The following is a 72,089-nucleotide window of genomic DNA, read 5'->3' on the forward strand; positions in this document are numbered from 1 at the left end:
AGTCCGGGGAGCGACTACAACACTGGAGTGACAGTCCAGGGAGTGACTACAACACTGGAGTGACAGTCCAGGGAGCGACTACAACGCTGGAGTGACAGTCCAGGGAGCGACTACAACGCTGGAGTGACAGTCCGGGGAGTGACTACAACGCTGGAGTGACAGTCCAGGGAGCGACTACAACACTGGAGTGACAGTCCAGGGAGCGACTACAACGCTGGAGTGACAGTCCAGGGAGCGACTACAACGCTGGAGTGACAGTCCAGGGAGCGACTACAACGCTGGAGTGACAGTCCGGGGAGCGACTACAACGCTGGAGTGACAGTCCGGGGAGCGACTACAACCCTGGAGTGACAGTCCGGGGAGCGACTACAACCCTGGAGTGACAGTCCGGGGAGCGACTACAACACTGGAGTGACAGTCCGGGGAGCGACTACAACACTGGAGTGACAGTCCGGGGAGCGACTACAACACTGGAGTGACAGTCCAGGGAGCGACTACAACACTGGAGTGACAGTCCAGGGAGCGACTACAACACTGGAGTGACAGTCCGGGGAGCGACTACAACACTGGAGTGACAGTCCGGGGAGCGACTACAACACTGGAGTGACAGTCCGGGGAGCGACTACAACACTGGAGTGACAGTCCGGGGAGCGACTACAACACTGGAGTGACAGTCCGGGGAGCGACTACAACACTGGAGTGACAGTCCGGGGAGCGACTACAACACTGGAGTGACAGTCCGGGGAGCGACTACAACACTGGAGTGACAGTCCGGGGAGCGACTACAACACTGGAGTGACAGTCCGGGGAGCGACTACAACACTGGAGTGACAGTCCGGGGAGCGACTACAACACTGGAGTGACAGTCCGGGGAGCGACTACAACACTGGAGTGACAGTCCGGGGAGCGACTACAACACTGGAGTGACAGTCCGGGGAGCGACTACAACACTGGAGTGACAGTCCGGGGAGCGACTACAACACTGGAGTGACAGTCCGGGGAGCGACTACAACACTGGAGTGACAGTCCGGGGAGCGACTACAACACTGGAGTGACAGTCCGGGGAGCGACTACAACACTGGAGTGACAGTCCAGGGAGCGACTACAACACTGGAGTGACAGTCCGGGGAGCGACTACAACACTGGAGTGACAGTCCGGGGAGCGACTACAACACTGGAGTGACAGTCCGGGGAGCGACTACAACACTGGAGTGACAGTCCGGGGAGCGACTACAACACTGGAGTGACAGTCCAGGGAGTGACTACAACACTGGAGTGACAGTCCAGGGAGCGACTACAACGCTGGAGTGACAGTCCAGGGAGCGACTACAACGCTGGAGTGACAGTCCGGGGAGTGACTACAACACTGGAGTGACAGTCCAGGGAGCGACTACAACACTGGAGTGACAGTCCAGGGAGCGACTACAACGCTGGAGTGACAGTCCAGGGAGCGACTACAACGCTGGAGTGACAGTCCAGGGAGCGACTACAACGCTGGAGTGACAGTCCGGGGAGCGACTACAACGCTGGAGTGACAGTCCGGGGAGCGACTACAACCCTGGAGTGACAGTCCGGGGAGCGACTACAACCCTGGAGTGACAGTCCGGGGAGCGACTACAACACTGGAGTGACAGTCCGGGGAGCGACTACAACACTGGAGTGACAGTCCGGGGAGCGACTACAACACTGGAGTGACAGTCCAGGGAGCGACTACAACACTGGAGTGACAGTCCAGGGAGCGACTACAACACTGGAGTGACAGTCCGGGGAGCGACTACAACACTGGAGTGACAGTCCGGGGAGCGACTACAACACTGGAGTGACAGTCCGGGGAGCGACTACAACACTGGAGTGACAGTCCGGGGAGCGACTACAACACTGGAGTGACAGTCCGGGGAGCGACTACAACACTGGAGTGACAGTCCGGGGAGCGACTACAACACTGGAGTGACAGTCCGGGGAGCGACTACAACACTGGAGTGACAGTCCAGGGAGCGACTACAACACTGGAGTGACAGTCCGGGGAGCGACTACAACACTGGAGTGACAGTCCGGGGAGCGACTACAACACTGGAGTGACAGTCCGGGGAGCGACTACAACACTGGAGTGACAGTCCGGGGAGCGACTACAACACTGGAGTGACAGTCCGGGTAGCGACTACAACACTGGAGTGACAGTCCAGGGAGCGACTACAACACTGGAGTGAGAGTCCGGGAAGCGACTACAACACTGGAGTGACAGTCCAGGGAGCGACTACAACACTGGAGTGACAGTCCGGGGAGCGACTACAACACTGGAGTGACAGTCCAGGGAGAGACTACAACACTGGAGTGAGAGTCCGGGGAGCGACTACAACACTGGAGTGACAGTCCAGGGAGCGACTACAACACTGGAGTGAGAGTCCGGGGAGCGACTACAACACTGGAGTGACAGTCCAGGGAGCGACTACAACACTGGAGTGAGAGTCCGGGGAGCGACTACAACGCTGGAGTGACAGTCCGGGGAGCGACTACAACACTGGAGTGACAGTCCGGGGAGCGACTACAACACTGGAGTGACAGTCCGGGGAGCGACTACAACACTAGAGTGACAGTCCGGGGAGCGACTACAACACTGGAGTGACAGTCCGGGGAGCGACTACAACACTAGAGTGAAAGTCCGGGGAGCGACTACAACACTGGAGTGACAGTCCGGGGAGCGACTACAACACTGGAGTGACAGTCCGGGGAGCGACTACAACACTGGAGTGACAGTCCGGGGAGCGACTACAACACTGGAGTGACATGCCGGGGAGCGACTACAACACTGGAGTGACAGTCCAGGGAGCGACTACAACACTGCAGTGACAGTCCGGGGAGCGACTACAACACTGGAGTGACAGTCCAGGGAGCGACTACAACACTGGAGTGACAGTCCGGGGAGCGACTACAACACTGGAGTGAGAGTCCAGGGAGCGACTACAACACTGGAGTGACAGTCCAGGGAGCGACTACAACACTGGAGTGACAGTCCGGGGAGCGACTACAACACTGGAGTGACAGTCCAGGGTGTACTCTTTAAAGGCTTGCTATTACTCTAATGAGGGTAATTGTATGCATTTCAGTTATTTATAAGTGTTCACAATTTATATCATTTTATTTATTTATTTCCTTTATTTTATTTATTTATTTTAACTTTATTTATTTTTTTGTTTTATGAGTGTACACTGATTGTTCACATTTATATATATTTATAGTGTACACGGAGTGATTTCACGATTCACGTGTTGCTCACGATTTGAATCTTGTTTTTATTTTGTGCATATTTTGTTAAGTATATATTATTGTTGGTAAAGTTATACCAGATGATATTGAAGGTAATACACTATTTTTAGTTTTTCCATTTTTTTTGAGGTACACATCTTATCTGGATTTATGGGGAGGTTGAAGTTGGACACGGAGGATTCATTTATTTGGACTATAATTTTGGATTTTAAACATTGACTGGCACAAATAAGATTTTTGTATAATGTCTGATAGTTACTAGATTTGGACCCACATGTTTAACCTTATGTACAGGGTGATGGGGGTTAATGTTGATAGGGCCCCGGAAACGGCCCTCTTCCATAAATTTCCACTTACAGTACCAAAAGAAGACCCTTAACCACTTGCCAACTGCATATAGCCAAATGATGGCTTCATTGTGGCCGACTAGTTCTGGGAGTGTCATATGACGTCCTCCCAGAACACGCCCTCCCGCATGCCCTTGGAGGCACGCACTCGGTGATCTCCATGATCGCTGTGTCCTACGGACACAGCTGATCATGTGATGTGGTAAAAGGCCAATCACAGCGGCCTATTACCACATGATCAGCTGTGTCCAATGACACAGCAGATCACCAGGAAATGTAGTTGCCAGTTATCGGAGAGTACTGCTGATAACCAGCAATTGTCAGAGGAGGGATCAGCACCGATCATCAGGGCACTGATGATCAGTGCCAAGCAGTGCCAGTCACCTGTGCCCTGCAGTTCCGCCCACAAGTGCCCAGAGGTGCCCACCATTGCCGCCCAGCAGTGCCACCCAGCAGTGCTCAGCAGTGCCGTCAGTCAGTGCCATCCATCAGTGCCACCTCTCAGTGCCTATGAGTGCTTCCTATCAGTGCCCAACATTGTTGCATATCAGTGCATCATCATCAGTGCCGCCTATAAGTTCTGCCTATCTGTGCCACCTCATCAGTGCCCATCAGTGCTGTCCATCAGTGCTGCCTATCATTGCTGCACATCAGTGCTGCCTATCAGTGCAGTCTCATCAGCGCACATCAGTGAAGGAGAAAAATTAACTGTTTGCAAAATTTTATAATAGAAACAAAAAAAACCCTTTTTTTTCAAAATTTTTGCTTTTTTTTGTTTATAGCTCAAAAAATAAAACACCCAGCGGTGAGTAAATACCATCAAAAGAAAACTCTATTTGTGTGAAAAACAAATGGTATGTTTCACATGGGTACAGTGTTGCATGACCGTGCAATTGTCATTCAAAGTGCGACAGTGCTGAAAGCTGAAAATTGTCCTGGTCAGGAAGGGGATAGAACTGCCCGGTAGGCGAGGGGTTAAGCATCTTACTTCTATCCTGTTAGCAGCGAGAATCACTATTGCTGAATATTAAAAGAGATCAATTATTCCGCTTCAATATGTTCACAACAAATGAGATTGGATCCTGACTAACGACAGACTCACCTGTGTTTTACATCATAATACCAACATGTGTGATAAAACGTGGGATCCGTGGAGTCCATACATATCCGTGCTCTAGTACTTCCTGATTTGGCTCTCTTCTCCTTCCCTCCTCTTCTCTCCTTCCCTCTTCTCTCCTCTTCCCTCCCCTGCACTCCCCTCCCCTCTCCTCTCCTTTCCTCTGACATCTCCTCTTCCCTCCCCTCTCCCCTCCCCTCTCCTCTACCCTCTCCACTCCCCTGCACTCTCCTCTCTCCTCCTCTACCCTCTCCCCTGCCCTCCCCTCCCCTCTCCTCTCCTCTGCACTCCCCTCTCCTTTCCTCTTCCCTCCCCTCTCCTCTACCCTCTCCACTCCCCTGCACTCTCCTCTCTCCTCCTCTACCCTCTCCCCTGCCCTCCCCTCTCCTCTCTTCTCCCCTCCCCTCTACTCCCCTCTCCTTTCTTCTCCTCTCCTCCTCCTCCCCTCTACTCTCCTCCCCTTTCCCCTCCCCTCCCCCTTCTCTTCTCTCCCTTCTCCTCCTCCTCTCTTCTCCTCTCCCTCTCTCTCTCCTCTCACCTGCCCTGCCCTTCCCTCTCCCCTCCCCTCTCCCTTCTCCTCTCCCTTCTACTCTTTTCTCTTCTCCCCTCCCCTCTCCTCTCCTCCTCTCCTCCCCTCTCCTCCTCTCCTCCTCCTCCCTTCCCTTTCTCCTCCTCCTCTCCTCTCCTCCTCCTCCCCTCTCCTCCTCTCCTCCTCCTCCCTTCCCTTTCTCCTCCTCCTCTCCTCTCCTCCTCCTCCCCTCTCCTCCTCCTCACTTCCCTTTCTCCTCCTCCTCTCCTCCTCCTCCCCTCTCCCCTCCCCTCTTCTCTTCTCTTTTTTTCTTCTCTTCTCTTCTCTCTTCTCTCCTCTCATTACTGTTACCCTCTTTTCTTCCTTTCTGCTGTCTCTTTTATTTTCCCATGTTCTGGTGCTAGTTGAGTTCCATGTTGTATGTGTTGTGCACTATGTGTGGTGTGTATGATGAATGCTCTGTGTGATCCATATGTCTCCTATTATTGCTTCCCCTGTACAAGGTGGACTTAATGCTGGGAATGTTCTATGTGACGTCTCCAGTCATTATTGCACACATTTCCTGCTTCCCTGCGGGATGTCTGTTGTTTATTCATCCGCCTGTTTGTTGGGGAGATTTCATACCTTATTTTATAACATGACACTTGTCTGTTACATTTTCTGTAACTTGAAACATTTCAATAAAAATATTGGAAAATAAATAGTTGGTTGCATAAGAGCTAGATTTATTTTTTCTCAGTTTTGTTTAGTTATTTTTGATCTTTCATGGAAACCACAGGAACGGATATTTTAATGTTTCTCAGGGCTGCAGTTCCTCTGAACTCCACAAGGTGGTGATCTCACTTCTATCCAGAAAGGAAGTTATTATAGAACACAGACAGGAAGTGATGTCAGGTACAGACAGGAAGTGATGTCAGGTACAGACAGGAAGTCATCTGCAATAAAGACAGGAATTTCCATACCATAGGAAGCAGCGCGGAGACAGTGGTTGAAGTAGCAGCAGAGGAGGTAATAAGATGTTATTTTCTATTTACACCCAGTAACCCTCGTTATGTCCGTCCTCTTCCTCCATAGTCACATCCGTCCTCTTCCTCCATAGTCATGTCCGTCCTCTTCCTCCATAGTCATGTCCGTCCTCTTCCTCCATAGTCATGTCTGTCCTCTTCCTCCATAGTCATGTCCGTCCTCTTCCTCCATAGTCATGTCCGTCCTCTTCCTCCATAGTCATGTCTGTCCTCTTTCTCCATAGTCATGTCCGTCCTCTTCCTCCATAGTCATGTCCATCCTCTTCCTCCATAGTCACTGTGACGTCTTTTATCTCCAGCAGATGATGATACACACATATATAGTGTGGGAACCCAGATGAACCCCTTCAGGGGCAGAACATTCCCCCACTTCCGGGGCCGGAACATTCTCCTCATTGTGGAGATAAATTCTAGTAATATGGTCCTCTAAACAAACAGCACTGACAATAAATAGACAAGACAAGGACCATCCTGACCATACATGGCCTACAAAGGGCAATGATGACACTACACAGGCAGCCAATGGGCAATCATTACACTATGCAGCCAACACAATGATGGAGTGCCGGGGTCAGGAGTATGGAGCATAGAGCCCCTTACATTGCTGCTCAGGAGGAAGGAAACATTCCCCAGCCGGCCATGAAGAATATGTTCCATCATTGGTGTCAGAGGGAGGGAAATACTGAGGGAAATAGAGGAGCTGAGGGGTCTCTCAGGGGTTACTGAGGATGAGGGACTTTAGGTCCCCTAAGGGGTAGTGGAGCTCAAGGGCTTTGAGGGGGTAGAGTAGCTGAAGGAATCTGGTAGGATAGGGTTGGCAGGGAGCAGGGCTCTGAGGAAAGAGAAGGTTGTAGAGCTCAGGGGGACACTGAGGTAGGGAGGGGATGCTCTTGGTCTCTGGTTGTCCTCTTACCTGCACTTACTTTTCAGACCTTCTTACAGAACTCCTACCAGGAAAGGAAGACAACCTTCACCTTCTTACCATCTCACTGGTCAAATAATATATTCCACGATACCAAGTGGAATGAAGAAGGACAATCCTTCACCCCTTGGTGGGAACTTATTCATAGAGGAGGATTGTTGGTGCATTATTGACTAAAAGGTAGTCAGGGGTCAGTGCTGAACATCTTCTGGAGACACTCCAATTCCTTCCCATGACACAGGCTCTGGCAGTGCCCGGTGCTGGAATTCAGAGCCTCAGGAACCCACCACCACTCTGTACAATGTCCTGGATATTACAGTATACTTGGTAACCAAACCTGTCCCCCTCCTGTCCTCCTTCTACCCATACTAGGCTGTCATTGGAGGGAAGAGAACAGGCTCCTCCCCCACAGCTCTCTACTCCACCAGCACCATCCTCCTGCTATCCCATCCAAGCTCTTCTTTTACTGCAGAGAGTGACAGTGACATCACTCCTGTCAGTCAGCAGGCTGCCACAGATTGGAGCCTTGCAGCCGGAGTTCTGCCAATTATCCTGATTTTCCAGAAACTTAGGCCAAAAGTCAGTAAGTTCCCCTTCCTGGACCTCATGATGAGCCGACATTGACCTCACAGCACTGCCTCAGAGCAAACAAGTCATAGGAAGGATCGTATTTATCATTCCTTGTCTGCAGATCTAAAACTCATCAAAACCAGTTCAGAGACCAAACAAACCCAACAGAGAAAAGGGGATTTCTAATCCAGCAGGTCAAGAGGGTCCCGGGACCTCAAATATGCATCAAACACTAAACAGTCCAAACTAAATATCTTCCCATGGGGGGAGTAGTTCTTCACTGTCCAGCAACCCTCCTATTCCCCCCTCACATCCACATCCTATTATTGTGTGACCAATACCATCCAAATCATTCTTACTTTCATTTCCCAAAGTTATCCGTCTACAAGGAGACCTGTATAGATCACATGATGGCACCAATGAGGATGGAGGAGGACCGGAGTCACATGACTGAGAAGATACTAAACCTCACCCTGGAGATCATCTACCTGCTGACCGGAGAGGTGAGGAGGATTCTGGGAGGTCACATGACATCAATCTTATCTCTATTAATAAAACACAGACCTGACCGGAGAGGTGAGGAGGATTCTGGGAGTCTAACATGATATTCCTATTGGTTCCTCAATACAGAGATTTCCTCTTCTGAAGTCAGGTGATCATATGACCATCACAGTGCCTCCATGTGACTCCCTAAACCCTGAGAGACACAACATGGAGAAGATTCTAGAAGTCACCAAGAAGATGATGGAGCTGCTGACAGGAGAGGTGAGCGGTGCCGGGAATTCTGGGACATTCTCCAGTAACAGACAAGGGATGTGTCTGGATGGTGACTGTATCATTGTGTGTGTCAGGTTCCTATAAGGTGTCAGGGTGTCACTGTCTATTTCTCCATGGAGGAGTGGGAGTATTTAGAAGGACACAAGGATCTCTACAAGGACGTCATGATGGACAATCAGCCGCCCCTCACATCACCGGGTAAGAGGAGACTTTATTGTAAAGGAGAGAGCAGTACGGAGGATCCACCTAGATCCCCCATCATCTGATAAACACATAGAAACAATGGATTCAGTCAGTGTGTGTGTTTCCTACAGATGGATCCAGTCATGGGAACCCACCAGAGAGATGTCCCCGTCCTCTGTATTCCCGGGATTCCACACAGGAAGGTCACACCATTCCTCACTATTACAAGGTTGGTGGGATGGAGCATCTAGAACATGGACTTGTGGAGACAATGTGTGGAGTTTTTTTATGTGACCTTACATTTTACAGATGATATTTTCTCTCATTTCCTTGATTTAGAGTGGAGATCCAATCGATATAGAATTTGAGGTGAAAGCAGAAGAAGAAGAGGCGTATGTGAGGGATGATCAGCAGTCTATGGAGGAGGATGGAATAACGGGGACATTTATAGAGGAGGACACTCCTACAGAGATCAGCACAGGTGGGTCATGAACACTAAATCCATTCCTCCACCCATACTGCTCACTGATTGGTCCAGAGTAGGGCGGGGACTGGGTGATATCAGCCTGTAATCCCCTGGTCACTTTCCTGAGCTGTGTTTCCCATCCTGCCTGTTGTGGGCGGAGTCCTGGTTTGGGGAAACCAATCGGCTCCTGTCTAGTAATCCTCTTTGTCTTTGTATTTTAGTCCATGGCCGGGAGATGAGGAAAACCTCCGAGGATTGTCTCACTTTGTCTCCATACTGGAAAGTAGAAGATGAGGACATCACACAGTATAGTCCAGGAGAAAACCCGGCTCCCTCCAATGTCCATCCGGCACCACCCAGTGTAGATGGACCATCGGATTCTTCGTATCCTGAGGAACCTCAGACTGTGCGGGACCGGGCCGGCCTTCCAACAGAGAAGAGCTTCTCCTGTAATGAGTGCGGGAAAGGTTTCCATTATAAATACCATCTTAATGTGCATAAAAGAACTCACAAAGGGGAGAAGCTGTTTTCCTGTCCTGAGTGCGGGAAATGTTTTTCATGCAAGTCCCATCTTTCCATACATCAGAGGTCTCACACAGGGGAAAAGCCGTATTCCTGTCCTGAGTGCGGGAAATGTTTTTCAAAGGAGTCCAATCTTTACACACATCAGAGATGTCACACAGGGGAGAAGCCATATTCCTGTGTTGAGTGCGGGAAATCTTTTTCTAATAAGTCATATCTTTACACACATCAAAGATGTCACATGGGGGAGAAGACATTTTCCTGTCCTGACTGTGGGAAATGTTTTCCTCAAAAGTCCAATCTTTACAGACATCAGAGATGTCACACTGGGGAGAAGCCGTATTCCTGTCCTGAGTGCGGGAAATATTTTTCACAGAAGTCTAATCTTTACACACATCAGACATCTCACACGGGGGAGAAGCTCTATTCTTGTCCTGAGTGTGGGAAATGTTTTTCACAGAAGTCCGATCTTTACATACATCAGAGATCTCACACGGGGGAAAAGCCGTATTCCTGTCCTGAGTGCGGGAAATGTTTTTCACGGAAGTGCAATCTTTACACACATCAGAGATCTCACACGGGGGAGAAGCCGTATTCCTGTCCTGAGTGCGGGAAATGTTTTTCACAGAAGTCCGATCTTTACATACATCAGAGATCTCACACGGGGGAAAAGCCGTATTCCTGTCCCGAGTGCCGGAAATGTTTTTCACGGAAGTCCAATCTTTACACACACCAGAGATCTCACACACGGGAGAAGCCACTTTCCTGTCCTGAGTGAGGGAAATGTTCCTCACTGAAGTCCTGTCTTCCCATACACAGGGGTCCCACACAACCCTGGAGGTGTATTAGTGCCTTGAGTGCGGGAAATGTCTTCTAGATGAATGTTGCTGGACATCCCAGCTCTCATGTGGGGAAGAAGCACACCCTGATATACACCTCAGATATACTCCATGGCTGATCTTCATCATGGAAGAAACAGTTGATAAGATGAGAGGCCCCCAAAGACATGGATGAAGTGCAGTAAATGTCGGGGTGCAGAGTGGTCAGTAGATCCTGGAAATGAAGGACACAACTTCAGCCCTTCTTGGGTGTCGGAGTTGCGTTTCCTGATAATGATATAGCGGGTTACAGAGCTAGAAGCCGGGAGAGCCCAGATCTCGTTATCGGGGAACTTTACACAGACAACAAGAACTTCTGAAGTTGATGTCCTTCATTTCAAGGCTCTACAGAACAGTGGTGACCCCGAAGCGTCTCTCTGTCTTCAGTCCATCCTTCTCCCATCCCCCAACAGGAGGGAAGGAGAACTCCGCCCCAAACTAGGGGGGAACTTTCCTCTCATTATTTCCCTTGGCTTCTGTGTGGGTTTGGGTGGTTGGAGGAGTGCGGCACGAGAGGGAACACAGCTTGTTGTTCTATGTCTACCTATGGGGTCTGGGTAGAGGGGATCCACCGGAAAATATTTCTACTCTTTGATTTTGTGCAAATCGTTTCTGTTTTCACTTTGAAGGGCGATATTATGTGTGGTTTGTAAAAGGGATTGGCCCAATAGATACCACCCCATTTAGAGAATAAATGAAGTAATATGACCAGCATTATTTCAGCCATGTCACATGTTGGTCTTTTTATACAGTGTTTTCCTATGATCATTGGCTCCATCTAGTGGCCATAATGCGGTATTGAACTGTTTTTCCTGACTGAGGTATTTTGGAAGTAATACATCATTATGGCCACTAGAGGGAGCTGACGATTATAGGAAATAGCTGAGTTTATTGAAATATGGCCAGAATTTGTCAAGGCTGGACACATGCTTGTCACACTCCCCAACATATTTTTTGCATAGACCCCTTAGTTTACTGTGTCAGGGGTGGTTTCATACAAATACCTGAGATCACACTCATACATTTTCAAGTACAGTAGACATTGAAGACATAAATTACATAAAACCACAGAATTAAACTATCCATTGATTTTAAACCAAAAATACCTCAATTGGCCTTTAGATGACGCTAAGTATCCTAGCAATTAGCACCATCTAGTGTCCAAATTGTCAAGGAACACCCGAACAATTGATTTAGTCAGCCAAATCAATCAAATCACAGTATCTCCAATACAAAAAAATTATTTATAAAAATAATTTAACTGACTTAATTATTCTGAAAAATTCTTTAAGAACTCAAAGATCTGTGTAGGTATAGACTGCAGAGTATGAAAATCAATATTTATTTACATAAGTCACTTACAAACACCATAAACAATAGTCAGATTGTGATTTACACTGACACTAAGATGTTTCTGTAAAAGCTCTAAAATAGAGTGAATTAAATTCAATAATCAGTTTCTCCCTGTAAACAACATAACCAATGAAAACGGACAATAATCTGTCTCCTGCAGAAGGAATAAACTATGCAGATTAATCCACCAGTATGGCCTAAGAACAGGAACATTTTTATAAATGACTTAACCTGAAGTGATGTTATCATGGGGAGAGTTATTAGGTTACAAAGGAATGTGGCAATTGGCTTACTAGTCTAAGCAAGCAAAATCAACAGAAAATATGTAATTACCCTCCAAGTATCAGGTAATCTTTTACAGAACTGATGATCAGACTCAAAGATAGCTGCTGATTAATGGTTGGGGTTGGGCTTCCACAAAATGGCGTCTCTTCTTCAGTTGATGAGTGTCTTTAGATGATCTGAGTCTGAGATGATGTCTACCTTCCAGATGGCTGTGTAGATTTTCCTCCCTTTGTCAGTGTTCCTGCCGGTTTTATCTAGTTATGACTTATAGATTCATCAAATCTGAATAAACCTGACCAGAAGGTAGAACCTTCTCTGTGATTGGGGAATCTGATTCTCTAACCCATGTTTACTCAAGCATTACCTCCCATGGCCACTGGGTGTCATCTTTGGATAAGAATTGTCTGGTCTGAGATTATTTGGTGATGGAAGTAACTAATCTGTGATCAGAAAAAATGAATATTTCACTATAACAAATTGGCCCTTGTGAAATCTATAGAATGCCTTGGAGAGTAGATATTATTCCTCATTTACAATCATTACGTTTTGGTGTAACAGTGATTAAATGGAGAATTGTAACTATCAGGAGGTTGGATTACATAAAGCAATTAGAATAATAGTTGTACACACAGAGGAGAGATAATAAAAAGAATAATTTGTATACTGATCTACTGATTGATTACGGCTTTGGTAGCATGCATACAATATTCCTAACAATACCGATAAACTCCAACACACTAAATATATATCATGGGATTACATATCAGCAAACATACCATAATATACGTCCTACATTCTTATGAGACAATCTGGTATTTTATCCCCATCACGTCTTTTTGTATAATCTGAAATATATGGAAACAGGGAGGTTTCTTTTTGTACCTTTTCACCAAAACAAAATGAGTCTCAGCAGTGTTACTGGAGTCACCTTGTTACATAGTTACAGAGTTCATCTGGATGGAAAAAAGACACCAATCCATCCAGTCCAACCAACATAAAAAACAAAACACACAAATAGAACATTACATGAGGAAATGCACATCTTACTGTAAAGGTCTCAGTAATCTATAAACAGAAGAATCCAGAAAAGAACTCTCACAGATCTGCAGCTTTGTAGAGTTAGCATTCACAATACACGGCTCAAAAATGAAAGAAAGACTTATTAATCAGAGTCTAGCATCAAGTCAATGAGAATCCTGAGATATTGATCTGGTCAGTGAAGTCACAGAGGGGGTTGTTAATCAGTTTCAGCTGCTTTGATGTTAATGAAATTATCAACAGGTGCACTAGATGGGTAACAGTTAGACAACCCTCAAAACAGGAATTTACAGGTGGAGGCCACTGACTTTTTTTCCCTGCTCATCTTTTCTGACTGTTCTTCACTAATTTTTCTTTTGGCTAGGGTCAGTGTCACTACTGGTAGCATGAGGTCGTACCTGGACCCTACAGAGGTTGCACAGGCAGTCCAGCTCCTCCAGGATGACACATCAATACCTGCCATTGACAGAAGGTTTGCTGTGTCTCCCAGCACAGTCTCAAGAGCATGGAGGAGATTCCAGGAGACAAGAGCATGGAGGTGATTCCAGGAGACAGGCAGTTACTCTAGGAGAGCTGGAAAGGGTCGTAGAAGTTCCTTAACCCACCAGCAGAACTGTATCTGCTCCTTTGTGCAAGGAGGGACTTCTTGAGGGTGGCCTGAGGGCCCGACATCCTCTAGTGGGCCCTGTGCTCACTACCCGGCACCATAGTGCTGGATTGGCATTTGCCGTTGAACACCAGAATTGGCAGGTCCAACACTGCTGCCCTGTGCTTTTCACAGATGAGGGCAGGTTCACCCTGAGCACATGTGACAGACATGAAAGGACATAGCATCTGAAAGGACAGAGCAGCTTCTAGGCTAGAGGTGTCACCTGGATGCCAATACAATGTTGTCACCTATGTAGCTAAAGTTTGCCACCTTCTTGAACCTAGAAGAAGAATCCTAGTCATTTTGGCTACAAGAGTCAGCAGGAGACCGTGAGAAGGCTCCGAAGTGTCTGTCAGCTTTGATTTATATCCACAAATCAAAGGAATGTATTTCATCTCTCATAAAAGCTAAAATATTTGTTGCAGAGAGATGAAAATACTTCCTTCTGATTGGACACACTGTAGGCTACATCTGCATGTAAAACTGTATTTGTAGCCCCTGTGGCATCCCAGAGAAACACAGGAAACGGTTCTATGGTGCCTGATTGCAACAGCTGAACAGCGATTGGTACTGTTGTGTTCGGACTAACACACTGGTGTCGGAAATTCTATCCCTGACCAAGTGATCCAAACCATTCCTGGCCCATTCAGCTCTGGGCACTTCAGAACCCAGAACATCATATGGGCTGCTACAGGAACAACCCCCAGGGTTGATTGGCCAAGGGCTAATGTGCAGCCCACATCCACATTTCAATAAATTGAGGTCCCTGAGATATGGAGGGGGTGATTTGTACGGAGCCGGTTCCATGTGACTGGTGAATCGTGGACTTTCTCTGACTTGCTCCAGTCTCAGGATAAATCTTGGTAAAAGTTTTATTTCTGTTTTTATTCCCTTTTATTTTATAATGAATAGCCAATTGTGTGTCTTTTTGTATTTTCTGCAACTTTTTTTTCTTTGTACATATTTAATACACTGCCCACTTTTGGGATATTAAATCATAAAATGAATAAGTGACTTCTGTGTACTAAGCTTGGGCTCATATCTCCGGAGAGATTGTTGTATTGTAGAGTCTATGTGCTCGGTCTACGTTCATCGCCAATCTGTATGCAATTGTACTGTGTGTTGGCAGATTGCCTGCAGATTGAAACATAGCAGATCTGTCAGACGGAGATCTGTGTGTGTGTGGTGGCCCAGTAGACCAGTCTGTGGAAAAACTGTTGGGTGGTGGCAAGCTACCGTGTGTTGTGTGTCTGGTGTGGGGGTGTGTGGACAGTGGAAGAGTGATTAACACCGAGGTTCTAGCTTGTAGGATAGCTGGAGGAATCCTAGAAGGGTGTGCCAATTGCTAGACTGCTCCTCAATCCTTAGTGTGCACCAGATTGTATATAAGATTCATATCTGCCTGTGTGTGGTCAGCCAGCTGGAGTGGAGTCTCCCTCTAGTGGTGGCCAGAGGTAGTGCGGGCTGTGAAAGGGTATCCTGACCAGTCTTATATGCTCAAAGTCTCCCTCATTCCCTCTTTACCCCAAGTCATGGGCGGACCACGCCTTGGTTAGCTAGTCGTCATGGGCGTGCATTTTATCCGTGACACAGTGTATAATCCATGATGTGGGACTTCTCTTGTCCTCATTACATTGGAGTACAGAAACTCTTCCATTGTGACATTTATTCCCGAGCTCTCCTAGAATCCCTCAGCTTGGAATAATGGCCGCTGTGTCTGCAGAAACGTAGAGAATACTTCCATATACCGCGTCTCTTCATCTTGTTCATCCTTCTCGTTGGCAGAACAATGACATCTCAGCTAGACTGGAGGATGTGGGGACCACCACGGGATTATTTGGTGTTTGTAATCACCTCCCCCTTGTTCCTGCACTGAGGGGTCCCGGCTTCCATTCCTTCTCTATACACAGAGCAAAATACTTCAGTTGGGAAGAAGTTTGTCCTTTGCGGGACTTGAGACCTGAAAATGACCCTTGTCTATTATTTGGTATAATAACTAGAGATGAGCGAATTTTTCAAAAATTCGATTCGCCTGATTCGCCGAATTTTCCGAAAAAATTCGATTCGAATTTATTCGCCGCAAATTTTACTTATAAAAAGGGTTTCTAGGCTTCAGAGAGCCTTTATATTAGTGCAGAACACTGTACCTTTAATTTAAATGCCCTTGGAGTCTGCTGGGGAAGAGAAATAATACTGTCAGTCAGTATGACATGCAGATGAGTGCCGTCGATCTTAGAATCACCGCACACTTCACTCATTTGGGCAGTCACGGGGCCAAAGAAGAAGAAGGAGAAGAAGAAGAATGAAAAGAAGAAGAAGAATGAAAAGAAGAAGAAGAAGAATGAAAAGAAGAAGAAGAAGAATGAAAAGAAGAAGAAGAAGAATGAAAAGAATGAAAAGAAGAAGAAGAAGAAGAATGAAAAGAAGAAGAAGAAGAATGAAAAGAAGAATGAAAAGAATGAAAAGAAGAATGAAAAGAATGAAAAGAAGAATGAAAAGAAGAATGAAAAGAATGAAAATAAGAAAAAGAATGAAAAGAATGAAAAGAAGAATGAAAATAAGAAGAAGAATGAAAAGAAGAATGAAAAGAATGAAAAGAAGAATGAAAATAAGAAGAAGAATGAAAAGAAGAATGAAAAGAATGAAAAGAAAAATGAAAATAAGAAGAAGAATGAAAAGAATGAAAAGAAGAATGAAAAGAATGAAAAGAAGAAGAAGAATGAAAAGAAGAATGAAAAGAAGAATGAAAAGAATGAAAAGAAGAATGAAAAGAAGAAGAATGAAAAGAATGACAAGAAGAATGAAAAGAAGAAGAAGAATGAAAAGAAGAATGAAAAGAAGAATGAAAATAAGAAGAAGAATGAAAATAAGAATAATTCCAGTAAAGCAAAAAGTGTATGTGCAGAGTTCCTCTATTTCTGACAATGAAAAGAAGAATGAAAATAAGAAGAAGAATGAAAAGAAGAATGAAAAGAAGGAAAAGAAGAATGAAAAGAAGAAGAAGAAGAATGAAAATAAGAATAATTCCAGTAAAGCAAAAAGTGTATGTGCAGAGTTCCTCTATTTCTGACAGTTCTCTGACAGTTCTTTCACATTTACAGCGATTGAAATATTGTATCTATTTGTTTCCTAATAAAAACATCTGTATCCTAAATGGAAACAAATAGATACAATGTTTCAACCGCTGGAAATGTGAAAGAACTGTCAGACAGCTGTCAGAAATAGCGGAGCTCTCTGCAGGGACATTTTTGCCGGCTTTTGAAGGGATGAAAACGGCCGATCAGGAAAAATTCGATTCGACCATCCGAAGTCGGCAAAAATTCGGATTCGCCGCGAATCGAATTTTTCCTGAAATTCAAAACGAATTCCACTTCGCCTGATTCGATTCGCTCATCTCTAATAATAACTCCCATGGTTCAACCCGGGGAAACGATGAGAATATGATCTTCCTCATAGAAATTCTAACAAAAGGCAACATTTTCCACTTTATGTCAAAATTCATTTTAAATTGCTCCCCATTCACACAGAAGGAATGTACATGCTTTGTCACTGAGCGCACTGCCATACAAATGTTTTTTATGAATAGACCCCTAAATGTCAGGAGATATAATATATTCTATTATATTGTATTATATTATGTTATGTTAAATTATACAGTCATGGCCGAAATTGTTGGCACCCTTGATATTTTTCCTGAAAATCAAGTATTTCACACAAAAAAGGTATTGCATTAACACATGTTTTGCTATACACATGTTTATTCCCTTTGTATGTATTGGAACAAATATAAAACAGAGGCAGAAAAGCAAATATGACATAATGTCACACAAAACCCCAAAAATGGGCTGGACAAAAGTATTGGCACCCTTAACTTAATATTTGGTTGCACACCCTTTGGAAAACATAACTGAAATCAGTCGCTTCCTATAACCATCAATAAGCTTCTGACACCTCTCACCCGGAATTTTGGACCACTCTTCCTTTGCAAACAGCTCCAGGTCTCTCTTATTGGAAGGACACCTTTTCCCAACAGCAATTTTAAGATCTCTCCACAGGTGTTCAATGGGATTTAGATCTGGGCTCATTGCTGGCCACTTCAGAACTCTCCAGCGCTTCTTTGCCATCCATTTCTGAGTGCTTTTTGACGTATGTTTGGGGTCATTGTCCTGCTGGAAGACCCAGGATCTTGGACGCAAACCCAGCTTTCTGACACTGGGCCCTACAGTGCGACCCAAAATCCTTTGGTAATCCTCAGATTTCATGATGCCTTGCACACAGTCAAGGCACCCAGTGCCAGAGGCAGCAAAACAACCCCAAAACATCATTGAACCTCCACCATATTTTACCGTAGGTACTGTGTTTTGTTCTTTGTAGGCCTCATTCCGTTTTCGGTAAACAGTAGAATGATGTGCTTTACCGAAAAGCTCTATCTTGGTCTCATCTGTCCACAAGACGTTTTCCCAGAAGGCTTTTGGCTTACTCAAGTACATTTTGGCAAACTGTAGTCTTGCTTTTTTATGTCTCTGTGTCAGCAGTGGGGTCCTCCTGGGTCTCCTGCCATAGCGTTTCATTTCATTTAAATGTCGACGGATAGTTCGCGCTGACACTGATGCTCCCTGAGCCTGCAGGACAGCTTGAATGTCTTTGGAACATGTTTGGGGCTGCTTATCCACCATCCGGACTATTCTGCGTTGCAATCTTTCATCAATTTTCCTCATCCGTCCACGACCAGGGAGATTAGCTACAGTGCCATGGGTTGCAAACTTCTTGATAATGTTGCGCACTGTGGACAAAGGCAAATCTAGTTCTCTGGAGATGGACTTGTAACCTTGAGATTGTTGATATTTTGCCACAATTTTGGTTCTCAGGTCCTCAGACAGTTCTCGTCTCCTCTTTCTGTTGTCCATGCTTAGTGTGGCACAGACAGACACACAATGCAAAGGTTAAGTGAACGTCTCTCCTTTTTATCTGCTTTCAGGTGTGATTTCTATATTGCCCACACCTGTTACTTGCCCCAGGTGAGTTTACAGGAGCATCACATGCTTGTAACATTCTTATTTATCCGCAGTTGTGAAAGGGTGCCAATACTTTTGTCCAGCCCATTTTTGGAGGTTTGTGTGACATTATGTCGAATTTGCTTTCTTTCCTCCCTTTTTTTGTTTTGTCCCAATACACACAAAGGGAATAAACATGTGTATAGCAAAACATGTGTTAATGCAATACGTTTCGTGAGAAATACATGATTTCCTGGAGAAATATCAAGGGTGCCAACAATTTCGGCCATGACTGTATAAAGACGGGAAGTATGGAGCAGATAAATGAACAGACCTCCTAGTAATGTCATTACCAGGCTGCAGCTAGGGGTCGCTCTAATGTTTGAAGTGTTCCCACAGGAGAGTGATTCCTTCTAGCTCACATATACTTTTTGTATGTCTAGTAAAATTGGACTTTTGAGGTAGAAGATTATACATTGTAGCGCCCTCCTAGTTCAGCCAGGGGGATCTACACCCTATTGGTTGGTCAGAAGCTGCTTAGCAGCTCAGGTGTGATAGCCAGAGGGGTCACAATGTGGTCAGGGCTGAGAGACTCTGCAAGCCAGCCCCTCTGGAATTTCCCCCTGCTCTAAGGCTTTTGGAAGAAGGTCTTGGAGGCAGTGGGTGGATCTGAGGAGTGGCTGACTGCAGTCTTGAGGGACCTAAAACATAAATAGTGTTGTGCTAACTCATATAGATACAATAGTCCATAAACAGGTTCAAACGTGATAGTTCAATCAAAATATGAAATATAAATATACATATAAAGTGCTGGAATGGTGAACATCTAATAAGGTGCTTGAAAGGTGAAGAATCACTACGATGTGCTCAGAATAAATAATGTCTATTTGATAAACACGGTGCTCCACCTTAACTCAATGTTCCTCCACCTAAAAAATGTATGGATGGCCGTTCTCCTCCTACCATGGACCTATGAATGAATACAGGTCAACCAAGCCTGGTAATTCCGATGCTCTAGATGTCAGCAGATGACAGGCACCACCTTCCATAACAGGGTAAAACGGAATTCTTCTCACATGATAGAAGCAGTAACATAGCGATTTGCATTTCAAAACTCCCGCAATGACGTCACTAGGATCCGCCCCCATGCGTTATGCCACCAACCACGTGGCTTCGTCAGGGAAACCGTCTAGGTAACCATGACTACTGTTCCTGCTCCCTGACTACTGTTCCTGATCTGTAGAGCCTGCAACATCGCTGGATGTCACATTTCACATGGAACAAAACCTTTTATCATGATACACCAATAATCCGACCTACATTTATTATACATCAATATTATTCAAATAAAAACTTTGAAAAGATCGGAAAAAAGTTTTAAAAAATCCTGTGATTTTTTTACAGCCCCATCTTCTGGTCAAAAAGAATAACATCACCCAAGTAAAAATTCATTATAAATCATACTTAACACTAATCATATTAATAAAAATGAAAAATAAAAATATTAAAATAATTATTATATGGCCGATAAAAACAGATAAAACCCACATTAATAATTATTGATAAAACTATTTAGGCAAATTCTACATTATGTCCTGATGGATAAAACGTCTGCATTTTGTATATCCAAAAATATTATTATTATTATACAAGATTTATATGGTGCCAACAGTTTGCACAGCGCTGTACAATATAAGGGGGGCGGTACAATTACAATACATTTCAGTACAGAAGGAATAGGAGGGCCCGGCTTGTGGAGCTTACAATCTAAAGGAAGGGGAGGGGATACAAAAGGTGATAGCTGCGGGGAATGATCTGGTGGAGGTGATTAAAGTACAATTCTTAGGTGGAGGTGGGGTAGGCTTCCCTTAAGAAGTGAGTTTTCAAAGATCGCTTAAAGGCAAACAGGGTGGGGGCTGACCGGACATGCTGTGGTAGGGAGTTCCAGAGGATGGGAGAGGCTCTGGAGAAGTCCTGGATGTGAGCGTGGGAGGAGGTGATGAGGGAGGTAGAGAGGGGGATATCATGGGAGGAGCAGAGTGGGCGATTTGGGTGATATCTGTGGATGAGGTTGGTGATGCATCTAGGGACGATGTTCTGGATGGCTTTGTAAGTTGTGGTTAGTATTTTGAATTTTAAACGTTGGGTTAGTGAAAGCCAGTGGAGGGATTGGCAGAGAGGGGCAGCAGTCGCTGAACGGTTGGTAAGGCGTATGAGTCTAGCAGCAGTCACTGATCGGTTGGTAAGGTGTATGAGTCTAGCAGCAGTCGCTGATCGGTTGGTAAGGTGTATGAGTCTAGCAGCAGTCCTGATCGGTTGGTAAGGTGTATGAGTCTAGCGGCAGTCACTGATCGGTTGGTAAGGCAGATGAGTCTAGCGGCAGTCGCTGATCGGTTGGTAAGGTGTATGAGTCTAGCGGCAGTCGCGGACCAGTTGGTAAGGTGTATGAGTCCGGCAGCAGTCGCTGATCGGTTGGTAAGGTGTATGAGTCTAGTGACAGTCACTGATCGGTTGGTAAGGTGTATGAGTCTAGCAGCAGTCCTGATCGGTTGGTAAAGCGTATGAGTCTGGCAGCAGTCGCTGATCGGTCGGTAAGGTGTTTGAGTCTAGCGGCAGTCGCTGATCGGTTTGTAAGGCGTAAGAGTCTAGAAGCAGTCGCTGATCAGTTGGTAAGGTGTATGAGTCTAGCAGCAGTCGCTGATCGGTTGGTAAGGCGTATGAGTCTAGAAGCAGTCGTTGATCGTTCGTAAGGCGTATGAGTCTAGCGGCAGTCGCCGATTGGTTGGTAAGGTGTATGAGTCTAGCAGCAGTCGCTGATCGGTTAGTAAGGTGTATGAGTCTAGCGGCAGTCGCTGATCGGTTGGTAAGGCGTATGAGTCTAGCAGCAGTCGCTGACCGGTTGGTAAGGTGTATGACTCTAGCAGCAGTCGCTGATCAGTTGGTAAGGCGTATGAGTCTAGCAGCAGTCGCTGATCGGTTGGTAAGGTGTATGAGTCTAGAAGCAGTCGCTGATCAGTTGGTAAGGTGTATGAGTCTAGCAGCAGTCCTGATCGGTTGGTAAGGTGTATGAGTCTAGTGACAGTCACTGATCGGTTGGTAAGGTGTATGAGTCTAGCAGCAGTCCTGATCGGTTGGTAAGGCGTATGAGTCTGGCAGCAGTCGCTGATCGGTCGGTAAGGTGTTTGAGTCTAGCGGCAGTAGCTGATCGGTTTGTAAGGCGTATGAGTCTAGCAGCAGTCGCTGATCAGTTGGTAAGGTGTATGAGTCTAGCAGCAGTCACTGATCGGTTGGTAAGGCGTAAGAGTCTAGAAGCAGTCGCTGATCGGTTGGTAAGGCGTAAGAGTCTAGCGGCAGTCGCTGATCGGTTGGTAAGGTGTATGAGTCTAGCAGCAGTCACTGATCGGTCGGTAAGGTGTATGAGTCTAGCAGCAGTCCTGATTGGTTGGTAAGGAATATGAGTCTAGCGGCAGTCGCTGATCGATTGGTAAGGTGTATAAGTCTAGCAGCAGTCGCTGATCGGTTGGTAAGGCGTATGAGTCTAGCAGCAGTCGTTGATCGTTGGTAAGGCGTATGAGTCTAGCTGCAGTCGCTGATCGGTTGGTAAGGCATATGAGTCTAGCTGCAGTCGCTGATCGGTTGGTAAGGTGTATGAGTCTAGCGGCAGTCGCTGATTGGTTGGTAAGGTGTATGAGTCTAGCAGCAGTCGCTGATCGGTTGGTAAGGTGTATGAGTCTAGCGGCAGTCGCTGATCGGTTGGTAAGGCGTATGAGTCTAGCAGCAGTCGCTGACCGGTTGGTAAGGTGTATGACTCTAGCAGCAGTCGCTGATCAGTTGGTAAGGCGTATGAGTCTAGCAGCAGTCGCTGATCGGTCGGTAAGGTGTATGAGTCTAGAAGCAGTCCTGATCGGTTGGTAAGGTGTATGAGTCTAGCAGCAGTCACTGATTGGTCGGTAAGGTGTATGAGTCTAGCAGCAGTCCTGATTGGTTGGTAAGGTGTATGAGTCTAGCAGCAGTCCTGATCGGTTGGTAAGGTTTTGAGTCTAGCGGCAGTCGCTGATTGGTTGGTAAGGTGTATGAGTCTAGCAGCAGTCGCTGATCGGTTAGTAAGGTGTATGAGTCTAGCGGCAGTCGCTGATCGGTTGGTAAGGCGTATGAGTCTAGCAGCAGTCGCTGACCGGTTGGTAAGGTGTATGACTCTAGCAGCAGTCGCTGATCGGTGGTAAGGCGTAAGAGTCTAGAAGCAGTCGCTGATCGGTTGGTAAGGTGTATGAGTCTAGCAGCAGTCCTGATCGGTTGGTAAGGCGTATGAGTCTGGCAGCAGTCGCTGATCGGTTGGTAAGGTGTATGAGTCTAGTGACAGTCACTGATCGGTTGGTAAGGTGTATGAGTCTAGCAGCAGTCCTGATCGGTTGGTAAGGCGTATGAGTTTGGCAGCAGTCGCTGATCGGTCGGTAAGGTGTTTGAGTCTAGCGGCAGTAGCTGATCGGTTTGTAAGGCGTATGAGTCTAGCAGCAGTCGCTGATCAGTTGGTAAGGTGTATGAGTCTAGCGGCAGTCACTGATCGGTTGGTAAGGCGTAAGAGTCTAGCAGCAGCATTCCTAATAGACTGAAGGGGGATAGCCTGTGTAACGGTAGACCAGTGAGGAGGGAGTTGCAGTAATGGAGGCGGGATATAACCAAGGCAGGGATGAGTTGTTTTGTGGTGTCATTGGTCAGGAAGTGGCGGATTTTGGAAATGTTCCAGAGGTTGAGATGGCAGGATTTAGCCAGTGAGTGGATGTGGGGCCCAAAGGAGAGGTCAGAGTCTAGGATTACACCTAGCACCCTGGCATGAGGGGAAGGACCAATGGTTGTGCTGTTGATCTTAATGATAAAGTCATGAGTGGGGGATCGGGGAGGAGGAAATATTACAGCTTGATTTTTGATAGATTGAGTTTAAGGTAGTGATGTGACATCCATGCTTATATGTCGCTCAGTAGATTTGTGATATGTGAGGTGATTGAGGGGGTGAGCTGGGGAGTGGAGAGATAGATCTGGGTGTCATCAGCATAGAGGTGGTATTGAAAGCCATGGGAGGTTATCAGATGGCCCAGGGAGGAGGTATAGAGAGAGAAAAGGAGGGGCCCAAGAACAGAACCTTGGGGTACCCCAACAGAAAGAGGAAGCGGAGCGGAGGAGGAGGAGTTGTATGTGACGCTGAAAGTGCGCTGAGAAAGGTAAGAGGAGAACCAGGAGAGAGCCAAGTCACGGAGTCCGATAGAGTGGACTTTACTGAGGAGGAGCGGGTGGTGGACTGTGTCAAAGGCAGTGGAAAGGTCAAGGAGTATGAGTATGGAGTAGTGGCCATTGGTTGAGATGAGTATGGAGTAGTGGCCATTGGTTAGGATGTTTATGGAGTAGTGGCCATTGGTTGGGGTGAGTATGGAGTAATGGCCATTGGTTAGGATTAGTACGGAGTAGTGGCCATTGGTTGGGATGAGTATGGAGTAATGGCCATTAGCTGGGATGAGTACGGAGTAGTGGCCGTTGGTTTTAGCAGTTAGTAGGTCATTAGTGAGTTTTAGTAGGGCAGTTTCTCTGGAATGTTGTGGGCGGAAGCCAGACAGTCAGGGATCAAGAAGGTTGTTGTCGGTGAGGTAGCAGTTCATACGGTAGTGAACAAGGCATGGTAGTGTATTTATATTTGTGTATACGTTGACCAGTTCTCACCTCCAGCTGCACTCATTTTATAACTGTAGTCTGTTTCCTGAGAAACATCCCCCACTATTCACGTGATCCTTATCAGCCTCTAATTGGGGTGGAGTTGAATGTTCATTTGAGCATCTCCCTATAAATTTAGATCAGCTCATGGGGGGAGATCACTGATGGGGGGCACAGTCACTGATGGGGTGCTGCTTTTGTGTGAGTGCTGCGTTGATGGAGTGCTAAGAAGCAGTTGAACTAAAGCAGGAGAACTCAAGCAGCAGGAAGATACAACAGTAAGAATCTCTACTGCATGCTGGACAGACTGCAAGCAAATACCCCGGGAAACATCTCTTACATGCCTGAATCCCACTTCGTCTCCCATGTTACTTTCCTCACCCTTCTTCTCTTAACCTCTGGGGATATTTCAGCTCCAGAGGGGACACAACCCCCGCTCCTGAGGGAACGCTGCCACCACCCCCGCCCCCGTCGGTACCCTCACCAGCCGCTCCAGAGGTCCTGCCATCGCCCAGGAGGAGTACTGGGGGTCCTGTTCCCTTCAGCCTACCGCTGCCTCTACGTCCGCACCAGTGAGAGGGGAGCTTCCACCACCGCCTCCCCTACCTTTAGCCGCCACAGTGAGAGGAGAAGCAGCAACCACCCCCCCCGGCACCAAGAGGGCAAGCCACCACTACCAGATCTGCTTCCCTGCTCCCTACTGTGTACCACACAGCTGTGCCCCTGCCAATGCACAACTCCGAGCCCCGTCCAATCCGGCAGAGGTGAGCCTGCCGAGCGGCCTCCTGCACCAACTGACGCCCGGCCCTACAACACCTACGATCGCCGCACCCTACCGCTCCCACAGACGCTGGGCCCCTTAGCACCCTCAGTCGCTGGCCCGCAGCATCCACATGCACTGGCCCACAACACCCACTGACACCGGGCCCTACTGCGCCTATCAACACCTAGCCCACTCCACCTCCAGACTCCGGGCCTTCAGCACCTCCACTCATACCAACCCCCAGCTCAACTTGACCTAAAGACTTGAACCCTTGTTGACTGCCACCACAAGAAACCCCTCTGCACCCCAGACTGTCTCCACTCAAGCGCCCCTGGAAACCGTCCATCCACACCCGATCCCCTCTACCTTCTCCCCTAAACTCCAGCCACCAGAAGACACAGCGACGAGATACGCCTCTGCCCGCTGGACTATCGACAACCAAGCCTCCCACCACTCCTATCCGCCACCCCAGGCACCTCCCTAAAATTCCTCTTCCACTCCTCCTTCTCATTTTCCTCTCCTCCGTTCCCAAAATCCATTCACTATATCCCTCTGCTCCTCCCAAACAATTGTATGTTGTGTCCTCACTGCTTCCTACACCCCTCCACGGCACCCACCACCACCTCCTCCTATTACTCCACTCTCCCACTTACCCGAACACCTCCACTGGTAGACTTACACGCTCCTGCACATCCCGCTCCCATGCCACCTTTCTCACCCTTCTCCTCCTCCTAACCGCAAGGGACATCTCCCCAAATCCTGGCCCTCCACCACCTCCCTCACCCACACAACACCCTCCCGCCTCCAGACCCCAGACCTTCTCACCAAACTCGTGACCGAAGGACCGGCTGATCTAAAACCGCGGTGTGATGCGCGTAACAAGGCCACACTCAGCTGCACCCAGCACAGCGATTACCCAGCTAATGGACTTCAAACGGTGCCTGCAGCCTGAATGCGCTTGTTACTGAGTCGGGTTAATTACGCAACTAACCCTCTACTGCCACCACCACTTTTGTCGGAGACTGGGAAACTCCCATTATCAAATATACACTATAATGATTGAAATATTGATCTATATAGCATGGCCCGCGGACCTGTTATACAGAGATATACCAAACAGTAGTGTCTCTTCAAAGGCAGGGATTTGTGAATTGCATGTAAGCGCTTAAAAACAGTTTAACACTTTCAGAAAGAAAGATTTATTACTAAAAGGGTCAAACAGGTGCAATACAATATTGCTACCTATGCTACCTCCCTCGGGAGCAGCTTCTGGCTCAGGTAGAGGATGGGATGTTCCTCTCCTGAACCATCAACCTGGCTCAGGACTGCACCCAATCCATATGCAGAGGCATCCGTCTGCACTAGGAAACAACGGGTGAAGTCTGGAGCCTGTAGCACAGGGGCGCTGGCCAGCACCTCCTTCACGTCCTGGAAGGCCTTCTCACAATTGGGTGTCCACGACACCGCCTTGGGCAGTTTCTTCTTGGTCAGGTCAGTCAAGGGTTTCGCCAGGCTACTATAGTTACATACGAACTTCCGATAGTAGCCAGCTGTCCCCAGGAAGGACATGACCTGCTTCTTGGTTTGTGGGGTAGGCCAGGCCAGGATGGCCTCCACCTTTCCTGTTTTAGGCCTCAGGGTTCCTCCTCCTACCTGGTGCCCCAAATACTGGACATCTGTCATGCCTATCTGACACTTGCTGGGTTTGACTGTCAGATTGGCGGCGGTCAGCCTGTCCAGAACTTGTGACAGATGCACCAGATGTTCTTCCCAGGTGGGACTGAACACGGCGATGTCGTCCAGGTAGGCTACTGCGTACTGTTCCAGTCCCTCCAACAGGTCGTTCATGACCCTCTGGAAGGTGGCTGGGGCATTCTTCATCCCAAAGGGCATGACCGTGAACTCGAACAAGCCGAATGGGGTGATGAAGGCCGACTTTTCCCGGGTCTCGGGCGCTAGAGGAATTTGCCAGTACCCCCTGCTCAGATCCATGATCGTGAGATAGCGGGCCGCCACCAGCCTATCCAACAATTCATCGATCCGGGGCATGGGGTAGGCGTCTGCAGCGGTGATGGCGTTCAGCTTCCGATAGTCCACACAGAACCTGGTGGTCCGGTCTTTTTTGGGGACCAGGACTACAGGGGACGCCCAGGCGCTGTGAGACTTCTGAATCACCCCCAACTGCAGCATTTCCTCCACCTCCCTTTTCATATCTGCCAGCACCTCTAATGAGACGCGATAGGTGGATTGTCTAATAGGAGGATGGGCCCCTGTGTCTACTTTGTGGGTAGCGAGATGGGTTCTCCCAGGCTTCCCAGTAAACCTACCCCCATGTACTGCCAGCACTCTCTCCAGCCCAGGTACCTGGGTGGGGGTAAGGAGGGGGTTGATCGGGAGGGATGACTCCCCTTCCCTAGTGTCTGCGAGTAGGTCCAGGAGGTGGTCAGCCTCCTCGGTCTCCTGTTGGCTGCAGACTGGCATGACGTAGGCCGTACATTCGTGGTGGGCCTTGATCATATTAACATGGCAGGCCTTCTGCCGTCTGCTTCCTTCGCCTAACCTAACCAGATAGGTCACATTGTTCAGGCGCTGGGTGATGGGGTACGGGCCTTCCCAGGCAGCCTGCAGTTTGCTCTGCCGCAAGGGGAGCAGAACATACACGTGCTGCCCCACGTTGTACGTCCGCTCCCTGGCATTATGGTCATACCAACGTTTCTGCCTGGTCTAGGCCTGGGCCATGTTTTCTCGTACCAACCCCACCAGCATCTCCATTTTATCTCGGAACCTGAGCACGTAATCCACCACGGAGACCTCAGGGTCCACAATCTTGCCCTCCCAGGTCTCCCAGATTAGGTCCAGAGGCCCTCTCACCCTCCACCCGTACAGAAGTTCAAAGGGCGAAAACCCGGTGGACTCCTGAGGCACCTCTCTGTAAGCGAATAACAGATGAGGCAAATATCGTTCCCAGTCCTTCCCCTGGGATTCCACAAAGGTTCGCAACATTTGTTTTAAGGTGCCATTGAAACGTTCGCACAAGCCATTCGTTTGTGGATGGTAAGGACTGGCCATGATATGCGTCATCTGTATCCTCTGACAGAGAGCTTGCATTAGGTCGGACACAAACTGGGGCCCTTGATCACTAATAAGCTCGGCCGTAAACCCCACTCTGGTGAAGATTCCCAGCAGAGCATCCTCAACCTTGTCCACCCGGAGGGAGGAGAGAGCCACAGCTTTCGGATACCGGGGTGGCATAGTCGACCACTGTCAAGATATAACGTTTGCCTGAGCTGCTAGGGATGGCTAGAGGCCCCACAATGTCTACAGCCACCCTCTTAAAAGGCTCGTCAATCACAGGCAAAGGTTGTAATGGGGCCCTGTGCACATCTCCTGCCTTGCCAACTCGCTGACAGGTACCACAGGACCGACAGTAATCCGCTATGTCCGCTAACATAGTGAGCCAAAAGAAATTATGGATCAATCGGGCTCGTGTCTTAGTTGTCCGGCCAGAGGAATCTCATGAGCCACCTTCAGCAGCTGCCCCCGACAGGGATGAGGCACGACAAGCTGTCGTCTACCAATGTCAGCCCCCCTTCCCTCAGTGGGCAGCCCCTCCCTATATAGTCGGCCTTGCTCCTAGTAGACCTTTTGTTTGGCATTCTCAGCAGGGGGGCCATTAGCCAGATTCCTGAGCTGCTCCGGGGTCTGGTCTGTCAGTAGGGCAGCCTCAAATGTGGAACTACAGGTCCCAGCCAGCGGTCCTGTAGCAAACAATGACAGCTGCTGAGACTCACTGGAGGCAGAGTCCACTGGGTCAGAACAAGGGGAGGGGTCAGGGACGTCCTCCGGCTGTTCTGAGACCCGAGTCTGTGCCTCAGCTACCCTTGCCGCACTGCGAGTGACCACTAAGGTGAGGGATGTCTCATTAGTATCATCATAACCATCAACATTACTGACCTTATTAATGACATTACTGACATTACTAATGATATTACCGACATTAACATCAACATTACAGGCATTTGCAACATCATTGTCCTCATAATTACCACCAGTTACTTGTCTACTGTCCATGTCACCTGAGTTCGTTACCTCCCCCAACAAGGGGATTTCTTCTCCCTCTCCAGCTAATGGAGAATCTTGCCATCCCGCTCCCTTTCCAGCCCCCTCCCTCAGTCCATCCACAGGCTGCCCAGACATTATCCCAATATCTGCACACAGTACCTTGGTAGGTCCCGAGAGTTCCAGGGGGGCATCCGGAGAGTCCTTATCAGGGGCATAATAGGAAATAAGGGTGCCTAGATCGGCCCCCAATAAGACAGCTGTGGGAATTTCATCTGAGACTCCTACCTCCCTCATCCCCCTCCCGGCACCCCAGTCGATGAACACATATGCCTGGGGTATGCGGGAACGGGTTCCCCCCACTCCGGTGAGGGTCAGGAACTTCTCTGGGATGATGTCTGTCTCCTCTATCACCTCGGGTCGGACTAAGGTGACTTCAGCTCCAGTGTCACGGAAACCTGTTACGGTCCGGTTGCCGACGATGACCGGCTGTAGGTTGGTGCTGGGTCCCCGAGGTTTCCCACTGACCAGCAGCATGGAAGAAGAGTTGCGGTCTGGCTGGCCCGATGATGTCATCTTCTTCTGCTCAGGACACTGGGTCCTGAGATGTCCGGCTTTCCCACAGGTGAAACATTTGCGGGTGTCAGGCAGGAATGGCTTGGCTCCAAGCGCTGCAGGGTTGGGCGGAGGTGAAGCTTGACTCACCGAAGTAGGAGAGGTTGCTAGGGACGATTTCCCCCCCTTTCCAGCTGTTTGGAGGAGCCTTGCGAGGGTCAGACACCCGCGTGTGGACGAAGGTATCTGCCAGATCTGCTGCAGCTGTAGTAGATGCTGGCTCCCTCTCCAAGACGAACTGTCTGACGTCTGCTGGACAAATGTGCAGGAGTTGATCTCGTATCATGAGATCTTCCAAAGATTCATAGGAATTAGCTTTCAGTCCCTTAGTCCACTGTTGGAATGTGGTACGTAAGCGACTTGCCACATCCGTGTAAGAGTCCCCAGGTCCCTTCTGCATGGACCTGAAACGCTTGCGGTACACTTCCGGGGTCATCTGGTACTTCCGGATAATGGCTTCTTTTAAAAGTTCATAGTCATCATCTTGCTCCTCTGGCAATTCAACAAACGCATCCAGGGCCTTGCCTCGTAGCCCTGGTTTCAGGTACCGAACCCATTGAGCTTGGGGCACATGGTACTGACGGCACATTTTTTCAAAGGACAGTAAGTAGGTGTCAATGTCGCTGTCCTTTTCCATCATTGGAAACTTAGCTGCGCCCACGGAAAGAGTGGCGTCCCTGTGATCTAGGGACCCGAGGTTCTGACCCGGTCACTGCTGGAGCCTTGCCATCTCCATCTCATGCCGATGATCAGCTTCCCTCTGCACCGCCTCTCTCTCAGCCGCTCTTTCAGCTTGGCGTTCCGCAGTTTCTCTGTCAGCCGCTGCTTGGCGTTCCCCAGTTTCTCTGTCAGCCGCTGCTTGGCGTTCCACAGTTTCTCTGTCAGCAGCTGCTTGGCGTTCCGCAGTTTCTCTGTCAGCCTGGCGTTCCATGAACCGCAGGTATGCCTCCAGATCTGTCTCCATGAGGTGTTTCAAGGCCTCCTGCATCTGAGAAGAGTCTCTGCTGGTTCCAGGCACCACGGTGCTAGCGCTCAGGCGGTGGTGTGACGCTAACCTTTGGTGATCCTCCAGTGTCAGTCTCTGTATGCCCATCCTGTGAGGCCGTCTCTGAGCCACTGGCAATGTGGGTAACGGGAACCCCTCCATGTTCAAGTTCCCCCGAGTTCTGATTTGCTCGGATATCATACTCCACTAGATCACTAATCAAATCTTCACGGGTTTTGCGACCGACGTCCAATCCTCGTGAGGCACATTCAACTTTCAAATCACCTTTGCTCATTTTCTCGTAATCTGCTTCACCAGGCATAATTGCAAGCAAAGATAGAAGAGAAAAGTAGGAAAAGAAAATAGCTGTTGCTATGTGTCTCTCTATACACACATATATATAAAGTAAAATATGCACCGCTTGTTTCTAAGGACTGTTTCCACAAAGGTTACAATCCTTCAGTGTAGAGCCAATTTTTAACACTATACTGAAGCTCTTACTGCAATTATCCCACGTACGCTGCCACTAGAGATGAGCGAATTATTCAAAAATTCGATTCGACTGATTCGGCAAATTCGTGGAAAAAATTTAATTCGAGTCGAATATATTCGCTGCAAATTTAACTTATAAAAGGGTGTTTCTAGGCTTCAGAGAGCCTTTATATTATTGCAGAACACTGTACCTTTAATTTAAATGCCCTTGGAGTCTGCTGGGGAAGAGAAATAACACTGTCAGTCAGTATGACATGCAGATGAGTGCCGTCGATCTTAGAATCACCGCACACTTCACTCATTTGGGCAGTCACGGGGCCAAAACCAGAGTGTGGAGCCACAGTGTGGCGGTGGAGGCAGCAGCAATGGGAGGCCATACAGCACCCTATGACAAAATGGAACCCACCAGCAGTGTGAGGAGACCTGAAAGTGGCACATGGCAGAGTGTGGCGATGGAGACAGCAGCAATGGGAGGCCGTACAGGGACCCATGACACACTCTGGACCTGGCAGCAGCATGAGGAGGCGGTACAGGGGCCCATGACAGATTACGGGCCTGGCAGCAGCATGAGGAGTCGGTACGGGGGCCCATGGCAGATTACGGGCCTGGCAGCAGCAATGGGAGGCCGTACAGGGACCCATGACACACTCTGGACCTGGCAGCAGCATGAGGAGGCGGTACAGGGGCCCATGACAGATTACGGGCCTGGCAGCAGCATGAGGAGTCGGTACGGGGGCCCATGGCAGATTACGGGCCTGGCAGCAGCAATGGGAGGCCATACAGCACCCTATGACAAAATGGAACCCACCAGCAGTGTGAGGAGACCTGAAAGTGGCACATGGCAGAGTGTGGCGATGGAGACAGCAGCAATGGGAGGCCGTACAGGGACCCATGACACACTCTGGACCTGGCAGCAGCATGAGGAGGCGGTACAGGGGCCCATGACAGATTACGGGCCTGGCAGCAGCATGAGGAGTCGGTACGGGGGCCCATGGCAGATTACGGGCCTGGCAGCAGCAATGGGAGGCCGTACAGGGACCCATGACACACTCTGGACCTGGCAGCAGCATGAGTAGGCGGTACAGGGGCCCATGACAGATTACGGGCCTGGCAGCAGCATGAGGAGTCGGTACGGGGGCCCATGACACACTCTGGACCTGGCAGCAGCATGAGGAGGCGGTACAGGGGCCCATGACAGATTACGGGCCTGGCAGCAGCATGAGGAGTCGGTACGGGGGCCCATGGCAGATTACGGGCCTGGCAGCAGCAATGGGAGGCCGTACAGGGACCCATGACACACTCTGGACCTGGCAGCAGCATGAGGAGGTGGTACAGGGGCCCATGACAGATTACGGGCCTGGCAGCAGCATGAGGAGTCGGTACGGGGGCCCATGGCAGATTACGGGCCTGGCAGCAGCAATGGGAGGCCATACAGGGACCCATGACACACTGTGGACCTGGCAGCAGCATGAGAAGGTGGTACAGGGGCCCATGGCAGATTACGGGCCTGGCAGCAGCAATGGGAGGCCATACAGCACCCTATGACAAACTGGAACCCACCAGCAGTGTGAGGAGACCTGAAAGTGGCACATGGCAGAGTGTGGCGATGGAGACAGCAGCAATGGGAGGCCGTACAGGGACCCATGACACACTCTGGACCTGGCAGCAGCATGAGGAGGCGGTACAGGGGCCCATGACAGATTACGGGCCTGGCAGCAGCATGAGGAGGCGGTACGGGGGCCCATGGCAGATTACGGGCCTGGCAGCAGCAATGGGAGGCCCGTAATCTGCCAGCACCCTATGACAAAATGGAACCCTGGGCTGGGGCAGGCAGAACCGCCGTATCTTTATCACGGTTTTCCCAGGCCACCGAATGGCGACGCTGCATATGCTGACGCAACGCTGTAGTCCCAACATGGGCCCCCTGGCCACGCTTGACTTTCTGGCCACATAGTCGACATACGGCTAAGTTTACTTCCTCGGGCGGCTTGACGAAAAATTGCCACACCTGTGCTGTTCTCCTCATATTTGTTATTTAACTGTGCATTGTATTACCAATTCTTATTTCACCATGTTGTTTCTATGTCTTGATCTGTTGCTGCCATCTGCTGGCCAGAATTTGCATGCTGCATGCCTTTGTTATAGCTAGTAAGTGTTTTCTCTGCTGGGCGTGGTTTTAGGCAAGCCTTGGTTCTGGTCACTTCCTGCAGCCATTTTATCTGCTATATAGCTGTGTGACAGGACATTCATTACCCTGGGCTTGTGAAGGCATCAGTTTTTGACCAGCAGTTAGCCTCAGGAAAGATATCACAGGACAGCATGAATACCTCTACTACCTTACAGTATTGTATCACTGTTTGTCGCTGTATTTTGGACCAAATAAACCCACGCTGATTTCATTCCCGTGTATACGTTTGGATCCATCTAACCTGAACATCTGCCGGTCCGGTCTGCTCCACTGCTTGGATACGAAGGTAGGAAGTTACACAGCCATTATTAGATATACCTTCATTCGCCTTCATGTGGGGACAGAACAGTCAAAAACTGCCTTAAAGTCCATACCCCGCTACAGATTCCCTCAGAGTCCAGTACCACACTCAGGAATCTCCCTAGCAACAGGCCCACTTGCAGCAAATCTGCCCGGCTACAGTGCACGTTCCACAAGCCTATGCGGAAGCACTGCGCATACGCAGTATCTATAGTCTCACCTGGAAGTCCTCCACAACTCGCCAAGCCATTCCTAAAGTCCTATATGAACTTTTCCTCGCATAATAGAAGTACTGTTTATGCACGCTCCTTACATTGCTGTGGCCCGCAAAACCCCGCAATTCACTCTAAACATCTTAGAAATTTTATCAAAGTGCCCTATCGGAGCCGTGCTGCGATTTTCAGTGCCCAATTCAAAACTTCATTTTCTTAAAGGGACAGCGCACCTTAAGTCAAAATGGCCGAAAAGGACTTTGCACAGTTCCCCAGTGATGAACTAAAGCAAATACAACCTGATACTGATCGTTATGAAGGGCAGGGAACAGAATCCACACTTCCAGCAGAACAAGTCGTGCGACCAAGACGCTCTCTGAAACCGACAGTAAAAGTCATTGAAAATTATCACACCACGAAAGATGAGTTCTGTGATAACCTGGAGGAACAATGGGAACGAGTTTCCTCCCTCATGTCCGGACTTAAATCCTCCTCAGGTGATGCCACAAGCTTACAAGTTGCCATCGGGCGGCTGGACACAGCTCATGAAAGATACAATAAACTGTCCAAAAGGTATATAACCTTTCTAAAAGACTCTAATATCGATGAAGCCCTATCAGAACTGAGCAAGGCAGAATCAATAGACAGACAAAGAGACGTCATGGTGCTGGATGTTAAAGGTAAAGCGGAACTCCGTATCTCGCATTTGCAAGAAACTAAGTCACACAGATCAAATTCATCTAAACATTCCTCTCGGTCATACAGATCATCGTGCTCAAGAAGCTCAGCCTTGAGCGACAGATTACTAGAGGCCCGCATAAACGCAGAGCAATCCAAAGCGAGACGCTCCTTCACAGAAAAAGAAGCTCTTGCAAGGGCAGAGGCCAAGAGGGCAGAAGCAGAGGCAGAGGCCAAGAGGGCAGAAGCAGAGGCAGAGGCCAAGAGGGCAGAAGCAGAGTCAGAGGCCAAGAGGGCAGAGGCCAAGAGGGCAGAAGCAGAGGCAGACGCCAAGAGGGCAGAGGCAGAAGCAGAGGCCAAGAGGGCAGAGGCAGAAGCAGAGGCCAAGAGGGCAGAAGCAGAGGCTCGAATAAAGATTTTCGAATCAGAGATGCAGGAGGAAATTGCATTAGCTAAAGTAAGACTACTTGAGCAAGCATTGAGTCAAGGTCTTGATCCAGTCTGCTCGCTACCACAGGAGATAGATGATCCAGTTGATCGCACCAGTGACTATGTACTGAATCAGTTATCTGCGCCACCCCCAGTTTGCAGTACCGTCCAAGCCGAGAACACTGAAACCTCCAAGTCAGCTCTACCTGCGGTACCAGTGCCACCCACAGCACCCGAGCAACCTAATAACCGTTACCCGGAAGTGCCCTCTCAAGGACGATTGTTACAGAAAGATCGCTATCAGGCGTTTTCTGGCCTACCTCCACAGCTCAAGCAGCAGTCATCACAATATACAGAGGCTAAACGAAAGCTTAACCCTGCAGCTACATCATTCTACCCGGAAGCATCTCACCCCTTCACACCAGGTAGCCAATACGCCCCAGGGGCATCACAAGTCGTCATGGCAACAAGCAGTGAGAAATCAGATATGTCTGAGTTTGCCAGGTTTATGGTGAGCAGAGAGCTAACCAACACCAGTCTCTCAAAATTTGATGACCGTGCAGAGAGCTACAGAGCTTGGAAGGCAACCTTCAAGGCCGCCATCGCTAACCTCAACCTAACCGCAGAGCAGGAGTTTGACCTCTTGATCAAATGGCTGGGCCCAGGCTCCACAAATCGTGTCAAGAGCCTCAGAACTGTCTATGTGGGACAAGCAGAAGCAGGTCTTTCTGTCGCCTGGCAGAGACTCGAACGTACCTTCGGCAGTGCAGAAGCAATAGAGAAGGCCCTATTCAAGAGACTGCAAAACGTTCCAAGGATCAATCTCAAGGATGTCCAGAAGCTTCAGGATTTAAGTGATCTGCTCATGGAACTGGAGCTTGCCAAGGGTGACCCTCGTCTGTCTGGGCTTTGCTACCTGGATACAGCTCATGGAGTGAACCCAATTGTCGTGAAGCTACCATACAGTCTGCAAGAAAAGTGGGCGGCATCAGTCTCAAGGTACAAAAGAGAGCATGACATCACCTTTCCCCCATTTATTCACTTCTGTAGATTTATCGATGAACAGTCCCAGATGAGGAATGACCCCAGCCTCGACTTCCTGGAGTTCAACACTACAGCTTCAGCAACATCATCGTCAAGGTATGAAAGCATCATGCATAAACACAGAGACTTCAAGAGCAGCGTGAGTGTTAGAAAGACTAACCTACCATCTCCTGCAGTACCCACGGGTAAACAGTACACCACCTCATCAGGAGATAAGACCTTCAATCGTGAATGTCCCATTCATAAAAAACCACACTCTCTGAACAAATGTAGAGGGTTTAGATTCAAAACCATACTGGAGTGCAAGAAAATCCTCACCGAGCTCGGGGTATGTTTCAGATGCTGCGCTTCATTGGAGCACATGGCTAAGGACTGTAAATCTGTCATCAAGTGTGAGGAGTGTCATAGTGAAAGACATGCCTCAGCTATGCACCCAATCCCACTCTCCAGAGATTCACCCACTGCCGTCACCACCAGTCCTGCTCCAAGTCATGGCGGGGAGCCCCAAAATTACGCTAATGCAGCGACTGCTGTTTCCTGCTCATGCTTGGATGTATGTGGGGAGGGCCAGTGTGAGAAATGTTGTGCCCGAATATGCCTAATCAAGGTCTACCCAGAGGGACTACCAGAAAAGGCAGTAAAAATGTATGCCATCATCGACGACCAAAGCAACCGGTCCCTAGCAGGTCCTAAATTCTTTGAAGCCTTTGGAATAAAGGGACCATCCGAACCCTATACCTTAAACACCTGCTCGGGCCGCATAGAGACTAGCGGCAGAAGGGCACAAGGATTCATCGCTTCTCCAGTCAGTGGGGATACGGAAATACCCTTACCGACGCTGATCGAATGCGATCAAATACCCAACCATAGGGATGAGATTCCTACCCCAGAAGCTGCAGTTCACCAACCTCACCTAAGGCACCTAGCCAACGTTATCCCACCTATGGACATCAACGCCGAGATTCTACTCCTGCTCGGCAGAGACAATCTAAGGGTACACAAGGTGCGTCAACAGTGTAATGGTCCTGACTATGCACCATACGCCCAGAGACTGGACTTGGGATGGATAATCATAGGAAATGTATGCTTAGATCAACCAGGAATTGACTCTTTCAAAACGTACGTGCGTGCAGATGGACGCACAACTTGCATTAAGCCGTGTCCTCATCACTATGAGGTGAAGGAGAAGTCTCCAGGCCTCATACAACCACCTGACGTCATTACTCCCCTCTTTGCCGACAACTTGGGGAGATCAGTCTTTCATACAACCAAGGACGACGATAAAGTAGCCTTGTCAGCAGAGGACAGAGAATTTGTCAAGATAATGGACAGTGAGTTCTTTAAAGACGAAACCAATCACTGGGTTTCTCCATTACCCTTCCGAGCTACCAGGGTAAGACTCCCGAACAACCGGGAACAAGCTCTGTCTAGATTTAACTCTCTTCAGCGTACCATGAACAGCAAGCCTGAAATGAGAGAACACATTGTTGCCTTTATGGATAAAATATTCCGTAACAACCATGCAGAACCAGCTCCATCCTTAAGGAAGAACGACGAGTGCTGGTACTTGCCTTCATTCGGAGTATATCATCCACGAAAACCTAATCAAATTAGGGTTGTCTTTGATTCAAGCGCCAAACATCAAGGTGTATCTCTTAACGATATTCTTCTCACAGGTCCTAATCTGACTAATAACCTAGTCGGAGTGCTGATGAGATTCAGGAAAGAGCTTGTCGCCATCACTGCTGACATTGAACATATGTTCCATTGTTTTGTAGTCCGAGAGGACTACCGGAATTTCCTCAGGTTTCTGTGGTACAAGGACAATGACACCAACGCAGAGATGATGGAGTATCGTATGAGGGTACATGTGTTTGGAAACAGCCCTTCACCAGCCGTAGCGACTTACGGGCTTCGGAGAACTGCAATAGAGGGGGAATCTGAATACGGTACAGATGCCAAAGACTTTGTGGAAAAAGACTTCTACGTGGATGATGGGCTCAAATCGCTACCAACTGAAGAAGCGGCTATCGATCTGCTCAAAAGGACTCAAAATATGTTGTACCAAGCTAACCTTAGACTACACAAAATTGCTTCAAACAGCCTAACCATAATGAGAGCTTTCGAGCGAGGTGATCATGCACCTGGATTTAAAGACATTAACCTGGGACTGGACAGTCCACCTGTGCAGAGGAGCTTGGGCCTCAGATGGGATCTCTCGGCTGACTCCTTTGGTTTTCAAATAAGTTGTGCAGACAAGCCATTCACAAAACGTGGTGTCCTATCAGTGGTAAACAGCCTATTTGATCCGCTGGGATTTGTAGCGCCCATCGTCATACAAGGTAAATCCCTACTGAGACAACTTTCTGAAACCATCAAGGATTGGGATACCCCACTTCCCTCCGATAAAGAGCAAAAATGGGAAGCCTGGAAGCGATCCTTGTGTGCTTTGGATGAGATCCACATCCCAAGATGCTATATTAAAACCTCACTTACTTCTAGCGTAAAGAAGGAACTCCACGTGTTCTCGGACGCCTCCAAAGAGGCTATAGCAGCGGTCGCCTATCTGAAAGTCACAGAACCCAACAAGCAAAATCATGTTGGATTCGTCTTTGGTAAGGCTAAGTTAGCTCCCAAGCCTGATCATACTATTCCCAGACTTGAACTCTGTGGGACTGTATTAGCAGTGGAGATTGCAGACTTCATACAAGAAGAACTAGGTGTCAACATAGATGAAGTTCAGTATTACACGGACAGTAAGGTCGTATTAGGTTACATCTACAATCAGACGAGACGATTTTATGTTTACGTCAGTAACCGCATAGAGAGAATCAGGAGGTCCTCCAAACCTGAACAATGGTACTATGTACCATCCGAACTTAATCCAGCAGATCATGCCACTAGACCTATGTCTGTAGGTTCCTTTACTAACTCTACTTGGCTTACAGGTCCGGAGTTTCTGCTAAAACAGGCGGACGATTGTGTACAGGAAGTTTTCAGCATCCAGGATCCGGATAATGATCCAGAAATCCGCGCTGAAGTCAGTGTATTGGTCACTGGAACAAAGCAAATCTCCAGCCTCGGTAGCCAGCGCTTTGAACATTTCTCCAGTTGGATGAGACTCGTCAGGACTATCGCAAGGTTAGTGCACATTGCGGAATGTTATCACAATACTCACAAAGATAAGGATTGTCACGGTTGGCACGTCTGCCATAAACCCTTCTCTGCGGAGAACATCTCTCATAGTGAGTCCCTCATAATACGTCACGTCCAACAAGAGGAATTCAATGTAGAATGGAAGTGCTTATACAACAAACAGCAGATTCCAATAAAAAGCCCTCTTGCCAACTTAATTCCAGTTATTGACAGTTTTGGCTTGCTCAGAGTAGGTGGTCGTTTGAATCAAGCCCACCTAGGAGTTGCAGAACAAAATCCTCTCATCATTCCCAGCAAACACCATATCACCGTCTTGCTGATCCGACACTACCACAAAAAGACTGAACACCAGGGCAGGCAAATCACTGAGGGCAAGTTACGGTCTGCTGGCCTTTGGATTATAGGTATGAAAAGACATGTGGCCCAAGTATTGCATGACTGTGTTCACTGTCGCAAAGCTAGAGGAAAACAACTACACCAACAAATGGCTGATTTGCCTGCGGACAGACTATGTACAGAGCCGCCTTTCACCTACGTTGGCCTAGACGTCTTCGGGCCATGGATGGTGTCCGCACGCAGGACCCGTGGCGGTCACGCAAACAGTAAGCGTTGGGCTGTACTATTTACTTGCATGAGTGTGCGAGCCGTTCACTTAGAGGTCATAGAATCCATGGACACATCCAGCCTTATTAATGCCTTAAGACGGTTCTTTGCAATCAGAGGACCAGTGAAACAGTTGAGGTCTGACCGTGGAAGCAACTTCATTGGAGCCTGTAGAGAACTGAACATAGACACCAAATCCATTCAAGATCACTTGGCGGAAAAGGGTTGCACCTGGATTTTCAATCCTCCTCATAGTTCCCACATGGGGGGCTCCTGGGAGAGAATGATCGGCATCTCACGCAACATCTTGAATTCTATGTTGATGGATGTAAACTCTTCAAGACTCACACATGAGACTCTAGTCACCCTTCTCGCTGAAGTTTCAGCCATCATCAATTCTAGACCCCACGTGCCAGTATCTATGGATCCTGAAACACCAGCCGTACTGACTCCAGCTATCCTACTTACCCAAAAAACTGAGATTACGCTAATGCCTAATGGAGAATTTACTCATGCGAATATCTACCAAAAACACTGGAAACGTGTACAATACCTAGCTGATTACTTCTGGAACAGGTGGCGAAAGGAGTATCTCAATATTCTTCAAGGAAGAAGAAAGTGGCAACACCACAAACCGAACCTAAAAGAAGGCGACCTCGTGTTAATGAAGGAGCAACATACCGTACGGATTGACTGGCCTATGGGACTAATTACAAAGGTTCTTCCTAGCAAGGATGGCAAGGTCCGTAAAGTGGAGTTGAAGATCTTCAGAAAGGGTGAGCTTAAAATATTCGCAAGGCCAATTAATGAACTCATTTTGATACTACCCATCGAGAACATTCCTGCTGGGTGAACTCTACTGAACTTGAACTTTGTGGTTCTTCTCTATTCCAACTCGGAATCTACTATATTGTTATGTTTATTGCATTCTAACATGTTCTTTGTTACAGGTTGTTTTATATTTTATGGACATTCGTCATAGTGAAATCCCTTATGGAATTTCAGACGGGGAGTGTGCTGTTCCCCTCATATTTGTTATTTAACTGTGCATTGTATTACCAATTCTTATTTCACCATGTTTGTTTCTATGTCTTGATCTGTTGCTGCCATCTGCTGGCCAGAATTTGCATGCTGCATGCCTTTGTTATAGCTAGTAAGTGTTTTCTCTGCTGGGCGTGGTTTTAGGCAAGCCTTGGTTCTGGTCACTTCCTGCAGCCATTTTATCTGCTATATAGCTGTGTGACAGGACATTCATTACCCTGGGCTTGTGAAGGCATCAGTTTTTGACCAGCAGTTAGCCTCAGGAAAGATATCACAGGACAGCATGAATACCTCTACTACCTTACAGTATTGTATCACTGTTTGTCGCTGTATTTTGGACCAAATAAACCCACTGTAAGGGACCGCCTGACAGCACCTCTATCAGTCCCCCGGTAGAGCCTCCCCAGCGTGCGGAGTCTAAGCACCGGAGCACTTGTTCACCAGGGCCCCTGATGGTGGGGATGGACTTGGAGTGCTCCGGTACCAGGTCGCAACTACCAGGTATCTCCAACAGGGGTAGAGGAGTCTGACAGGGGCTCCAGGGAGCTAGGAGTCTGATGTAAGGGAGCCTAGTGATCCCTGTGGGGTGGATGGATGGATGAGCTAAATCAGAGTCATGCAGGCCGGGACGATAACTAGAGGATCGGTAAGGTACAAAACGGTAGGCAAAGGATAGTCGGGTCACACGCAGGGTCAATACCAGGAGGTCAGATCTAAACGGGAACATCCGGGAGCAGAGTCAGGCAAGCCAAGGGGTCAGGACGGGAGAAGGCAACAAGGTCAAAACAATCCAGATCAGAAGTACTCACACACAGGTAACAGGATACAAAGACCATTCGGCAACAAGTGTCTGTGCAGGGCTAGCTTAAATAGGCCGCCCTGCACCTGACAGGCGTAGCCTGGGTCTTAGTGCCTGTCTAGTACTGTCCAGACGACAGGTACGCCTAGGTCCTAGTGCCCTGCCACCTATACGTCTCGGCAGACACCTACGCATGTGTAGACCCATGCGTCGCGATGGTTCCTGACATTGCCCCCCCCCTATGGGTACCCTCCGGGTGCCCAATTGATCTCTCCACTGCGGGTGACCACGCACGAATTCCCGCATAAGTCTAGGAGCATGAACATTTTGAACAGGTTCCCAAGAATTTTCTTCAGGACCATAACCTTTCCACTTTATCAGGACTTGGGTCTGGCCCCCCCTTCTACGACAGTTCAGGATTGCTTCCACCTCAAACTCTTCCTGATCCCCTACTGTAATAGCCTCTGGGGGTCTGGCTTCTCGATCTGGAAATGGGTCTGTGGCTACTGGTTTCAACAAGGAGACGTGAAACACAGGATGGATCTTAAATGTTTCAGGAAGGATCAGCTCATAAGCAACCTCATTAATCATGCGTTTCACCGGGAAGGGACCTAAGAATTTTGGTCCTAATTTCTTGGATGGACACTGTAGTTTCAGGTTAGTTGTTGCCAACCAGACCTTGTCTCCGGGCTGCAAAATTAAGTCTCCCCTTCGTTTCTTATCGAATGCCTCCTTGTTGTCCTCCTGGGCTTTAGTCATAGCTTCTTGTAGCCGTTTGTTGTTGTCCGAGAAGAACTCCAACATGCTTTGAGTGGCTGGCACCGTACTTTCTGCCAACAGGTCAGGCATGAACGTGAGATGGAACCCGTAATTTGAAAAAAACGGAGACTGCCCTGTAGCCGAGTGATTCGCATTATTGAATGCGAATTCCGCCATGGGTAAGAGTGTCAGCCAGTCGTCCTGTACAAAAGATGTATAACACCTCAGGTATTGTTCCAGCGTCTGATTGGTTCTCTCTGTCTGCCCGTTCGTCTGAGGATGGAAGGCGGAGGACAGCGAAAGCTTAATGTCCAGAGCTTTGCACAGGGCTCTCCAGAATCTTGAGGTGAATTGCACCCCACGGTCGGATACCACATCTTCAGGAACCCCATGTAGTCTAACTACTTCTTTGATGAAGATCCTGGCCGTTTCTTCTGCTGAAGGGGTCCCCCTTAGCGGTATGAAGTGGGCCATTTTTGACAATCTGTCCACGATAACAAAAATTGCCGTATGACCCTGGGATGGGGGTAGCTCCACTATAAAATCCATGGCAATTTTTTGCCAGCATCGTGTAGGAATGGGTAGTGGGCGTAGCAGCCCCCAGGCCTTGTTTTTGGTCGGTTTATTCCTCTGGCAGATCTCGCAAGATTCCACGTATCTTTTGCAATCCTGGTTCATCTTAGGCCACCAGAAGGTGCGTTTGAGTAACTCCAGAGTCTTTGCCGTTCCGAAGTGCCCTGCCATGGGGTGATCATGGCAGTGCCCTAACACCTGTGTCTGCACCTCCTTTGGAACCACAATCAGTCCTTCTTTCCGTATTAACCCTTCCTGGCGGGAGAGTGGCATGTCTGGCATTGTGGAACAAGTTTCAGATGCGTCCTGCAACCTAGCCCTTAGTTCCGTTTGCAGAGCCAAAAAATTACCAGCAGACAGGATGGTATCCGGTTTGAGTTCCTCCTCAGGGTCCTCAAACATGCGAGACAGGGCGTCAGGCTTTGTATTCTTTGAACCGGGCCTATATGTAATGTGAAAGGTGAACCGCGAGAAAAACAGGGCCCACCTGGCTTGGCATGGTCTTAGGCGTTTAGCTGTTTTCAAGTACTCAAGGTTCTTGTGGTCTGTGAAGATCAGGATTGGGTGAGCAGCTCCTTCCAGTAAATATCTCCATTCTGCCAATGCCGTCTTGATGGCCAATAGTTCCCGGTCCCCGATGTCATAATTGCGTTCTGCCGGGGTTAGTTTTCTGGAAAAGAACGCCACTGGGTGTAGAAGTTCCTTGGGACCCTTTCTTTGGGAGAGGATGGATCCAACCACGTTTTCGGATGCGTCTACCTCTAGCACAAAAGGCAGAGCCGTATCCGGGTGGCCCAAAATGGGAGCGGTGGTGAACAGTCGCTTCAGAGTCTCAAATGCTTCTTGAGCTCCTGGTGTCCACTTGAAGCGATTTCCTGACTTGGTTAACTGCGTTATGGGGGAAACCAGACCTGAAAAATTCCTGATGAATTTACGGTAAAAATTGGCAAATCCTATGAACCTTTGGACGCCTTTCTTATCGGCTGGAATTGGCCAATCAAGAATAGTCGAGATCTTTTAGGGATCCATTGCGATCCCCGCAGTGGAGATAATCATTCCTAAAAACGCAATGCTTTGCTGCTCAAAGCTGCATTTTTCTGCCTTGGCATATAGGCCGTGCAGGCGCAGCCGTTCCAGAACCTTGATTACATGGTTTCTGTGGACATCTAGAGATGGAGAAAAGATCAGAATATCGTCTAGGTAGACGATAACGAAAATGTCCAAGAAATCACGCAACACGTCATTTATGAAGTGTTGGAACGTGGCTGGGGCATTGCAAAGTCCAAACGGCATGACCAGGTACTCGAAGTGCCCAAATCGAGTACGGAAAGCTGTTTTCCACTCATCCCCCTCCCGGATGCGGACCAGATTGTATGCCCCACGCAGATCCAGCTTCGTAAAGCAGACCGCTGTCCCCAGACTCTGGAATAACTCTGGGACCAGAGGTAGAGGGTAGCGGTTCTTGATGGTCACCCGATTTAATTCCCTATAGTCAATACAGGGTCTCAAGGTTTTATCTTTCTTCTCCACAAAGAAGATACCCGCCCCTGCCGGAGATGTGGAAGGGCGAATAAACTTTTTCTGGAGGTTCTCCTCAATATAGTCCTTCAGTACCCCTAATTCCTTTTCCGATAGCGGGAAGATACGGCCAAAAGGAATCTCAGAACCTGGCAATAAGTCAATGGGACAATCATATGGTCGATGTGGTGGTAGTGTATCAGCCCCTCGTCTACTGAACACGTCTAAATATTCATGATATACGGTTGGTACAATCTGTCTTAGGTTAGCGTCCTCTTCTGCACATAAGAGGATCTGGGGGGCCCGGTGCCCAGAGGCCTGGCAGTTCTTCTGACAATAGTCTGAAGAAAAACTAAGGGACCCGGTTTTCCAGTCGATCTGGGGGTTGTGGGCCTGCAGCCACGGAAGCCCCAGGATCACTGGAAAAAGGGGTGACGCAATGGCGTCAAAGTGTAGTAATTCCCGATGGGAGCCCATTACGGTGGTGAGTATGGGAGGGGTCTCTTGGTCCACTAAACCTGATTTTATTTGGGAACCATCAGCCAAGAACAAATTGAGCCCCCATTTCCTGGCCTGTAATGGTATCTCCTGCTGGCGGGCAAAGTCAAGGTCCAGGAAGCAACTGCAGGCCCCCGAATCAATGATTGCAGTGGTTACCACGGTTTTCTCTGGCAGCTGAAACAAAAGGGGTACCGCTAAGTAATTGGACTGACTTATATTACTCAAGGAAACAGGAACCGAAGATCGAGACTTACATGTCTTCACTGGACAGTTTCGCACTGCATGTCCAGCTCCCCCGCAATAGAAACACAGGTTCTTGGCCCACCGTCTCTGGCGTTCTTCTGGAGTAAGGGTCTGCCGCGCCAAACCCAGCTGCATCGGTTCTGGCACATCAGTGGAGACAACTGGTGGAACAGGAGCAGGGACGGAATGACCTGTGCCTTTGGGGGGTATCCAGGTAACTCCTTGACCCTGGCCTTGACCTGTCCTCTCAGACCGGCGTTCCCTTAACCTGCGATCAATCTGAATCGCCAGGTCGATCAACTCCTTTAGAGACCCGGGGAGGCCAACCCGAGCTAACTCATCTTTTAGGCCTTCCGAGAGTCCGACCCTAAATTGGTGACGTAGGGCGGCGTCATTCCAGTGTGTGTCCCCCATCCATCGCCTGAACTCGGAGGCGTATTCCTCCGCAGCTCGACGACCCTGTCGTAGGGCATAAAGGGTGGTTTCAGCCGAAACCGCCCGCTGGGGGTCATCGTACAGAACTGACATGGCCTTAAAAAATGCGTCTAAGGTCTGTAACTGAGGGTCCTGCGTTTCCCTTAGTCTAAGGGCCCAGTCCTGGGGCTCATCCTGTAGAAGAGAAATTACAAATCCCACCTTGACCGACTCTGTGGTAAACGTACGTGGTTGCAGTTCAAAAAACAAGTAACATGCGTTTTTGAACGTTCTAAAACGTGCTCGATCTCCCTGAAAACGTTCAGGCATGGGAACACGGGGTTCGGCTGGCGGAGCTGCAGCCGCAGCCCCACTGGGAGATTCAGAAACCGCCCTAGTGTCAATAGCTGAGGCCTCACTCTGAGGGGACACTCCAGATAACGTTAGGGTGTCAAATTGATTTTCTAACCGACTACACTTGTCCTGCAGGTTAGTTACTGCCTGGGTCAGTCCGGACAAATGTTGGCACATCTCATCCCATGGAGAAGGCGACCCTCCAGACTCAGACATGGCCGAATGGTACTGTAAGGGACCGCCTGACAGCACCTCTATCAGTCCCCCGGTAGAGCCTCCCCAGCGTGCAGAGTCTAAGCACCGGAGCACTTGTTCACCAGGGCCCCTGATGGTGGGGATGGACTTGGAGTGCTCCGGTACCAGGTCGCAACTACCAGGTATCTCCAACAGGGGTAGAGGAGTCTGACAGGGGCTCCAGGGAGCTAGGAGTCTGATGTAAGGGAGCCTAGTGATCCCTGCGGGGTGGATGGATGAGCTAAATCAGAGTCATGCAGGCCGGGACGATAACTAGAGGATCGGTAAGGTACAAAACGGTAGGCAAAGGATAGTCGGGTCACACGCAGGGTCAATACCAGGAGGTCAGATCTAAACGGGAACATCCGGGAGCAGAGTCAGGCAAGCCAAGGGGTCAGGACGGGAGAAGGCAACAAGGTCAAAACAATCCAGATCAGAAGTACTCACACACAGGTAACAGGATACAAAGACCATTCGGCAACAAGTGTCTGTGCAGGGCTAGCTTAAATAGGCCGCCCTGCACCTGACAGGCGTAGCCTGGGTCTTAGTGCCTGTCTAGTACTGTCCAGACGACAGGTACGCCTAGGTCCTAGTGCCCTGCCACCTATACGTCTCGGCAGACACCTACGCATGTGTAGACCCATGCGTCGCGATGGTTCCTGACACCCACGCTGATTTCATTCCCGTGTATACGTTTGGATCCATCTAACCTGAACATCTGCCGGTCCGGTCTGCTCCACTGCTTGGATACGAAGGTAGGAAGTTACACAGCCATTATTAGATATACCTTCATTCGCCTTCATGTGGGGACAGAACAGTCAGCAAGGCACAGGATGGGAAGTCAGCAGGAGAATTTAAAGGAATTGGTTGAGCAATGTACAGGGTTAAGAAGGGCACAGAATGGGAGGTTGGCAGAACAGTGTAAAGGAATCAGTTGGGCAGTGTACAGGGGTCAGCAGGGCACAGGATGGGAGGTCAGCAGAAGAGTGTAAAGGAATCAGTTGGGCAGTGTACAGGGGTCAGCAGGGCACAGGATGGGAGGTCAGCAGAAGAGTGTAAAGGAATCAGTTGGGCAGTGTACAGGGGTCAGCAGGGCACAGGATGGGAGGTCAGCAGGAGAGTGTAAAGGAATCAGTTGGGCAGTGTACAGGAGTCAGCAGGGCACAGGATGGGAGGTTGGCAGAAGAGTGTAAAGAAATCGGTTGGGCAATGCACAGGAGTTTGTAGGGCAAAGGATGAGAGGAAGGCAGAAAAGTATAAAGGAATTGGTTGAGCAGTGTACAGGGGTCAGCAGGGCACAGTATGGGAGGAAAGCAAAAAAGTGTAAAGGAATCAGTTGGGCAGTGTACAGGGGTCAGAAGGGCACAGAATGGGAGGTGCTCAGAAGATTGTAATGGAATCAGTTGGGCAATGTACAGGGGTCAGCAAGGCACAGAATGGGAGGTCAGCAGAAGTGTAAAGTAATCAATTGGGCAGTGTACAGGGGTCAGCAGGGTACAGAATAGGAGGTCAGCAGAAGAGTGTAAATGAATCAGTTGGGCAGTGTACAGGGGTCAGAAGGGCACAGGATGGGAGGTTGGAAGAAGAGTGTAAAAGAATCCAATGGGCAGTGTACAGGGGTAAGCAGGGCACAGAATAGGAGGTCAGCAGAAGAGTGTAAATGAATCAGTTGGGCAGTGTTCAGGGGTCAGAAGGGCACAGGATGGGAGGTTGGAAGAAGAGTGTAAAAGAATCCAATGGGCAGTGTACAGGGGTAAGCAGGGCACAGGATGGGAGGGCAGCAGGAGAGTGTAAAGGAATCGGATGGGCAGTGCACAGGGGTCAGAAGGGCACAGAAAGGGAGGTCAGCAGAACAGTTTAAAAGAATAAGCTGGGCAGTGCACAGGGGTCAGCAGGGCACAAGATAGGTCTGCAGGAGATTGTAAAGGACTAAGTTGGGCAGAGCACAGGGATCAGCAGGGCACAGTGTGGGAGGTCAGCAGAAAAGTGTAAAGGAATCAGTAGTGCAGTGTACAGGGGTCAGCAGGGCACAGGATGGGAGGGCGACAGGAGAGTGTAAAGGAATCAGTTGAGCAGTGTACAGGGGTCAGCAGGGCACAGGATGGGAGGGCAACAGGAGAGTGTAAAGGAATCAGTTGAGCAGTGTATAGGGGTCAGCAGGGCACAGGGTGGGAGTGCGACAGGCGAGTGTAAAGGAATCAGTTGAGCAGTGTACAGGGGTCAGCAGGGCACAGGATGGGAGATCAGCAGAAGTGTAAAGGAATCAGTTGGGCAGTGTACAGGGGTCAGCAGGGCACAGGATGGGAGGTCATCAGGAGAGTGTAAAGGAATCAGTTGGGCAGTGTACAGGGGTAAGCAGGGCACAGGATGGGAGTGCGACAGTAGAGTGTAAAGGAATCAGTTGGGCAGTGTACAGGGGTCAGCAGGGCACAGGATGGGAGGTCAGCAGAAACGTGTAAAGGAATCGGTTGGGCAGTGTACAGGGGTCAGCAGATCACAGCATTGGAGGTCAGCAGAAGAGTGTAAAGGAATCAGTTGGGCAGTGTACAGGGGTCAGCAGGACACAGGATGGGAGGTCGGCAGAAACGTGTAAAGGAATCAGTTGGGCAGCATACAGGGGTCAGCAGGGCACAGGATGGGGGGTCAGCAGAAGAGTGTAAAGGAATCAGTTGGGCAGTGTACAGGGGTCAGCAGGGCACAGTATGGGAGGTCAGCAGAAGAGTATAAAGGAATCAGTTGGGCAGTGTACAAGGGTCAGTAGGGCACACGATGGGAGGGCGGCAGGAGAGTGTAAAGGAATCAGTTGGGCAGTGTACAGGGGTCAGTAGGACACAGGATGGGAGGGCGGCAGAAGAGTGTAAAGGAATCAGTTGGGCAGTGTACAGGGGTCAGCAGATTACAGCATTGGAGGTCAGCAGAAGAGTGTAAAGGAATCAGTTGGGCAGTGTACAGGGGTTAGCAGGGCAAAGGATGGGAGGTCAGCAGGAGAGTGTAAAGGAATCAGTTGGGCAGTGTACAGGGGTCAGTAGGGCAAAGGATGGGAGGTTGTCAAGAGAGTGTAAAGGAATCAGTTGGGCAGTGTTGGCCGGTGGTCTCCTATACTCAGATGATCCACTTGTGGCCTTTCCAAACTATCGAAGAACTTACATTTGACTGACTGGAAGGTCGAAGATGCATTGAAAAATCTAGTACTCTTTCAGCTCATTTTTGAACGTTCCTAAGGATTTGGAGGAGATATGACTTCCCCTTTTCCCCTGCTGAGGATGGCCTTGGTGGAATGCTTAAGAATACACCTGGACTGATGACATCTAGTGGCCAACTTGCTGATGACATCTGCCTGGTATGACAAGCCCAGAGCACCAGGAGCGGGTCTTAATTGCTCCATGCGCAATGTATGCGCTATCTGGTTAGTGCATTGCTTGTACATTCACAACAACACAAGAGTCATGGTTTTCTTGATCATGGACTGTTGGAACACCTGCACTTAATCACTTTATTATAAGGACTGAGTTATCTAACATATTTAACATATGTTATTGTGCATAATTTAATTATTCATTATTTAATTATTCATTTTTTCCATCACTTGATTATACATATATAAGCGCTGCATACTTATTTTATATTTCCATACTGGGTTGAAAGGTTGCCTTTATGCTAGCGGCTTTATATTTGATTATTGTTCCCTGCGCTCAATTACTACTTACTCAAGTGTACAGGGGTCAGCAGGGTACAGCATGGGAGGTCAGCAGAAGAGAGTAAAGGAATCAGTTGGGCAGTGTACAGGGGTCAGCAGGGTACAGCATGGGAGGTCAGCAGAAGAGAGTAAAGGAATCAGTTGGGCAGTGTACAGGGGTCAGCAGGGCACAGGATGGGAGGTCAGCAGAAGAGTGTAAAGGAATCAGATGGGCAGTGTACAGGGGTCAGGAGGAAACAGAATGGGAGGTGAGCAGAAGAGTGTAAAGGAATCAGTTGGGCAGTGTACAGGGGTCAGCAGGGCACAGGATGGGAGGTCAGCAGAAGAGTGTAAAGGAATCAGTTGAGCAGTGTACAGGGGTCAGGAGGAAAAAGGATGGGAGGTCAGCAGAAGAGTGTAAAGGAATCAGTAGGGCAGTGTACAGGGGTCAGGAGGAAAAAGGATGGGAGGTCAGCAGAAGAGTGTAAAGGAATCAGTAGGGCAGTGTACAGGGGTCAGGAGGAAACAGGATGGGAGGTCAGCAGAAGAGTGTAAAGGAATCAGTTGGGCAGTGTACAAGGGTCAGCAGGGTACAGCATGGTAGGTCAGCAGAAGAGTCTAAATGAATCAGTTGGGCAGTGTACAGGGGTCAGCAGGGTACAGCATGGTAGGTCAGCAGAAGAGTCTAAATGAATCAGTTGGGCAGTGTACAGGGGTCAGCAGGGCACAGGATGGGAGGTCAGCAGAAGAGTGTAAAGGAATCAGTTGAGCAGTGTACAGGGGTCAGGAGGAAAAAGGATGGGAGGTCAGCAGAAGAGTGTAAAGGAATCAGTAGGGCAGTGTACAGGGGTCAGGAGGAAAAAGGATGGGAGGTCAGCAGAAGAGTGTAAAGGAATCAGTAGGGCAGTGTACAGGGGTCAGGAGGAAACAGGATGGGAGGTCAGCAGAAGAGTGTAAAGGAATCAGTTGGGCAGTGTACAAGGGTCAGCAGGGTACAGCATGGTAGGTCAGCAGAAGAGTCTAAATGAATCAGTTGGGCAGTGTACAGGGGTCAGCAGGGTACAGCATGGTAGGTCAGCAGAAGAGTCTAAATGAATCAGTTGGGCAGTGTACAGGGGTCAGCAGGGCACAGGATGGGAGGTCAGCAGAAGAGTGTAAAGGAATCAGTTGGGCAGTGTACGGGGGTCAGGAGGAAAAAGGATGGGAGGTCAGCAGAAGAGTGTAAAGGAATCAGTAGGGCAGTGTACAGGGGTCAGCAGGGCACAGGATGGGAGGTCAGCAGAAGAGTGTAAAGGAATCAGTAGGGCAGTGTACAAGGGTCAGGAGGAAACAGGATGGGAGGTCAGCAGAAGAGTCTAAATGAATCAGTTGGGCAGTGTACAGGGATCTGAAGGAAACAGGATGGGAGGTGAGCAGGAGAGTGTAAAAAAATCAGTTGGGCAGTGTACAGGGGTCAGCAGGGCACAGTATGGGAGGAAAGCAGAAAAGTGTAAAGAAATCAGTTGTGAAGTGTACAGGGGTGAGCAGGGTACAGGATGGGAGGGCGGCAGGAAGGTGTAAAGGAATCAGTTGGGCAGTGTACAGGGGTCAGCAGGGCACAGGATGGGGGGTCAGCAGAAGAGTGTAAAGGAATCGGTTGGGCAGTGTACAGGGGTCAGAAGGGCACAGAATGGGAGGTCAGCAGAAGAGTGTAAAGGAATCAGTTGGGCAGTGTACAGGGGTCAGCAGGACACAGGATGGAAGATAAGCAGAAAAGTGTAAAGGAATCAGTTGGGAAGTATACAGGGGTCAGCAGGGATCAGTATTCGAGGTCAGCAGAAGTGTAGAGTTATCAGTTGGGCAGTGTACATGGGTCAGCAGGGCACAGGATGGGAGGTCAGCAGAAGAGTGTAAATAAATTGGTTGGGCAGTGTACAGGGGTCAGCAGGGCACAGGATGGGAGGAAAGCAAAAAAGTTTAAATTAATCAGTTGGGCAGTGTACTGGGGTCAGAAGGGCACAGAATGGGAGGTCCTCAGAAAAGTGTAAAGGAATCAGTTGGGCAGTGTACAGGGGTCAGCAGGGCACAGGATGGAAGGTCAGCAGAAGAATGTAAAGGAATCAGTTGGGCAGTGTACAGGGGTCAGCAGGACACAGGATGGGAGGTCAGCAGAAGAGTGTAAAGGAATCAGTTGGGCAGTGTACAGGGGTCAGCAGGGCACAGGATGGGAGGTCAGCAGAAGAGTGTAAAGGAATAAGTTGGGCAGTGTACAGGGGTCAGCAGGGCACAGAATGGGAGGTCAGCAGAAGTGTAAAGGAATCAGTTGGGCAGTGTACAGGGGTCATCAGGGTACAGAATAGGAGGTCAGCAGAAGAGTGTAAATGAATCAGTTGGGCAGTGCACAGGGGTCAGCAGGGCACAGGATGGGAGGTCAGCAGAAAAGTGTAAAGGAATCAGTTGGGCAGTGTACAGGGGTCAGCAGGGCACAGGATGGGAGGTCAGCAGAAAAGTGTAAAGGAATCAGTTGGGCAGTGTAAAGGGGTCAGCAGGGATCAGTATTGGAGGTCAGCAAAAGTGTAATAGAATCGGTAATAGATCAGTATTGGAGGTCAGCAGAAGTGTAGAGTTATCAGTTGGGCAGTGTACATGGGTCAGCAGGGCACAGGATGGGAAGTCGGCAGGAGAGTGTAAAGGAATCGGTTGGGCAGTGTACAGGGGTCAGCAGGGCACAGTATGGGAGGAAAGCAAAAAAGTTTAAATTAATCAGTTGGGCAGTGTACAGGGGTCAGAAGGGCACAGAATGGGAGGTCCTCAGAAAAGTGTAAAGGAATCAGTTGGACAGTGTACAGGGGTCAGCAGGGCACAGGATGGGAGGTCAGCAGAAGAGTGTAAAGGAATAAGTTGGGCAGTGTACAGGGGTCAGCAGGGCACAGAATGGGAGGTCAGCAGAAGTGTAAAGGAATCAGTTGGGCAGTGTACAGGGGTCATCAGGGTACAGAATAGGAGGTCAGCAGAAGAGTGTAAATGAATCAGTTGGGCAGTGCACAGGGGTCAGCAGGGCACAGGATGGGAGTTCAGCAGAAAAGTGTAAAGGAATCAGTTGGGCAGTGTACAGGGGTCAGCAGGGCACAGTATGGGAGGTAAGCAGAAAAGTGTAAAGGAATCAGTTGGGCAGTGTACAGGGGTCAGCAGGGCACAGTATGGGAGGTAAGCAGAAAAGTGTAAAGGAATCAGTTGGGCAGTGTACAGGGGTCAGCAGGGATCAGTATTGGAGGTCAGCAAAAGTGTAATAGAATCGGTTGGGCAGTGTACAGGGGTCAGAAGAGCATAGGATAGAAGGTAAGCAGAAGAGTGAAAAGGAATCATTTGGGCAGTGTACAGGGATCAGCAGGGCAAAGGATGGGAGGTCAGAAGAAGAGTGTAAAGGACATGGTTGGGCAGAGCACAGGGGTTAGCAGGGCACAGGATAGGAAGTCGGCAGAAGTGTAGAGTTATCAGTTGGGCAGTGTAAAGGGGTCAGCAGGTCACAGGATGGGAAGTCGGCAGGAGAATGTAAAGGAATCAATTGGGCAATGTACAGGGGTCAGCAGGGCACAGGATGGTAGGTTGGCAGGAAAGTGTAAAGGAATCGGTTGGGAAGTGCACAGGGGTCAGCAGGGCACAGGATGGGAGGTCAGCAGGAGAGTGTAAAGGAATCAGTTGGACAGTGTACAGGGGTCAGCAGGGCACAGGATGGGAGGTCAGCAGAAGAGTGTAAAGGAATAAGTTGGGCAGTGTACAGGGGTCAGCAGGGCACAGAATGGGAGGTCAGCAGAAGTGTAAAGGAATCAGTTGGGCAGTGTACAGGGGTCATCAGGGTACAGAATAGGAGGTCAGCAGAAGAGTGTAAATGAATCAGTTGGGCAGTGCACAGGGGTCAGCAGGGCACAGGATGGGAGTTCAGCAGAAAAGTGTAAAGGAATCAGTTGGGCAGTGTACAGGGGTCAGCAGGGCACAGTATGGGAGGTAAGCAGAAAAGTGTAAAGGAATCAGTTGGGCAGTGTACAGGGGTCAGCAGGGATCAGTATTGGAGGTCAGCAAAAGTGTAATAGAATCGGTTGGGCAGTGTACAGGGGTCAGAAGAGCATAGGATAGAAGGTAAGCAGAAGAGTGAAAAGGAATCATTTGGGCAGTGTACAGGGATCAGCAGGGCAAAGGATGGGAGGTCAGAAGAAGAGTGTAAAGGACATGGTTGGGCAGAGCACAGGGGTTAGCAGGGCACAGGATAGGAAGTCGGCAGAAGTGTAGAGTTATCAGTTGGGCAGTGTAAAGGGGTCAGCAGGTCACAGGATGGGAAGTCGGCAGGAGAATGTAAAGGAATCAATTGGGCAATGTACAGGGGTCAGCAGGGCACAGGATGGTAGGTTGGCAGGAAAGTGTAAAGGAATCGGTTGGGAAGTGCACAGGGGTCAGCAGGGCACAGGATGGGAGGTCAGCAGGAGAGTGTAAAGGAATCAGTTGGACAGTGTACAGGGGTCAGCAGGGCACAGGATGGGAGGTCAGCAGAAGAGTGTAAAGGAATCAGTTGGGCAGTGTACAGGGGTCAGCAAGGCACAGGATGGGAGGTCAGCAGAAGAGTGTAAAGGAATCAGTTGGACAGTGTTCAGGGGTCAGAAGGGCACAGGATGGGAGGTTGGAAGAAGAGTGTAAAAGAATCCAATGGGCAGTGTACAGGGGTAAGCAAGGCATAGGATGGGAGGGCGGCAGTAGAGTGTAAAGGAATCTGTTGGGCAGTGTACAGGGGTCAGCAGGGCACAGGATGGGAGGTCAGCAGAAGAGTGTAAAGGAATCAGTTGGGCAGTGTACAGGGGTCAGCAGGGCACAGAATGGGAGGTCAGCAGGAGAGTGTAAAGGAATCAGTTGGGCAGTGTACAGGGGTCAGCAGGGCACAGGATGGGAGGTCAGCAGAAGAGTGTAAAGGAATCAGTTGGGCAGTGTACAGGGGTCAGCAGGGCACAGGATGGGAGGTCAGCAGAAGAGTGTAAAGGAATCAGTTGGGCAGTGTACAGGGGTCTGCAGGGCACAGGATGGGAGGTCGGCAGGAGAGTGTAAAGGAATCGGTTGGGCAGTGCACAGGGGTCAGCAGGGTACAGAATGGGAGGTAAGCTGAAGTGTGTAAAGGAATCAGTTGGGCAGTGTAAAGGGGTCAGCAGGGCACAGGATAGGACATCAGCAGAAGTGTGTAAAGGAATCAGTTGGGCAGTGTACAGGGGTCAGAAGGGCACAGAAAAGGAGGTCAGCAGAACAGTTTAAAAGAATAAGTTGGGCAGTGTACAGGGGTCAGCAGGGCACAAGATAGGTCTGCAGGAGATTGTAAAGGACTCAGTTGGGCAGAGCACAGGGGTCATCAGGGCACAGGATGGGAGGTCGGCAGGAGAGTGTAAAGGAATTGGTTGTGCAGGGCACAGGGATCAGTAGGGCACAGGATGGGAGGTCGGCAGAAAAGTGTAAAGGAATCGGTTGGACAATGCACAGTGGTCAGCAGGGCACAGGATGGGAGGTCAGCAGAAAAGTGTAAAGGAATCAGTAGGGCAGTGTACAGGGGTCAGCAGGGCACAGTTTGGGAGGGCAACAGGAGAGTGTAAAGGAATCAGTTGGGCAGTGTACAGGGGTCATGTAATGAGTCTATCTCATATATTAGTTTCACCTTTTAAGTTGCATTATTGAAATAAATGAACTTTTGCACGTTATTCTTATTTTTTGAGTTTCACCTGTATCTCCCACCAATCAGGAGTGATAGAAATAGTGTGTGCGTGTAATGTCATATCTCCCACCAATCAGGAGTGATAGAAATAGCGGCGTGTAATGTCATATCTCCCACCAATCGGAAGTGAAAGAAATAGTGTGTGTGTGTAATGTCATATCTACCACCAATCAGGAGTGATAGAAATAGTGCGTGTGATGTCATATCTCCCACCAATCGGGAGTGATAGAAATAGTGCGTGTGATGTCATATCTCACGCCAATCAGGAGTGATAGAAATACAGTAGTGTGCATGTGATGTCATATCTCCCACCAATCGGAAGTGATAGAAACAGTGTACGTGTGATGTCATATCTCCCGCCAATCAGGAGTGATAGAAATAGCGTGTGTGGCTGTCAATCAACGGATCCTGGCCAGTAATTACCCGCCGGCGCCCAGTGATTACCGAGTATCTCCGATGGGGAGGAGGACTGTTTTGTTTACTAACAATCTTCCTCCCTGTTAGCTCAGGCACACTGCACAGCACAGCCATCCAGAACAGTGCACTTACAGTGATGCACCCCCCTACCCCCTAGTAAAACACTCCCAGCACACAGTTAACCCTTTGATCTCCCCTCATGCCCCCAAAGTAGGTGCACAGTGATGTTAGGGTGGGTGTGGAGTTCTTGGAATCTGATGTAATGGGGGGGTGAGGTGCTCTGGACATCTAGTCTTACAGTTACAACTGGCCCTTTGAGGACAACCATAATGCTGACACAGCCTGCGATGATATATAAGATATATTTATTAATGATCATTAAAAATAAAAACCAACTTTAGCCCTTTTATATAGAATTCTGATTTTTATTTTTTTTGTACAGGTGGATTGATGAACCACGTTTTTGGTCATGCTGGTCTTCGTGAATACAACTCAGTCACATGGGAAACCAAACATCTGGGTGTCTTAATTGACTGAAAGTTTGTATTGCAGTTCACTGGAGGAGTCACACAGGACACAAGTCATATCCGTGTTCTAAATGTCATAAGTGCTTTGGGTCCTCTTCAACACTGATCCAACCTCAGAGGACAACATGAGAAAAGTCATTCAGTGTTCTGGATGTGACAATTGCTTTACAGTAAAGTCCAACCCATGTATACATAAGAGGAGTCATTTCAAGCTATTTCTTGTTTGGAACGTGACAAAGATTTTACAATGGAGGCAAAACATATCGCACACAAAAAGGTTCACACTGGAGAGAAGATATATCAGTGTTCTGAATGTGACAAAACTTTTACACGGAAGTCAAGTCTTATCAGACACCAGAGGATCCACACTGGAGAGAAGTCATATCAGTGTTCTGAATGTGACAAAGCTTTTACATGGAAATCAAATCTTATCAGACACCAGAGGATTCACACTGGAGAGAAGTCATATCAGTGTTCTGAATGTGACAAAGCTTTTACACAGAAGTCGTATCTTATATCACACCAGATGATCCACACTGGGGAGAAGCCATATCAGTGTTCTGAATGTGACAAAGCTTTTACAAGGAAGTTGTATCTTATATCACACCAGAGGTTTCACACTGGAAAGAAGTCATATCAGTGTTCTGAGTGTGGCAATGCTTTTACACAGAAGTCACATCTTATCAGACACCAGATGATCCACACTGGAGAGAAGTCATATCAGTGTTCTGAATGTGACAATGCTTTTACACGGAAGTCAGATCTTATATCACACCAGAGGATTCACACTGGAGAGAAGTCATATCAGTGTTCTGAATGTGACAAAGCTTTTGCACATAAGTCATATCTTATCACACACCAGAGGATTCACACTGGAGAGAAGCCATATCAGTGTTCTGAATGTGACAAAGCTTTTTTAACCAAGAAAGAGCTTATCAGACACCAGAGGGTTCACACTGGAGGGAAGTCATATCAGTGTTCTGAATGTGACAAAGCTTTTACATGGAAGTCATATCTTATCACACACCAGAGGATTCACACTGGAGAGAAGTCATATCAGTGTTCTGAATGTGACAAAACTTTTACATGGAAGTCATATCTTATCAGACACCAGAGGATTCACACTGGAGAGAAACCACATCAGTGTTCTGAATGTGATAAAACATTTACACAGAAGTCAGTTCTCATAGCACACCAGAGGGTCCACACTGTAGAGCAGCCATATCAGTGTTCTGAATGTGATAAAACTTTTAAATGGAGGGGAAACCTTGTCATACATGAGAGGGTTCACACTGGAGAGAAGCCATATTAATGTTCAGAATGTGACAAAGCTTTTACAGGTAATGCCGGGCTAATCTATCACCAGAGGATTCACAAGCTTGAGCTGCATAGAGGAAACTCCAGAAGAAGGGGCAATATTAAAGAAGTCACAGCTGTCTCATTAGGTTCACAGGCCCAATGTCTTCCCACAAACTAGGGAAGACATGATGCTACTTAAAAAAAAAACTTTGAACAAACAGGACTCTAATGATCGGATTCATTCGTTTTAGTGCTTATGTCCATCAGAAACACACCTAGAAGGCCTGTGAATATTTTATCTTTGGACATTTCTTCAGATAAGCAGCAATGACTGAACTGTATTCCTCATCATTCTCATCTTTATCCTTTTTTATGGAGCATTGACTGAACATGTAATGCATTTTCATCATTCACTAACTGAGCTATGTTCCCATGTGTTTTCTTCATTGCCAGAATCTGACCAACCAATACATGACCAACAATGCCTCAGTACCAGAGTCTAGGATGGGGTCCAATGGCTTCTTGCCAAGCCTCTGAAACCTCATTAGGAGAGTCCATTCCAGGTTCTTTTGAGAATTTATACATCATAAGCTAGGCTTGAGGGTTCCAGCTAAGCCCACCTTGTCCACACCTCCCATTACATGTTCCACCTCCTCTCCCATGATCAATGCCTCCTTTCCATGTTCCATCTCCTCTCATGGATGACAGCTTTGCAGGCAGGTCTGTAGCTCAGATACCAGCCTACCAGCCAGATAGAGGTCTATGTTTGGTTAGAGAGTAACTTCTTAAGCTGGTGTAGGCCTTCCAACACGGAGTTAATGCTGTTTTAGGGGACGTATTCAACAGTATCACCTAATCCCAGCTGGCCACTTATGTTTCATCTGGTTTTCTCAAAAGTGATCCTATCAGGTGAAGATTGGATGTCCTTGTTATCTTTTTTTTTCTGTCCAGCTATTGCTCATCTCCATAAACTATTCACACGGTACAACTGCAAGAGATCTGAACTTACAAAGTGCTAAGTGTGCGGTCATATTCCTACCACTTCTTCTGGAAGACTGAAATTCCTCTTATTGGGGTTCACCTTAATGACTCTGAATGAACGGGTCCCTTTTTGGGGCAAAGTTAGCAAAGAGCACTAATTATTCCTGGAAATGCTAAGACATCGGCACTAAAGTGTAACAATGGGCAAAATCAATAATTACATAAATGGTGCAATCTGTCATTAGCATAAAAGTTTTATGTTTTTCCAAGTCTCCACTCATAACATTTTTATTACCTGTTGACCCTCCCAGTAGATCTGTTTTTTTCTGCTTCTTGTAGAAGGCCAAGCTATTTGGCAAAAATGAAAGTTGGGGGGTTAGGAAACACCATATAACACTGCTGGGGGTGCTTACAACTGTCATCTTCCATTCATATGGGGGGTTGGACCTTATAGAGAACCTGGTGCTGTAACTGCTGTAGAAGCGTTAGCTGAAGTTGGACTTTACTTGTTGTGTGTCTTACTTATAATCTATCTAAGACTTCCCTGTACAGGGTGACAACGCTGCTGTGTAATGTTCCTGCAGACTGATCAGGGTTGTCACCCTGTTACAGAAGGTGGGGAAATAACAGTTCTACAGACAGGACCAACAACTGATACAACTATGTTGCAGAGGGAACTCTGGGAATGCTAATGACAGATTGCATTACACATTCAGTTAGCAGACTTCCTGCTGTTGGTCTTCTGTTTGAATTGTGTTCTGATATTTACTGTCCTGCTGTAAAAGGTGTAAATGATTGCCCACATGTTTCCTGTATAGCAGGGACTACAACCTCATATCAGGAATAGTAGGATGGGTACTTACCCAAGGGGGGTCACTTTTTTTTGATTTGGAAGAAACATTTTACATGGTTTCTGAAATTCCATTAATGACACTGACAAGGGGAGTCTTACTTGCTGCTCTAACAATAGGAGAGCCAATCACAGGCCAGTAACATTTCATGGTTTCTCAAAGTAATTGCAGAATGTTTAATCCCCATTGGTCCAATGGATTCCTAGTCCTTCCAGATAACATTTGCTTCTTTTGTGGAAGGAGCACCCTAAAATGGCTTCCCTTCAATTCCACCCATAGCTGTACTTTAGGTTATGTTGCCCCTCCCCCATATCTGTAAGGGAAAGCCTCAATTTCTCCCAATACTCCCCTGGCCTTCCAGTGAGAAGAAACATTTTCTCTGGATTGGAGCTGCTTTATGCAGTGAGCCCTTCATAGACGGGATGGGGAATCTAAGATAAGTAAGATGGACCGGAGTACTGGAGTCATGGATCAGATAACCAGTGACACCATTGATGTTATAGCAGAGCTGACAGCAGAAGTGGCTCCACCACCTAAGGTGGTGTCACAGAACTGCTTGGCAGCTGACTATCTCTTGGCAGACCAAGGTGGAGTCTACAAATGGTATCAGATGGAGAGTGTTGTACATTTATATTAGATCATGAGGATCTCAGAAGGGGATATCTACACAAGGTAAAGGAGTTCCAACAGGAACCTGGGTGGGAGGAGGTGGGATCCAATGTTTTGGATGGGTTTAGTTGGAACCTGGTTGAGTAATATGGTGGGTTTGCTTCTTAAGCCATTAGTTGCTATCATAGTTTTGGTTTTGAAATGTTATATATTGTTGTATTTTCTTTTACTGCCAGAGTTTATTTTGCTTTTGTTTTTAGTTAAATTCACATTTTAGGCCATATGATTAGTTAAAGCCCAAACATTTCTTTTATTATCTGAAAGCAGAGACTCTGGAGAATATAATGGTGGTAGTTGCCATTTTTCATGTCACAGAATATTAGTACAGCTGTTTATCAAATACATATTTTCTGTAAAATAGATAATGTTAGTGCACAAAGAACACAATATATGACCCAATTTGGTGAAATATAAAATATGGGATTGGCATCAAGTATATAGATACCAAACATGTCAAACTTTATAAACTGTGCGTACTTGTGAAATGGTGACAAACTTCAGTTTGACGCTTTAAGAGCATATATAGGTTATCAGTTCAGATAGTTATCCGTGAACGATGGCCTCAGAATGATTGTTCTCACTCTCACTTGTGCAATGATATGTAAAATGTGTCGTGTGATTTGTTTTGTGGGTTTTTATTTTTATAATGTTACTTAAATTTTTTTCATCTCTTTTTATACTTAACATGGCTTCTGTCAGATAGGGGGTTGATAGCCCCCCTGTGGTACATATTTCTGGTCACAGGTCCTCTTTAAAGAGACATCAGAACATTATTAGACCCCCAATGTCACCTCTGTACCCCAAGAAAGATGTTCAAGCACAGATCATGCCTAATCAGCTCCTTCCCAAACCATAGGGACTGGATAATGACAGCGCTGAACCCAGAAATGACATAATCTCCCACCTCCCACATCCATTCACTGAAGGGGAGATCAGAGATCAGATGTTTGATGATCTCCTTCTGCTCTCACCACTGACACCCACCATGCCTGTCTTGGGCTTGCAGGAAGGACAGCTGGGCCTGGTTTACATGGCGGGGGGAGGACCTTCAGTGCGGCTGAATCACTTCTACCAGAAAGCTGACAGTTGGCCTAACAAATGTAGACAACCCCCGGGTGCTGTAGCTATAAGGCCGTGCTGCTGCTGATGGAAACCTTACGTTGGCCGGAGTGAAAGGGTTCCACTAATGTACATCTGCCAAATCTGTATCTGAGGAGACCATAGAAGCAGCATTAGAAAGAAATGTGAGCATGGCTTCAGTCAGGCGATGGTCCTGGTGGTCATGGTCTTGTTCTCCTTCAGGTCCTCTCACCTTGTAGATGGTGACATGGAGTTGTGTGGGAATGAGCAGGAGGGGCTCGGGGTTCTCTTGTACCCAATCAGCTTGTTATGGATAAAAGATGAAAGTGTCTTCTGGGAATTTACAGGGATTTGGATGTTTAGAGGGTCACATAAGTGGGCGGGGCTGATATTAAATAGGGGAGTGTCATATGTTAATCAGTTTCTTAGCATAGATGACATAAATGGTATAAATAGATCCTTGAAATGTAAACAATCTATCAATTTTCTTCTGTTGTTAAAGTGTCACATATATATGATTAATAAAGTTGAATTATAATTTCATCACACAATACCGTGGTCTGGGTTCTTCTACAACACATCCCCCCAAAAATTTCCTCTTTGAGTTATAATGGACTGGTGGAATGGGACACCAACTGATTGTGTCTCTTAGGCCCCTTGTACATGGGGGGTCCAGCCCCTGTGGGTGCAATGCTGGCATTATAATACACCTGGTAGGCACAGGTACAGCATCCAGCCCCGCTGCCTGCAGCCTGTCAAAGTCTACACTACAGCTGGACGGGGCTCAATGCTGCACCACGTTTACCTCGTGTTTAGGGCGCTCCGTGTTCAGGGAGAAATGACCACCATCCTGATCAGACAAAACATAAAGAATAATGCTACCACCTCCCCCTCTCTGTTGGGGTCCCTTAAGGCTCCATCCTTGGGTCCCTTCTCTTCTCCATCTACACCTCCTCCCTTGGCCAACTCACTCTCACGGCTCCAACTACCACCTCTATGCCAACGACACACAAATCTATCTCTCAACCCCCCACCTCACCCCCTCAGTCTCTGCCCGAATCACACACCTACTGAGCGACATATCAGACTGGATGTCACTCCACTTCCTTAAACTGAACCTCTCCAAAACCGAGTTTCTTGTCTTCCCCCCAGCCCGGACCCCACCCCCCATTGACTTCTCCATCACGTCCAACAACTCCACCATCAAACCCGCCCCGCAGGCCAGAGTACTTGGTGTCATTCTGGACTCCAACCTGTCCTTCAATCCCCAAGTCCAATCTTTAACAAACTCATGCAGACTCCACCTCCGCAACATCGCCAAAATCCACACGTTCCTAACCCCAGAAACCACTGAACAGCTCATCCACTCCCTCATCATATCACGACTCGACTACTGCAACTCCCTCCTCACTGGCCTGCCTCGCCGCTGGCTATCCCCGCTTCAATCGATCCTGAATACGGCTGCCAGACTCATTCACCTTTCCAACCGCTCCATTTCCGCCACCCCCCTCTGCCAATCCCTCCACTGGCCTCCACTCAGTGTCCTCCACCCCCCTCTGCCAATCCCTCCACTGGCTTCCGATTGCGCAACGGATCAAATTCAAAATCCTAACACTGACGTACAAAGCTGTCCACCATACTGCCCCGAACTACATCACTGACCTAATATCCAAGTACCGCCCAGCACGCACACTCCGCTTCTCACAAGACCTCCTTCTCTCTAGTTCCCTGGTCTCCTCCTCCCATGCCTGCCTCCAGGACTTCTCCAGGGTGTCACCCATCCTCTGGAACTCCCTGCCCCAACCCATCAGATTAACACCTACTCTCCTCACCTTTAGGCGCACCCTGAAAACCCATCTCTTCAGGGAAGCCTACCCCACCCCCTGCTAACTTGCCGACCTCCTCCACTCTTCCTACCACTCCATCCCCCACAGCTATCTCCTCCTGTGCCACCATCCCCTCCCTCCTAGATTGTAAGCTCGAAAGAGCAGGGACCTCGATCTCCTCATGTATCGCATTGTATTGGTATTGTTCTGTCACATGTTCTGTCCCCCTTTGTAATGTACAGCGCTGAGCGAACTATTGGCGCTTTATAAATACTGTATAATAATAATAAAGTAGGCAGGTGCAGTCTGCTTCTTCTACTGTAGGGGGCAGCCAACCAGGGTGACATCCCAGCCTGAAGAGGAAGTTGGGGGAAACTTGGTTTCTCTGTGGTTTCCCGATTCCTGGAGACTGAACGGGTCCATGGAGTCCTGGAGACATTTTTTATTTTTTTGTTTACATGTTTTAAAAACCATTTATACCTTAAAATTACTTAAAACCCCAAAATATTATACAGTCAGGTCCATACATATTGGGACATGGACACATTTCTAACATTTTTGTCTCTATACATCACCACAATGGATTTGAAATGAAACAAACAAGATGTGCTTTAACTGCAGACTGCCAGCTTTAATTTGAGCATATTTACATCCAAATCAGGTGAACGGTGTAGGAATTACAACAGTTTGCATATGTGCCTCTCACTTGTTAAGGGACCAAAAGTAATGGGACAGAATAATAATCATAAATCAAACTTTCACTTTTTAATACTTGGTTGCAAATCCTTTGCAGTCAATGACAGCCTGAAGTGTGGAACGCATAGACATCACCAGACGCTGGGTTTCATCCCTGGTGATGCTCTGCCAGGCCTCTACTGCAACTGTCTTCAGTTCCTGCTTGTTCTTGGGGCATTTTCCCTTCAGTTTTGTCTTCAGCAAGTGAAATGCTCAATCGGATTCAGGTCAGGTGATGGACTTGGCCATTGCAGAACATTCCACTTCTTTGGTTGCTTTTGCAGTCTGCTTTGGGTCATTGTCCATCTGCACTGTGAAGCGTCCAATGAGTTGTGAAGCATTTGGCTGAATATGAGCCGATAATATTCCCGAAACACTTCACAATTCATCCGGCTGCTTCTGTCAGCCGTCACATCATCAATAAATACAAGAGAAGCAGTTCCATTGGCAGCCATACATGCCCACGCCATGACACTACCACCACCATGATCACTGATGAGGTGGTATGCTGAGGATCATGAGCAGTTCCTTCTCCATACTCTTCTCTTCCCATCACTCTGGTACAAGTTGATGTCGGTCTCATCTGTCCATAGGATGTTGTTCCAGAACTGTGAAGGCTTTTTTACATGTCGTTTGGCAAACTCTAATCTGGCCTTCCTGTTTTTGAGGCTCACCAATGGTTTCCATCTTGTGGTGAACCCTCTGTATTCACTCTGGTGAAGTCTTCTCTTGATTGGTGACTTTGACACACATACACCTACCTCCTGGAGAGTGTTCTTGATCTGGCCAACTGTTGTGAAGGGTGTTTTCTTCACCAGGGAGAGAATTCTTCGGTCATCCACCACAGTTGTTTTCCATGGTCTTCCGGGTCTTTTGGTGTTGCTGAGCTCACCGGTGCGTTCCTTCTTTTTAAGAATGTTCCAAACAGTTGTTTTGGCCACGCCTAATGTTTTTGCTATCTCTCTGATGGGTTTGTTTTGTTTTTTCAGCCTAATGATGGCTTCACTGATAGTGACAGCTCTTTGGATCTCATCTTGAGAGTTGACAGCAACAGATTCCAAATGCAAATAGCACACTTGAAATGAACTCTGGACCTTTTATCTGCTCATTGTAATTGGGATAATGAGGGAATAACACACACCTGGCCATGGAACAGCTGAGAAGCCAATTGTCCCATTACTTTTGGTCCCTTAACAAGTAGGAGGCATATATCAAATTAAAGCTGAAAGTCTGCAGGTAAAGCACATCTTGTTTGTTTCATTTCAAATCCATTGTGGTGGTGTATAGAGCCAAAAATGTTAGAATTGTGTCCATGTCCCAATATTTATGGACCTGACTGTATATATTTCTTCACAACAGCAGACACACTAGAGGATGAATTGTTAGTAGTTCTGATGTTTTATGAGTTTTATTATTTTACACAATATTAGTGCAATGATTTATGAAAGGTACAATTTCAGTTAAAAATACAGTAAAGTTAATTTCTGGGACATAAATGTAATTTATTATCTAAGGTTTCAGTAAAATATAAAAGATACATTTCCCCGCACTGAATATAATGGGATCCCACATAACAGTCGCTGTTCATATTCAGAATTCCTTTCTTACAATGGGATCTTGTGTCCGGATAAAATCTTTTATAGATCCCTTGTGACATTGTATTCTCATTGTAAAATCCTAGATTTGTAAATCTGTCGCTGATATTTATAATGGTTTTGTCCAGAAAAAGAATGGAGTGATGTGGAGAGATGGAAACATATGTATAGATGAGAGATTGGTCTGTTGACTCCCCAGAGCTCCTTTTCATGAGAGATGTTTGTTCCCCCCCAGAGCTGAACAATGGTACGTTCCTGAATGGCCAGGCTGCTGGTTTGTTGAATCCAGAGTCTACATACAAGATGCCTCCACAGTGTACATTGATGGGGCTGGGAAGGCTGGTACATGTTGTTCATTTGCTCCGGGTGCAGGAGATAGGACAGAATCCCATTGTTGCCGGGTGTCCTCGCTTTCCTCAATTCTGTACTCACTTCATTTACAAAAGCAAACTATGTGAGTGGAGAAGGTGATTGTATCCGGCTGGAGCTCAGACCTGACAGGGACTCGGGATTTTGGGCCTCTTACGTCTAAGACAAATATAGTCTGAGTTGGAGAGAAGATAAAATATCATTTCTTCTCAGAGACATTCTGAGGGGTTTCCACAATTTGTAATTGCTGACAATTCTTTTGTGGACATTCAGCTGTCAGTGGGGAAACCTGCCGACAGATGAGGAGTCATCGGTTAGGGGTGTGACCGCCTGATTTCCGAACAATCATTAACAACCAGATATATTTCACACAGAATTCAGATCAGTCCATCAATTGTCAACAGATGAGAATTCTAGAGAATTCAGAGAAAGCTCCACCCTCATTCCTTCTCCACCAATCAAGGATCTCACTCCAGTTAGCCAGTCACAGTGGGCATGATTTCCTTGACATCCATCATTGGTGTCAGTGAGATAAAATAAGCCCCATTGTTGGTGTCAGTGAGATAAAATAAGCCCCATTGTTGGTGTCAGTGAGATAAAATAATCCCCATTGTTGGTGTCAGTGAGATAAAATAAGCCCCATTGTTGGTGTCAATGAGATAAAAATAAGCCCCATTGGTGTCAGTGAGATAAAATAAGCCCCATTGTTGGTGTCAGTGAGATAAAATAAGCCCCATTGGTGTCAGTGAGATAAAATAAGCCCCATTGGTGTCAGTGAGATAAAATAAGCCCATTGGTATCAGTGAGATAAAATAAGCCCCATTGTTGGTGTCAGTGAGATAAAATGAGCCCCATTGTTGGTGTCAGTGAGATAAAATAAGCCCCATTGTTGGTGTCAGTGAGATAAAATGAGCCCCATTGTTGGTGACAGTGAGATAAAATGAGCTCCATTGTTGGTGTCAGTGAGAATAAAGTGTACCCCCAGCCCAGCATTGGAGGTCAGTGGTGGTACTTACCTGATCCCACCCTCCCGCTGCCTCTCTGCTGTTGTCAGAGTTCCACTTTCCCTGTAGGAAAGGAGATGATGGCTCCCAGCAGTCGGGTATAATTGCAGTGCCTGGTGATGGAACCCAGAGAGAGTTCCTGGTGTCAGTGAGATAAAATAAGCCCCATTGTTGGTGTCAGTGAGATAAAATAAGCCCCATTGTTGGTGTCAGTGAGATAAAATAAGCTCCATTGTTGGTGTCAGTGAGATAAAATAAGCTCCATTGTTGGTGTCAGTGAGATAAAATAAGCCCCATCATTGGTGTCAGTGAGATAAAATAAGCCCCATTGGTGTCAGTGAGATAAAATAAGCCCCATCGTTGGTGTCAGTGAGATAAAATAAGCTCCATTGTTGGTGTCAGTGAGATAAAATAAGCTCCATTGTTGGTGTCAGTGAGATAAAATAAGCCCCATCATTGGTGTCAGTGAGATAAAATAAGCCCCATTGTATGTGTCAGTGAGAATAAAGTGTACCCCCAGCCCAGCATTGGTGGTCAGTGGTGGTACTTACCTGATCCCACCCTCCCACTACCTCTCTGCTGTTGTCAGAGTTCCACTTTCCCTGTAGGAAAGGAGATGATGGCTCCCAGCAGTCGGGTATAATTGCAGTGCCTGGTGATGGAACCCAGAGAGTGTTCCGGAGTCATCACCTCACTGCCACTCTGAAGAGTCCTGGAATCTGCCAGACATGGACATGAACATTGGAGAACACTTGAAAACAACAAGAAGGTTCAAACTAAGATATTTCTAGGGGCTGCAGTTCCTCTGAGCTTCACCAGGTGGTGAGCGCCCTTCTACCCAGACAGGAAGTGATTTTAGATACAGACAGGAAGTGATGTCAGGTACAGATGGGAAGTCATATCAGGTAAATACAGGAAGTGATGTCAGGTATATAAAGGAAGTGATGTCAGGTACAGGCAGGAAGTGATGTCAGGTATAGACAGGAAGCTCTGGTTGAGAGGTGAGTCAGGAGGAATTAGAGAGGAGATATTGCTGTGTCTCCCAGCAGACAGAAGATGTCAGTAATGAAGCTCCACCTGATGCTGGCTGCTGGGAGGGTATATAATCCCCCCGTAGTTTTCATCACTGCCTCAGTGTTCTGCCTGTGAGCCGCTTCCCTGCTGGATCCTGCGTCTTGTATACTTTCCCCTGATTCTGGTTTCCTGCATCCTGTTCCCCCATCTCTGCTCCTGATTCCCAGTCCCAGTCCTGGTTCTGCCCGGTGTATGTCAGCTTCCCTCCATTGTACACAGTGTATTATAGTCAGGTTGTTGGGTTGGTTATTTGCTGTCACATTTATGTGTCACTTTTGCTTTGTTTATGGTCTGTGGGTGTCGGAGGGTGTCGTGTCCATTAGTAATCTCCACTTAAATTGACTGTAAAGGCAACATTTTTTTTCTTTTAAAACAAACATGTCATACTTACTGCTGTGTGTGATGGTTTGTACAGAGCAGCCTGGATCCTCCTCTTCTCAGGTCCCTCGCAGGTGCTCCTGGCCCCTCCCTCCTGCTGAGTGCCCCCACAGCAAGCAGCTCATTATGGGGCATGCAAGCAGGCTCAGGAGCAAGCCGCTGCTCTGTGTGTCCACAGAGCCCCCTCTCCCTCCTCATTGGCTCACTGGCGGGGATTGACAGCAGCAGGAGCCAATGGCCCCTGCTCCTGTCTCAGCCAATAAGGAGTGAGAGTCCCCAGACTGCTGAGGATCTTGTGCACATCGCTGGATCAGGATGGGGCTCAGCTGATTATTGGGGGGGCTGCTGCACAGAGAAGGGTATTTACCTTCATATATAGAATGTATGGAGGTAACAAACCTCCTGACTTTACACCCCCTGTAATCGCACTCCTCCTACTCATCTTATTCCACATTTCTTAGGCATAGCCCACCGATCTGGTCCTCCCTGCTGTCACTGGATACCTGCATTCCTTACAAGGGTTTATATTCTTCACCAGTGTACTCTGTATACCCCAAAATCCTGACCATTGTACTATGTATGCTGGGCAGTATATGACATACTCCTGACCACTGCGCTCTGTACACAAGCTGTATATGACATCCTCCTGACCACTGCGCTCTGTACACAGGAATAAGATATAATCCTGACCACTGCGCTCTGTACACAGGGCTAAGATGTACTCCTGACCACTGCGCTCTGTACACAGGCCTAAGATATAATCCTGACCACTGCACTCTGTACACAGGCCTAAGATATACTCCTGACCACTGCACTCTGTACACAGGCCTAAGATATAATCCTGACCACTGCACTCTGTACACAGGCCTAAGATATACTCCTGACCACTGCACTCTGTACACAGGCCTAAGATATACTCCTGACCACTGCACTCTGTACACAGGCCTAAGATATAATCCTGACCACAGCACTCTGTTCATAGAGCTGTATATGATATGCTCCTGACCACTGCACTGCACAGGCCTAAGATATAATCCTGACCACTGCACTCTGTACACAGGCCTAAGATATAATCCTGACCACTGCACTCTGTACACAGGCCTAAGATATAATCCTGACCAGTGCGCTCTGTACACGGGCCTAAGATATCCTGACCACAGCACTCTGTTCACAGGGCTGTATATGACATCCTCCTGACCACTGAGCTCTGTACACAGGCCTAAGATATAATCCTGACCACTGCACTCTGTACACAGGGCTGTATATTATATACTCCTGACCACTGCACTCTGTACACAGGCGTAAGATATATTCCTGACCACTGCACTCTGTACACAGGCCTAAGATATAATCCTGACCAGTGTGCTCTGTACACGGGCCAAAGATATAATCCTGACCACAGCACTCTGTTCACAGAGCTGTATATGATATGCTCCTGATCACTGCAGTCTGATGGGCTGTATGTGACATGTTCCTAACCACTGCACTCTTTTTGCTGAGACAATATAAGACATGAACTTACCCACTGTGTGCTGTACTGACATACTACATCTAACTACTTCACTCTGTATGAGGATTGTATATCATATACTCCTGACCACTACACTCTGGGATGTAAATCACATACTCCTGACCACTACTCTCTGTACTCTGGGATGTAAATCACATACTCCTGACCACTACACTCTGTACTCTGGGATGTAAATCACATACTCCTGACCACTACATTCTGTACTCTGGGATGTAAATCACATACTCCTGACCACTACTCTCTGTACTCTGGGATGTAAATCACATACTCCTGACCACTACACTCTGTACTCTGGGATGTAAATCACATACTCCTGACCACTACATTCTGTACTCTGGGATGTAAATCACATACTCCTGACCACTACACTCTGTACTCTGGGATGTAAATCACATACTCCTGACCACTACACTCTGTACTCTGGGATGTAAATCACATACTCCTGACCACTGCACTCTGTACTCTGGGATGTAAATCACATACTCCTGACCACTACACTCTGTACTCTGGGATGGAAATCACATACTCCTGACCACTACACTCTGTACTCTGGGATGTAACTCCTGACCACTGCACGTTGTTTGCAGGGCTGTATGAAGTAGTCTCCTGACCCCTGCACTCTGGGCCATTATTCATGGTGAACCAAAAACTGGATGACCTGTAAAGGCTTGTAAAGTGTCTCCTGTGAGAAATGTTTGGCCCCCAAAGATCCCCATCATGGCCCCGACACACACAATTCTTTTTACTCAATAAATTCTTTATTATAGTTTTATTTCTAACAAGATTGTAATCATAGAATCAGGAAATAACAAAGGAAGGAATCTGATTGGTCAGGAAGATCCCTTGTCTGGAATGTGGGGGCGGAGTCATTATTATTGGTGTACAATACAATACACAACGTGTTCCATTATTATAACAAAGTATTGTAGAAAAGATCCCAACATGTGACATGGCTGAATGAATGCTGGTCATATTAGTTCATCTATTCTCTAAGTGGGGCGGTATCTATTGGGCCAATCCCTTTTACAAACCACACATAATATCGCCCTTCAAAGTGAAAACAGAAACGATTTGTACAAAATCAAAGAGTAGAAATATTTTCCGGTGGATCCCCTCTACCCAGACCCCATATGTAGACATAGAACAACAAGCTGTGTTCCCTCTCGTGCCGCACTCCTCCAACCACCCAAACCCACACAGAAGCCAAGGGAAATAATGAGAGGAAAGTTCCCCCCTAGTTTGGGGCGGAGTTCTCCTTCCCTCCTGTTGGGGGATGGAAGAAGGATGGACTGAAGACAGAGAGACGCTTCGGGGTCACCACTGTTCTGTAGAGCCTTGAAATGAAGGACATCAACTTCAGAAGTTCTTGTTGTCTGTGTAAAGTTCCCCGATAACGAGATCTGGGCTCTCCCGGCTTCTAGCTCTGTAACCCGCTATATCATTATCAGGAAACGCAACTCCGACACCCAAGAAGGGCTGAAGTTGTGTCCTTCATTTCCAGGATCTACTGACCACTCTGCACCCCGACATTTACTGCACTTCATCCATGTCTTTGGGGGCCTCTCATCTCCTTATCAACTGTTTCTTCCATGATGAAGATCAGCCATGGAGTATATCTGAGGTGTATATCAGGGTGTGCTTCTTCCCCACATGAGAGCAGGGATGTCCAGCAACATTCATCTAGAAGACATTTCCCGCACTCAAGGCACTAATATACCTCCAGGGTTGTGTGGGACCCCTGATGTACAGGAAGACAGGACTTCAGTGAGGAACATT

At 47.9% G+C, this 72,089-nt stretch overlaps 1 protein-coding gene and 2 pseudogenes across 1 annotated transcript; 2 read left to right on the plus strand and 1 right to left on the minus strand.

The window, feature by feature from the left end:
* The first annotated feature begins 9,005 nt into the window (after positions 1-9,005).
* Positions 9,006-10,855, plus strand: LOC149438026 (uncharacterized). The gene is made up of 3 exons (XM_089660319.1): positions 9,006-9,014; positions 9,074-9,215; positions 9,422-10,855. Exons 1-3 carry the CDS (start codon positions 9,006-9,008, stop codon positions 10,498-10,500), a joined length of 1,230 nt encoding a protein of 409 aa, XP_089516445.1. The 3' UTR covers positions 10,501-10,855.
* An 18,160-nt stretch (positions 10,856-29,015) lies between these two features.
* Positions 29,016-30,693, minus strand: LOC149438027 (uncharacterized; annotated as a pseudogene).
* Positions 30,694-57,168: 26,475 nt separating this feature from the next.
* Positions 57,169-58,398, plus strand: LOC149438028 (uncharacterized; annotated as a pseudogene).
* The last annotated feature ends 13,691 nt before the right edge of the window (positions 58,399-72,089 follow it).

Source organism: Staurois parvus, unplaced genomic scaffold (assembly GCF_062004578.1).
Source record: "Staurois parvus isolate SC_StPar_1 unplaced genomic scaffold, SC_StPar_1.0 ptg001224l, whole genome shotgun sequence".
Lineage (NCBI taxonomy): Eukaryota > Metazoa > Chordata > Amphibia > Anura > Ranidae > Staurois > Staurois parvus.

What these genes read in the sequence shown, in the direction of transcription:
- LOC149438026 (XM_089660319.1), top strand. An exon ending in TCCTACAGAGATCAGCACAG is followed by an intron (nt 9,216 to 9,421) that starts GTGGGTCATGAA and finishes TTTGTATTTTAG; the next exon opens with TCCATGGCCGGGAGATGAGG.